This window comes from Patiria miniata, unplaced genomic scaffold, assembly GCF_015706575.1.
Source record: "Patiria miniata isolate m_02_andy unplaced genomic scaffold, ASM1570657v1 HiC_scaffold_14, whole genome shotgun sequence".
Taxonomy (NCBI): domain Eukaryota; kingdom Metazoa; phylum Echinodermata; class Asteroidea; order Valvatida; family Asterinidae; genus Patiria; species Patiria miniata.
The window spans coordinates 710,022-782,110 of record NW_024037052.1 but is presented as its reverse complement, the minus strand read 5'-3'; the positions used below and the strand labels follow the sequence as shown (position 1 = coordinate 782,110).

The 72,089-nt window shown below is 42.3% G+C and overlaps 1 protein-coding gene and 1 long non-coding RNA gene across 2 annotated transcripts; one reads left to right on the top strand and one right to left on the bottom strand.

Annotated features, from left to right (window-relative positions):
* Positions 1-30,478: 30,478 nt before the first annotated feature.
* On the top strand, positions 30,479-36,430 carry LOC119721841 (coiled-coil domain-containing protein 77-like). The gene is made up of 3 exons (XM_038191788.1): positions 30,479-30,693; positions 32,958-33,110; positions 34,083-36,430. Exons 1-3 carry the CDS (start codon positions 30,493-30,495, stop codon positions 34,227-34,229), a joined length of 501 nt encoding a protein of 166 aa, XP_038047716.1. The 5' UTR covers positions 30,479-30,492; the 3' UTR covers positions 34,230-36,430.
* Positions 36,431-38,053: 1,623 nt separating this feature from the next.
* LOC119721840 lies at positions 38,054-43,464 on the bottom strand. Its single transcript, XR_005270313.1, has 2 exons — positions 43,406-43,464; positions 38,054-41,040 (listed from the first exon to the last, which is right to left on the bottom strand). It is a non-coding gene; the product is annotated as an uncharacterized LOC119721840 (long non-coding RNA).
* Positions 43,465-72,089: the final 28,625 nt, after the last annotated feature.

The following is a 72,089-nucleotide window of genomic DNA, read 5'->3' as shown; positions in this document are numbered from 1 at the left end:
TGCAAAATTACTACTGACGTTTTTTTACTCACCATTAGGCAGGCTAATTAATGCCCACACAACACATACATTAAAATGATATAGTTGCAAGCATGTCACCTGCGAAATTTGAGACCTTAAATCCAATTTTAAGGCAAGTTTTTGGCAGTTCAAAAACCATGCATCAACGTCAATCCCCATGCTCTGGAAATGTGTGTTTGATTCCCAATGTATTCTGGGTAGGTGTATGGAATGTCAGACAAGTCGACCGTTGAGACAACTCGACTCGGGACAAGTCGGCTGTTGAGACAACTCGACTCGGGACAACTCGACCGTTGAGACAGCTAACGTGCACGGCACGTGCACGGTACGGCCACGCGGTTGACCGGAGATGCGCGCACAGGCCCGGCAAATTCGAACGATGTGCAAGGACAATCATGCTGCGCTATATCGGCTCTGCTCTATTATGTGTCATAACTCCCAAACGGCGATCAGCCGCCGTCAAAATCCCCGGTACTATCCCCTAAACTAGGCCCAAAAACATGCGAGGCGACTTGTCTCAACGGTCGACTTGTCTTTCCATTTATCGCACATACGGTCGAGTTGTCTCAACGGTCGAGTTGTCTCAACGGGTGACTTGTCCCGAGTCGAGTTGTCTCAACGGTCGTCTTGTCTGACCCCCGGTGTATGTAGAGCCTTGCAGCTAACTTGTTTTTTATTCGATGGCCAAATGAACATAGCGCCCTCTGTTAAAAAATGAAACATTTTGCATTCACTCAGATCAACAAGAGGGCGCTGTTTTATCTACACGATAATAATGTTATAGCTGAGGAGTCTTTTTGCACAATGCATTGCAGTACACATCAACGTGATGTCTCACGTATGGATTTCGATAGCCCGACTGCGTCTTGCCGTACAGTACTATCGCAAGCTCTGTAGTACGGCCAGACGCCCAATGCTTCCACAGAGGCTGAATTTTTTTGGCCGCTGATGTAGCGATTTTGCTACAGATTTCGATCGAGATTATCTTTTCATCCAGGACACAAATTTCCAAAGTTAAGGTTCTTAGTCGTAGAGCAACTCATACCTTTTCGAAAAAACGTTCTTTTGTCTCAATATTTTCATCCATCTGGCCAAAAGCCGACTTTTCAGTCATCTTTCACAAATATCGTCCCGAAAATGCTCCCCCTTGCGATTTCAAAATGGCGGCCGCGCTGTAATGTATGCATTATGCGAGTGCGCTTGGGCAAGGTAATGAATCATAGTTTATGACGTTTGTCGGACACTCGGCGCGGCTGGCCATACAAACACGAGGTCATGAACTAAATAATGCATATTCATTATCTTGCCCAAGCGCGCTCGCATAATGCATACATTACAGCGCGGCCGCCATTTTGAAATCGCATGGGGGAGCATTTTCGGGACGATGTTTGTGGAAGATGATGACTGAAAAGTCGGCTTTTGGCCAGATGGATGAAAATATTGAGACAAAAGAACGTTTTTTCGAAAAGGTATGAGTTGCTCTACGACTAAGAACCTTAACTTTGGAATTTGTGTCCTGGATGAAAAGATAATCTTGATCGAAATCTGTAGCAAAATCGCTACATCAGCGGCCAAAAAAATTCAGTCTCTGTGGAAGCATTGGGCGTCTGGCCGTACTACAGAGCTTGCGATAGTACTGTACGGCCAGACGCAGTCGGGCTAGGATTTCGATAACTCTCTGCAAAATTAGAATTAAAAGCTGAATTTTTGGTGATGCAATGCTCACAACAGCAACTTTGCGAGGCAGAAGTTTCGGGGATTATTGAAGAAACTGTAGTGAGTAAGAAGCTTGCAAATTTGATTCACACTGGTTTTATTATGCAGCACAAACTTTTGCACGATATGGATACCTTAAGTTTTGGGACTCTCATACACAGTATTGAGAGTCCCAAATTTTGGACTAAAATTTACTGTGCTGTTTGGGCCTTGCGATTCAGCGCGCCATGCATGCTCAGACTCATGGTACATGATCGCACGGTACATTGCGTGGTGATTGCCATCTTTATTTTTGGGAAGCTTGTTGTCGCCGTTCTGTCATCATCATTTTACCCCCAAATTTCCCTTAAAAAATCAAAAGCCTGCCCTCTATCTATGACATTACTTCTGGAATCAGCCTCCGCTTCTTTACATTCTTTACATACTGAGTAACCTACATGTACACAAACTAAATAGGTCAAGTTTGTCCCAACTCTGCCAAAAATGACCCACAAAAATTCCCCGTTTTGCTCTGACACATATCCAAGACGACAGCAATCTATCAATCAGTCAAGACCCCGTACATGTAGTTGCATGGGTAATGTTGTCCCTGGTCTTTATAGTATCTTTTCCCCTTAGATGTTAGAAAATGGGTTTTTTTTAAACCAATTTCAAGACCAGGTTTTACAGTGACATCATTTGTTACTTTTTGTAAAAGTGTTATTGGATTAAGGAAGTAAAGGGAAATATAAGATTTCAAATAAACACTTTGAATAATAGTCCAATGTTTTCAATCACAATACTGTTTTTTTTTTCAAATTTCTCTGGTTATTATTATGTCAGTGTGTGTACATGTACAAATTACCACTACTCCAATGGAACAACTCATAAACTTGCAAATCATAGTCACATGTAGCACAACAATACTTGTCCCTTTCTTTGTTGTTTAGCATAAGCTTGAATGGGAGTTACGCCAACGTGAGGAAGAAATCGCTGAGCTCCAGAAGGCCCTGAGTGACATGCAGGTTTATCTCTTCCAGGAGAGAGATCATGTCTTAAGGCTCTTTGCTGAAAATGACCGCCTGAAGATACAAGAACTGGAAGATAGAAAAAGGTGCGTGGGATTGTCTGATGAAGATGTTTTAAGTCTTGACTAAGGCTCTCAGCTAATGTTCTGCACTGCATGGATCATAGTGAATAGCTGATCTGGATTAGTGTGTTGAGCTTGTCACGGGTGTTGGTCACTTTGCTGAATTACCACTTCGCCGAATAACCACTTAGCCAAATGGCATCAGGTCAACTCGGACCCAAACCAAGTCGGACCCATGCCAAGTCGGACCCACGCCAACTCGGACCCACTACCAACTCGGACCCACTACCAACTCGGACCCAAGACCAACTCGGACCCACTACCAACTCGGACCCAAGCACGACCAACTCAGACCCAACAATGACTTAATCATTAGTTTCAGAGATTATATTTATACATGTAGGTCATCTTAATAGTGCTTATATAGTGAAGATATTCGGTAATTATATTGGTCAGAATGGGGCTTTTAGTTTTGTTGTTTGATTATACTACATTGATTTTGCACTCTTATTACTCATTCACATGAAGAAATGGATATGTGCAATGTTTTCCTTTTTCATCTGCTTTTTGTGGGTGTGTGCCAAATAATCAGTGTTGTAGGTCTCGAGACCGGTCTCGAGACCACTTTTTGCTGGTCTTGGTCTCGGTCTCGGAAGCTGTGGTCTCGGTCTTGGTCTCGGTCTTGGTCCCCTTTAGCCCCATAAATGTGGCCTATTTACTGGACTGCCTCCGTAAACATAGGCCACACATCCACATGTACAAAAATCGTGTCGACGGAGCCAAATTTTGATTTTCACATTTAGGCTTAGTTTGTAGGGTTTTTTTGCTTTAGAAGTATACTCACCCTCTTTATAGGCTAATCAGAAAGTGCTGCCTTTTTCAGATGTATATTTTTCGTGAAATTTCCAGATTCATTTTTACACGTTTGTGTATCAAAATTTCAAAATGAAATTTCACAAAAATTAGACATCTGAAAAAGGCAGCACTTTCTGATTAGCCTGTAAAGAGGGTGAGTATGCTTCTAAAGCAAAAAAAACCTACAAACTAAGCCTAAATGTGAAAATCAAGATTTTTGTACATGTGGATGTGTGGCCTATGTTTACGGAGGCAGTCCAGTAAATAGGCCACATTTATGGGGCTAGGTCCCCTTTGGTCTCGATATTTTGGCTCGTCTCGGGTTGAGACCGGCAATATGTAGCTTTTACAGCTTGATCGATTACTTTTTGTTTACTTCGTTCAGTACAATTAATAGTTAAAACATTTGCTAGCCCGTAGATCAAGCTTGTTATATATCGCGGTCGGTTTGGACTTGACAGCACGTTGGAAAGTCTCCAAAGTACATGTAAAGCTGCAGCAGTTCCAGTCACTGAACGATTTGGAACAAGTTCGGCATTTATCTGTTGAGTCGGGCACATAAAGCAAAGTATAAACTTCTAACAATTTATACAATAAGGGTCAACCATTTTTGGGGATTGTGTAGTTTAGCCCACCCCTGTGGGCGTAATCACTTGCATTTTGTATTCTGATAATAAATGAGGTGCTTCAAATTAGTTATATATTTTCGACCCCACACAATGATCTCTTTAATTTGGGACAGTATTTTGAAGAAAAAGTAAATATTTCAACCTGATTTTCCAGCATTGAACTCACACACTCTTACCAGTTACCACTCACTGTTGCCATGAGAGTGTATGATGAGACCCCATTTTCTGGCTGCTCAGTTTGAAGTACCCCATTATTCCTCAAAAATTAAAATCCCGTTCAGAAAAAAATTAAAAATCCATATCTGGCACATACTGGCTACCACCTCACAACTTGTGGGTCTACATGTACAAGTCCACATTCTATGACAGAAATTTAAAAATTGATTCAACATTTTCTAGCTCCCATTTTTTAAAATCAAGTACATGTACACAAGTCTTGTTAGAAGTTAAGTCCTATATTTATTTAAGGAAAAAAAGAGGCACAATGTAAAATTAAAATTGCATCTTTAAATATCCGTTAGAAGTCATAGCTGAAACCAAGGGGTGACTGTGGAGTTTAGGATCCGAGTTCCTATAACAGATGAAACATCTACCTTTAACTTTTACTTTTGTCAAGATTGGGTGCAGCCCATTATATTTCTTAAGTATAACTACTTTTTGCTCAAGTAACGTGTCATGTATCAATTTGTCAACACTGCCACTGGTCAAAATTTTGGTCTGTAATCTTTGTGAATAGAAAGGTTACAAGTTTCAACTATAATAACGTGTCTTGTTTTTTTATTTCGACTATTGTTATTTATTATCAGCGGTCTTGGTCTCGGTCTCGGTCTCGGACCATATTGGTCTCCGCCTTGAAGGGGCTGGTCTCGGTCTCGGTCTCGGACTATGCGGTCTCAACTACAACCCTGCAAATAATATAAACCAAATTAAATCACACTCAATGAAGGATTTCAATATGTCACAAAAATGTTGTTCAGTGAGGAAGTTATTAATTTGAAATACATGTAGACCTTTCATTTCATGTAATTGTTAGTTTGTTTAATTTTTTTTTTTTTTACGAATCTGTTTAACTTTTTATACTTTTTTGATTAACTTTTTTCCCCCATGGAACATCATAGTCGAACATACAGACAGCTAATGTACCTGTAAGGCCTTGAAGGATAATCTTCCCAGAGCTCCAATACTCCTTTTTGATGATTGACATTTCATAATTGTAGGGTATTTAATAAGTTGATCTTTTTTTTAGTTCACATGCTGGCTTTGAGTTTTGTGGGTTTTTTAACGAATCTGTGTAACTTACTTTTTTGATTAACCTTTTTTGTTCAATATGGAACCTTCGTTTTTCTTGCAGTGTATGCAATGGTGTTTATGTGGTTTTTTTTGTTAAATACATATACAAATGTACATGTAGAAATTAGAATAGACTTTGTTTTATACTTTATTTATTTTATTGAATGACTTATAATGTTTACTTATATTTATTGAATTAATCGTGTCATGTTTGAAAGTGTTTATGTTTCAATGTCATACTTTCCAATTTTATTTTTCTATGAAGATCTGTTTTGAATTTATGTGGTTTGAATTAAAAATGAAATGAATTGCTGTTAAATTGAGCAAGATGGCGTGAACGATGTCAAATATGAAAATGAATAATTGGTTAAACTTTAATTTTAAATTTTACTTTTGGTTAAAGCGCAATATGTTTCAATGGAAACAAATAATAAAAATAAATAATTAATTACACTTTTAAAGCGCATTTCAAAAAAGCATTTCAATGCGCTTTACGACGACAAACTGCTGCAATACAGATATTTTACCTGACAACTACAATGAAAATTTATACTTAAAAGCATCACTGTATTAACAGATGATAAGTGGACAAACTTTATGAAATTGTCAAATAATTGTAAAAGTCCGAGTTGGTCATGCATGGGTCTGAGTTGGTAGTGGGTCCGAGTTGGTTGTGGATCCGAGTTGGTAGTGGGTCCGATTGAGTTGGCGTGGGTCCGAGTTGGTAGTGGGTCCGAGTTGGCCTGGGTCCGAGTTGGCTTGGGTCCGACTTGGTTTGGGTCCGAGTTGGATCGAAACCAGCCAAATTACCACTTAGCCAAATTACTGCTTTGCCCAATTACCACTTCGCCGAAAGTATTTGCTAACACATTATGCTCGCATGCACAAACTCATGGTAATTATAACAGCTGACTGGTACTTAATATTAAGTGGTTTTCATACTTGTTGTGTCTTCTTTTACTAGGTTTATGTGACATTGTCCTCTCAATTCACTTTGAAAGTGAAGAAGTGGAATTTATAAAATATATTAATCATTGACTGTCCGTACACGGTGACCATGTTTTTGGTCGCACACAGTTAATTCTCAGAAACTTTTTTTTTTTTTTTTTAAATCTTCATCCCCTTCAGTACTGTTTCAAGTTGACTATAGAATGAAAAAAGTTGAATCTCATATGGGTTTGGATAGGAAGGGGTAAAACAACCCCAAGTTTTTCATGTAGCTCATTTTTATGGCTCCATACATACATGTACGTGTCTGTAGGCATTTCTTTATGGTGTAAATCAAGGACACACACATGCAACGTCATCAATGAATTGTAAATGGAAGACGAGTTCGATTAGAAAACGTGTACTAAACCAATGAGAGCAGATGCAAAAATGTTCAGAGTATAAACAAAGGAAAGGGAAGAGAAACATTAGAAAATCCTTGATTTACACCATAACAAACTTGTTAGTACGTGCGTTTGCGTGCAATTCGGCGAAGTGGTCATTCAGCGAAGTGGTAATTCGACGGAGTGGCAAGTAGGCGAAGTGGTTATTCGGTGAAGTAGCAAATCGTTGAAGTGGTTGTCGACAAAGAGGTTGGTAGGCAAAGCGACTGCAAAAACCTTGTCACAATAGCAGTGCTACTGCCTGTCCTGAGGCTGAATTGAATCCATGTACATGTATATATACATTGTACCTGTAATCTGTATGTTGTGCAGATGGATGGTGACTGTTGGGGAGGATTCTTTGATTGGCAATGACGGACTGACAACCTTGCGGGCAGAGTACAGGTCATTGTTTGCAGGGCTGGGTAGAGCTTCAAGTTCTCTCTAGGTGTGCTTCACAAAACAGGTCTCTATTAATGTTGTGCATTTTTCCAATAATTTAGTCTTTGAATATTGGAACTTGAATTTGAACAAAAAAATCATCCAATGACATTGAAATAATTTGGAATGTATCGATATAGATTTTGAGCTAGCTGACAACCTGGCATTTGGCAGATATTGAAGATCCACATTAGGGCTTACATTCCTCATGAAAACTCTCAAACCATCTGCGTAAAGTGTGGCGTTTGACTAAACAAATCAAATCTCTCAACTTAAACTCATAAAATCACATCATGGACGGTTTTTTGTCATTGCTCACATTAAAAAAACAATTCAATTTGATAAAATGCTATTCGGATATTCGGTGGATGATCAAATATTTGGATATTCGGTATATTTTGCACAACCCTTGTCTAGACTAAGCAATTGCAATTTGTTCCACACTAGTGCAAAAGTATGTTTAGAGATGATGCATTCATGAACATGTATGAATGTTGGTGCTGCTTTAATACCCCACATGTACAATCAGTTACACGTATAATGTGATATGGAAGTAAACAAACCCTGTTAGTTTGGATTTACCAAAGGTGTACTAACTTGAACTTTTCCAATGATTTGATTTGTACTTGACAGAATCCAGCATCTGTTATCATTATCAAGCCCATCAGGTCCTGAAGTGACATACTTCCACAAAGAACCATCAACGCGGGCAATTGTCACACAGAAACACCCACAAAAGAGACATCCACATGCAGGTCAGTGTGTAACACCGCACTGGCAACTCTACCAACGGGGCTGCAGACTCATATTTGTCAATGTCCTTGGCCAAAATTTGTTAATCAATTCCCTCGCCCATCCATGGGCAATTCTACAGAATTATAAACCTGAATGCCAACAATTCTTAATGGCCAAAATGCCACAAAAGAAATATACATATCAATTTGAAGCATATTATCTGTATTTTATTGACATGTAGTTTATTTAAAAGGGAAGATACAACATCATTGCAAACATCAAAAAACGAAATGATCAAATTATGACGAAATATATTACTGGACTGTCAGTGAATGACAGTCTAAAGCATCCTGTAAAATTCATATTTAGTCATTCCGCATTTTCTTTGCAATCAATTACGCATCTGTGTAGGGGTACAAGCCTGCTAGACTGATTCTCTGACCTAACTTCCTCAAAGTGTACAAAGTGCTACGTCTCATCTTACGTCTCATGTCACCAGACCACAAGAACATGGTTGGATTTCTTAGATTTTCTGGCATTTCCGAACCCAAAACGTGAAATAGGTCAGTTTAAAGGGAAGATACAACATTGGCAAATATTACAAAACGATATGAACAAAGTATCACTAAATACCTTAGTGGATTGTTAGGGGATGACAGCCTAAAGCATCCTGTAAAATCGTGGCTCCTGGTGTGCTGACATTTAAAAAAAAAAAATGGTATTTTTCCAACGCTGGTCGGCCGACCAGCAATGGAGAAAACTGTTGTTTTTTTTAAAACTACTCCTAATTTTTCATAATTAGTTATTCTGTGTTTTCTGTGCAATTGATTACACACCTTTGAAGGGGTACAAGCCTACTAGACTGCCTCTCTGATCTTACAATCCCCCAAAGTCTATAAATTCTCCGTTTCATCTTAAATGGGGTCTGTGAACCAGACTACAAGAACATGAATGGTTTTCTTGGTTTTTCCAACATCTACAAGCCCAAAACGTGAAACAAGTCATTTTAACAATATTTGCTAAAACATACTAATCCTCCAAATCCATTTATTTCTGATTATTGCAGCAAAAGCAAATGTTGTACATGCCCTTTAACAATATTTTTTATAGCACACTAATCCCCCAGATGCACTTATTTTGAACATTGCAGCAAAAGCAAATGTTGTACATTCCCTAACAAGTTCAACAGTTTGGCTGTTACTTGTAAATGGAAAATCAATTGATGACAATACAAAAAATTGATTTGTCTGAGTACGTCCGGTGTTTTGAGCCAATTTCTACTACAGCAACAAAGTTGGATGAATAATTTCTTCTTTGACTCATCAAAGTAACTAGTGACTAACTGATATGTTTTATCAGAATTAAAATCTACCCCGTGATTATAACTACAATTACATACACTGTTGAATTGCCCAAAATGTACGTCTGACACTGCGGAACTGCCCCCATTTAAACATTATTAAGAGTAAACCTAGTCAAGTTCCCTTGTATTGGGTATTTTAAGTGTCAACAGTTCTTCAAGTTGTCCTAAATGTCTCATCCTTTTCCAAACAAGCAAACAACTCAAGGAATGCCATGGATAAGCCAGTTCGGTATTTCAACTGCTTATGTGCACAACGATATGGGTCACCGGTCATTCGGGATAGTAGAACGATCAAAGGCGCATGAATGCGGGTGCGCGACGCTTGTGTGTAAATTACCACCAGAGTGGTCGTGCGCGTAACATCGCCTAACATCGTGTCAGCAATGTTATCCCAAATGACCTCAGGTCATTGAAATACAGAACTGGTTTATTACAATGAATTACAGTCGGGCATTAGAAGACTTTTGACCCAACTTTGAACATTGCATTTTATTCTGGCAAACAATTATATATCTGCACACACTGTCCATCAGATTTCAAAGGTATATGAAGGTGTAACCTGTAATTTCCAAGACGTCTCATGTTTTCTTCTTACTTGCCTGTCTGGTTTTTTTTTCCAGAGGGTGAAATATTGGGGTTTAAAAGCCAGAGTGCCAAGCAGACCACAGAACAACAGAACACGGAGGAATGCACAACACAGAGTTACTGCTAACACAAAAGGTAGGTAGAGATTACATACCGGTATGGTTGAGGCAAAGGGTGGTTGATAAAACATTGCAAAGCCAACACTCCTCAGATCTCATACCAACCATATCAGGCCCATTTTTAGTATTTGTGGGTCAGATAAACTAGTGGATCATAGTATTAATACAATGTATGTCAAATCAGGTTTTGCCCTTCATTGATGTATAAACACTGAATACTCAGTGTGTTACCTCCTGAGTAAAAGTTGGAAAAAATCACTCGGTTGGGACTCGAACCCACAACCTCCTGCTTTCTAGTGCAGATGTTTTACCACTTGACCACTGAGCTAATGGGATCGGTTGGCTGGCTCGAATCTGATGTATTGGTACATGGCAGCGGGCATCGCATTAACTATTTATAAGGTCTATGGGATTTAAATTTTTTTTTAAGCATTAATATGGTTAAGGTTTGTGACTCATGATCAGAGGGTCAGGGGTCCGAATCTAGTTGCCGGTTATATGTGTGTCCTTGGGCAAGCCACTTCACCCCCACTTGCCTCTCTCCACCCAGGAGTATAAATGGGTACCGATATTAGCTGGGAAGTAACCTGCAATGGACTGGCATCCTATCCAGGGGGGATAAAAAAATATCCTCGGTCGTTTCATGCCTTTGAAACCGGAGATGTATTGGCTAATGACAGACTTTACTTACTTTCATAGTATTAATAGTAAATATATATATCTGTTGCAGCTTTTGGTAGGTGTGTTGATAATTCCTTGATCAGCTGATGAAATTACCTGTAGTTACTCCCCTGAGAAGTGAGTTTGGCAAAAAAGCCGCCTCATCATACCATGAACTTTCCAAGATTAGTTACATACGTTATCCCAGTAAAGTTGCTTCAATCACGATAATTGATCAGATCATCTCCAAAATGGTGGTTTCTTTTGTCCGAGTCTGTACCAGCAGGTTGATCCTGTTACCATCCATCAATATTTTCCAATCCTCATTTCAGTCCAACAGCGCCCAGCCCAAAGCTGTCCATCCTGATTCAGACCAGCAGCAGGCAGAGCCAGAGAGTCTGTTGCTACAGATTGAAGCTCTACAATCTCAGATGAAGGAACAAGCTGAGCTATCTAGAGAGCGGACGGAAGCCTTGCTGGAGGATCGTAGGGTCAGGATGGAAGAGATGCAGACTGTGATTGAGAGAGATCGCTCCAAGATTCACTCCCTCAATGAAAAGTAGGAACTCCCTTCATTGATTCCTTATAATCTTAAATGAACTTGACAAAGGTGCCCAGTGGCATAGCTAATGATAGGGGAGGAGGATGAGGGGCATGGACCCCTCTGCTCAAAGACTGCCTCCTACTAGAAACTGAGGTCCCTTTAGGGCCCTCCAGCAACTTGGACCCCAGTTACATCCTTGAAGGTACCAATAAAGATAAATGCACATGTGTGCAGTTTGGACAACGGGCAGGGGTTTCAAATAGATTATATTACCTGGTGTTTGTGTTGTTGCATGAATTGGCAAAACATTTCTAAATATGTGGAGTGCCCTGGCCTCATGGTCTGGAGCATTGAACTCGTTGTCTGCGGGTAATTCTACAGGTTGTGGGTTCGAGTCCAGCCTGGGGTTATGGTGCATGTTCCCTTTGGCAAGACACTTTGTCACTCATTGCTTCGCCCCACCCAGGAGTAAATGGGTACCTGTGAGAACAGAGATCGCAATTGTGATTGATTTTAGCTACCTTGCGTCGAAATGACTACACCGAGCTGTATGGGCTTTATTCAGGAGTCGACTATATTAAATTGAAAGCGAGGTAAAATCTTCATATTTGGAACTTGCAAAGAGAAATTAAAGCAGTGACATAAAATTAATTACAAATTAATACCAGTCTGCTTTAATGAAAATTTAAATTTGTTGTTAAACATACCCTAATGTTTTTAAGCCACATTTAAAATAAAAATTGAAAGTGAGGCTAGAATGCAAAAATAGTCTGGCACCATCCTATTCAATAGTTTATAAAATACTGTCAGGGAACATGACTAAAATGACTTCCTCGTGAACAAAAATCCATATTCCACAGGAAGCTGAGATTGTATTTGCAATGTTTCATTGGCCCAATGATCAGGGGTAATAATAATGTAAAGCACTTTGATCTTAGTTATTTTAGAAACCACAGTCTTTCCACACTAGTATATTGGCAACACATCTTGCCAAAATAACATGGAGGCATATGCAGTGTGTGCTTGCTGAAATTACATGAGTCAATTGACTAATAAAACCAAATTAGGTTTTGTCCATCACCGATGTATAAACACTGTATTCTCAGTGTGTTTCCTCCCGAGTGAAAGTTGGAAAAAAATCACTCCGGTGGGACTCGAACCCACGACCTCCTGCTTTCTATTGCAGATGTCTTACCATCTTATGAATAGTTAATGTAGTACCCGCTGCTATGTACATCAGATTCGAACCAGCCAACTGATCCCGTTAGCTCGGTGGTCAAGTGGTAAGACATCTGCACTAGAAAGCAGGAGGTCATGGGTTCGACCGGAGTGATTTTTTTCAACTTTAGGGAATGACAGCCTAAAGCATCCTGTAAAATCGTGGCTCCTGGTGTGTCGCATTTTAAAAAAAAATGGTATTTTTCCAACGCTGGTCGGCCGACCAGCAATGTCTGGTTTTTTTTTTCCAGAGGGTGAAATATTGGGTTTAAAAGCCGAAGTGCCAAGCAGACCACAGAACAACAGAACACGGAGGAATGCACAACACAGAGTTACTGCTAACACAAAAGGTAGGTAGAGATTACATACCGGTATGGTTGAGGCAAAGGGTGGTTGATAAAACATTGCAAAGCCAACACTCCTCAGATCTCATACCAACCATATCAGGCCCATTTTTAGTATTTGTGGGTCAGATAAACTAGTGGATCATAGTATTAATACAATGTATGTCAAATCAGGTTTTGCCCTTCATTGATGTATAAACACTGAATACTCAGTGTGTTACCTCCTGAGTAAAAGTTGGAAAAAATCACTCGGTTGGGACTCGAACCCACAACCTCCTGCTTTCTAGTGCAGATGTTTTACCACTTGACCACTGAGCTAATGGGATCGGTTGGCTGGCTCGAATCTGATGTATTGGTACATGGCAGCGGGCATCGCATTAACTATTTATAAGGTCTATGGGATTTTAAGTTTTTTTTAAGCATTAATATGGTTAAGGTTTGTGACTCATGATCAGAGGGTCAGGGGTCCGAATCTAGTTGCCGGTTATATGTGTGTCCTTGGGCAAGCCACTTCACCCCCACTTGCCTCTCTCCACCCAGGAGTATAAATAGGTACCGATATTAGCTGGGAAGTAACCTGCAATGGACTGGCATCCTATCCAGGGGGGATAAAAAAATATCCTCGGTCGTTTCATGCCTTTGAAACCGGAGATGTATTGGCTAATGACAGACTTTACTTACTTTCATAGTATTAATAGTAAATATATATATCTGTTGCAGCTTTTGGTAGGTGTGTTGATAATTCCTTGATCAGCTGATGAAATTACCTGTAGTTACTCCCCTGAGAAGTGAGTTTAGTTACATACGTTATCCCAGTAAAGTTGCTTCAATCACGATAATTGATCAGATCATCTCCAAAAGGGTGGTTTCTTTTGTCCGAGTCTGTACCAGCAGGTTGATCCTGTTACCATCCATCAATATTTTCCAATCCTCATTTCAGTCCAACAGCGCCCAGCCCAAAGCTGTCCATCCTGATTCAGACCAGCAGCAGGCAGAGCCAGAGAGTCTGTTGCTACAGATTGAAGCTCTACAATCTCAGATGAAGGAACAAGCTGAGCTATCTAGAGAGCAGACGGAAGCCTTGCTGGAGGATCGTAGGGTCAGGATGGAAGAGATGCAGACTGTGATTGAGAGAGATCGCTCCAAGATTCACTCCCTCAATGAAAAGTAGGAACTCCCTTCATTGATTCCTTATAATCTTAAATGAACTTGACAAAGGTGCCCAGTGGCATAGCTAATGATAGGGGAGGAGGATGAGGGGCATGGACCCCTCTGCTCAAAGACTGCCTCCTACTAGAAACTGAGGTCCCTTTAGGGCCCTCCAGCAACTTGGACCCCAGTTACATCCTTGAAGGTACCAATAAAGATAAATGCACATGTGTGCAGTTTGGAAAACGGGCAGGGGTTTCAAATAGATTATATTACCTGGTGTTTGTGTTGTTGCATGAATTGGCAAAACATTTCTAAATATGTGGAGTGCCCTGGCCTCATGGTCTGGAGCATTGAACTCGTTGTCTGCGGGTAATTCTACAGGTTGTGGGTTCGAGTCCAGCCTGGGGTTATGGTGCATGTTCCCTTTGGCAAGACACTTTGTCACTCATTGCTTCGCCCCACCCAGGAGTAAATGGGTACCTGTGAGAACAGAGATCGCAATTGTGATTGATTTTAGCTACCTTGCGTCGAAATGACTACACCGAGCTGTATGGGCTTTATTCAGGAGTCGACTATATTAAATTGAAAGCGAGGTAAAATCTTCATATTTGGAACTTGCAAAGAGAAATTAAAGCAGTGACATAAAATTAATTACAAATTAATACCAGTCTGCTTTAATGAAAATTTAAATTTGTTGTTAAACATACCCTAATGTTTTTAAGCCACATTTAAAATAAAAATTGAAAGTGAGGCTAGAATGCAAAAATAGTCTGGCACCATCCTATTCAATAGTTTATAAAATACTGTCAGGGAACATGACTAAAATGACTTCCTCGTGAATAAAAATCCATATTCCACAGGAAGCTGAGATTGTATTTGCAATGTTTCATTGGCCCAATGATCAGGGGTAATAATAATGTAAAGCACTTTGATCTTAGTTATTTTAGAAACCACAGTCTTTCCACACTAGTATATTGGCAACACATCTTGCCAAAATAACATGGAGGCATATGCAGTGTGTGCTTGCTGAAATTACATGAGTCAATTGACTAATAAAACCAAATTAGGTTTTGTCCATCACCGATGTATAAACACTGTATTCTCAGTGTGTTTCCTCCCGAGTGAAAGTTGGAAAAAAATCACTCCGGTGGGACTCGAACCCACGACCTCCTGCTTTCTATTGCAGATGTCTTACCATCTTATGAATAGTTAATGTAGTACCCGCTGCTATGTACATCAGATTCGAACCAGCCAACTGATCCCGTTAGCTCGGTGGTCAAGTGGTAAGACATCTGCACTAGAAAGCAGGAGGTCATGGGTTCGACCGGAGTGATTTTTTTCAACTTTAGGGAATGACAGCCTAAAGCATCCTGTAAAATCGTGGCTCCTGGTGTGTCTGACATTTTAAAAAAAAAATGGTATTTTTCCAACGCTGGTCGGCCGACCAGCAATGTCTGGTTTTTTTTTTCCAGAGGGTGAAATATTGGGTTTAAAAGCCGAAGTGCCAAGCAGACCACAGAACAACAGAACACGGAGGAATGCACAACACAGAGTTACTGCTAACACAAAAGGTAGGTAGAGATTACATACCGGTATGGTTGAGGCAAAGGGTGGTTGATAAAACATTGCAAAGCCAACACTCCTCAGATCTCATACCAACCATATCAGGCCCATTTTTAGTATTTGTGGGTCAGATAAACTAGTGGATCATAGTATTAATACAATGTATGTCAAATCAGGTTTTGCCCTTCATTGATGTATAAACACTGAATACTCAGTGTGTTACCTCCTGAGTAAAAGTTGGAAAAAATCACTCGGTTGGGACTCGAACCCACAACCTCCTGCTTTCTAGTGCAGATGTTTTACCACTTGACCACTGAGCTAATGGGATCGGTTGGCTGGCTCGAATCTGATGTATTGGTACATGGCAGCGGGCATCGCATTAACTATTTATAAGGTCTATGGGATTTAAATTTTTTTTTAAGCATTAATATGGTTAAGGTTTGTGACTCATGATCAGAGGGTCAGGGGTCCGAATCTAGTTGCCGGTTATATGTGTGTCCTTGGGCAAGCCACTTCACCCCCACTTGCCTCTCTCCACCCAGGAGTATAAATGGGTACCGATATTAGCTGGGAAGTAACCTGCAATGGACTGGCATCCTATCCAGGGGGGATAAAAAAATATCCTCGGTCGTTTCATGCCTTTGAAACCGGAGATGTATTGGCTAATGACAGACTTTACTTACTTTCATAGTATTAATAGTAAATATATATATCTGTTGCAGCTTTTGGTAGGTGTGTTGATAATTCCTTGATCAGCTGATGAAATTACCTGTAGTTACTCCCCTGAGAAGTGAGTTTAGTTACATACGTTATCCCAGTAAAGTTGCTTCAATCACGATAATTGATCAGATCATCTCCAAAAGGGTGGTTTCTTTTGTCCGAGTCTGTACCAGCAGGTTGATCCTGTTACCATCCATCAATATTTTCCAATCCTCATTTCAGTCCAACAGCGCCCAGCCCAAAGCTGTCCATCCTGATTCAGACCAGCAGCAGGCAGAGCCAGAGAGTCTGTTGCTACAGATTGAAGCTCTACAATCTCAGATGAAGGAACAAGCTGAGCTATCTAGAGAGCAGACGGAAGCCTTGCTGGAGGATCGTAGGGTCAGGATGGAAGAGATGCAGACTGTGATTGAGAGAGATCGCTCCAAGATTCACTCCCTCAATGAAAAGTAGGAACTCCCTTCATTGATTCCTTATAATCTTAAATGAACTTGACAAAGGTGCCCAGTGGCATAGCTAATGATAGGGGAGGAGGATGAGGGGCATGGACCCCTCTGCTCAAAGACTGCCTCCTACTAGAAACTGAGGTCCCTTTAGGGCCCTCCAGCAACTTGGACCCCAGTTACATCCTTGAAGGTACCAATAAAGATAAATGCACATGTGTGCAGTTTGGAAAACGGGCAGGGGTTTCAAATAGATTATATTACCTGGTGTTTGTGTTGTTGCATGAATTGGCAAAACATTTCTAAATATGTGGAGTGCCCTGGCCTCATGGTCTGGAGCATTGAACTCGTTGTCTGCGGGTAATTCTACAGGTTGTGGGTTCGAGTCCAGCCTGGGGTTATGGTGCATGTTCCCTTTGGCAAGACACTTTGTCACTCATTGCTTCGCCCCACCCAGGAGTAAATGGGTACCTGTGAGAACAGAGATCGCAATTGTGATTGATTTTAGCTACCTTGCGTCGAAATGACTACACCGAGCTGTATGGGCTTTATTCAGGAGTCGACTATATTAAATTGAAAGCGAGGTAAAATCTTCATATTTGGAACTTGCAAAGAGAAATTAAAGCAGTGACATAAAATTAATTACAAATTAATACCAGTCTGCTTTAATGAAAATTTAAATTTGTTGTTAAACATACCCTAATGTTTTTAAGCCACATTTAAAATAAAAATTGAAAGTGAGGCTAGAATGCAAAAATAGTCTGGCACCATCCTATTCAATAGTTTATAAAATACTGTCAGGGAACATGACTAAAATGACTTCCTCGTGAATAAAAATCCATATTCCACAGGAAGCTGAGATTGTATTTGCAATGTTTCATTGGCCCAATGATCAGGGGTAATAATAATGTAAAGCACTTTGATCTTAGTTATTTTAGAAACCACAGTCTTTCCACACTAGTATATTGGCAACACATCTTGCCAAAATAACATGGAGGCATATGCAGTGTGTGCTTGCTGAAATTACATGAGTCAATTGACTAATAAAACCAAATTAGGTTTTGTCCATCACCGATGTATAAACACTGTATTCTCAGTGTGTTTCCTCCCGAGTGAAAGTTGGAAAAAAATCACTCCGGTGGGACTCGAACCCACGACCTCCTGCTTTCTATTGCAGATGTCTTACCATCTTATGAATAGTTAATGTAGTACCCGCTGCTATGTACATCAGATTCGAACCAGCCAACTGATCCCGTTAGCTCGGTGGTCAAGTGGTAAGACATCTGCACTAGAAAGCAGGAGGTCATGGGTTCGACCGGAGTGATTTTTTTCAACTTTAGGGAATGACAGCCTAAAGCATCCTGTAAAATCGTGGCTCCTGGTGTGCTGACATTTTAAAAAAAAAATGGTATTTTTCCAACGCTGGTCGGCCGACCAGCAATGTCTGGTTTTTTTTTTCCAGAGGGTGAAATATTGGGTTTAAAAGCCGAAGTGCCAAGCAGACCACAGAACAACAGAACACGGAGGAATGCACAACACAGAGTTACTGCTAACACAAAAGGTAGGTAGAGATTACATACCGGTATGGTTGAGGCAAAGGGTGGTTGATAAAACATTGCAAAGCCAACACTCCTCAGATCTCATACCAACCATATCAGGCCCATTTTTAGTATTTGTTGGTCAGATAAACTAGTGGATCATAGTATTAATACAATGTATGTCAAATCAGGTTTTGCCCTTCATTGATGTATAAACACTGAATACTCAGTGTGTTACCTCCTGAGTAAAAGTTGGAAAAAATCACTCGGTTGGGACTCGAACCCACAACCTCCTGCTTTCTAGTGCAGATGTTTTACCACTTGACCACTGAGCTAATGGGATCGGTTGGCTGCCTCGAATCTGATGTATTGGTACATGGCAGCGGGCATCGCATTAACTATTTATAAGGTCTATGGGATTTTAAGTTTTTTTTAAGCATTAATATGGTTAAGGTTTGTGACTCATGATCAGAGGGTCAGGGGTCCGAATCTAGTTGCCGGTTATATGTGTGTCCTTGGGCAAGCCACTTCACCCCCACTTGCCTCTCTCCACCCAGGAGTATAAATAGGTACCGATATTAGCTGGGAAGTAACCTGCAATGGACTGGCATCCTATCCAGGGGGGATAAAAAAATATCCTCGGTCGTTTCATGCCTTTGAAACCGGAGATGTATTGGCTAATGACAGACTTTACTTACTTTCATAGTATTAATAGTAAATATATATATCTGTTGCAGCTTTTGGTAGGTGTGTTGATAATTCCTTGATCAGCTGATGAAATTACCTGTAGTTACTCCCCTGAGAAGTGAGTTTAGTTACATACGTTATCCCAGTAAAGTTGCTTCAATCACGATAATTGATCAGATCATCTCCAAAAGGGTGGTTTCTTTTGTCCGAGTCTGTACCAGCAGGTTGATCCTGTTACCATCCATCAATATTTTCCAATCCTCATTTCAGTCCAACAGCGCCCAGCCCAAAGCTGTCCATCCTGATTCAGACCAGCAGCAGGCAGAGCCAGAGAGTCTGTTGCTACAGATTGAAGCTCTACAATCTCAGATGAAGGAACAAGCTGAGCTATCTAGAGAGCAGACGGAAGCCTTGCTGGAGGATCGTAGGGTCAGGATGGAAGAGATGCAGACTGTGATTGAGAGAGATCGCTCCAAGATTCACTCCCTCAATGAAAAGTAGGAACTCCCTTCATTGATTCCTTATAATCTTAAATGAACTTGACAAAGGTGCCCAGTGGCATAGCTAATGATAGGGGAGGAGGATGAGGGGCATGGACCCCTCTGCTCAAAGACTGCCTCCTACTAGAAACTGAGGTCCCTTTAGGGCCCTCCAGCAACTTGGACCCCAGTTACATCCTTGAAGGTACCAATAAAGATAAATGCACATGTGTGCAGTTTGGACAACGGGCAGGGGTTTCAAATAGATTATATTACCTGGTGTTTGTGTTGTTGCATGAATTGGCAAAACATTTCTAAATATGTGGAGTGCCCTGGCCTCATGGTCTGGAGCATTGAACTCGTTGTCTGCGGGTAATTCTACAGGTTGTGGGTTCGAGTCCAGCCTGGGGTTATGGTGCATGTTCCCTTTGGCAAGACACTTTGTCACTCATTGCTTCGCCCCACCCAGGAGTAAATGGGTACCTGTGAGAACAGAGATCGCAATTGTGATTGATTTTAGCTACCTTGCGTCGAAATGACTACACCGAGCTGTATGGGCTTTATTCAGGAGTCGACTATATTAAATTGAAAGCGAGGTAAAATCTTCATATTTGGAACTTGCAAAGAGAAATTAAAGCAGTGACATAAAATTAATTACAAATTAATACCAGTCTGCTTTAATGAAAATTTAAATTTGTTGTTAAACATACCCTAATGTTTTTAAGCCACATTTAAAATAAAAATTGAAAGTGAGGCTAGAATGCAAAAATAGTCTGGCACCATCCTATTCAATAGTTTATAAAATACTGTCAGGGAACATGACTAAAATGACTTCCTCGTGAATAAAAATCCATATTCCACAGGAAGCTGAGATTGTATTTGCAATGTTTCATTGGCCCAATGATCAGGGGTAATAATAATGTAAAGCACTTTGATCTTAGTTATTTTAGAAACCACAGTCTTTCCACACTAGTATATTGGCAACACATCTTGCCAAAATAACATGGAGGCATATGCAGTGTGTGCTTGCTGAAATTACATGAGTCAATTGACTAATAAAACCAAATTAGGTTTTGTCCATCACCGATGTATAAACACTGTATTCTCAGTGTGTTTCCTCCCGAGTGAAAGTTGGAAAAAAATCACTCCGGTGGGACTCGAACCCACGACCTCCTGCTTTCTATTGCAGATGTCTTACCATCTTATGAATAGTTAATGTAGTACCCGCTGCTATGTACATCAGATTCGAACCAGCCAACTGATCCCGTTAGCTCGGTGGTCAAGTGGTAAGACATCTGCACTAGAAAGCAGGAGGTCATGGGTTCGACCGGAGTGATTTTTTTCAACTTTAGGGAATGACAGCCTAAAGCATCCTGTAAAATCGTGGCTCCTGGTGTGCTGACATTTTTAAAAAAAAATGGTATTTTTCCAACGCTGGTCGGCCGACCAGCAATGTCTGGTTTTTTTTTTCCAGAGGGTGAAATATTGGGTTTAAAAGCCGAAGTGCCAAGCAGACCACAGAACAACAGAACACGGAGGAATGCACAACACAGAGTTACTGCTAACACAAAAGGTAGGTAGAGATTACATACCGGTATGGTTGAGGCAAAGGGTGGTTGATAAAACATTGCAAAGCCAACACTCCTCAGATCTCATACCAACCATATCAGGCCCATTTTTAGTATTTGTTGGTCAGATAAACTAGTGGATCATAGTATTAATACAATGTATGTCAAATCAGGTTTTGCCCTTCATTGATGTATAAACACTGAATACTCAGTGTGTTACCTCCTGAGTAAAAGTTGGAAAAAATCACTCGGTTGGGACTCGAACCCACAACCTCCTGCTTTCTAGTGCAGATGTTTTACCACTTGACCACTGAGCTAATGGGATCGGTTGGCTGCCTCGAATCTGATGTATTGGTACATGGCAGCGGGCATCGCATTAACTATTTATAAGGTCTATGGGATTTTAAGTTTTTTTTAAGCATTAATATGGTTAAGGTTTGTGACTCATGATCAGAGGGTCAGGGGTCCGAATCTAGTTGCCGGTTATATGTGTGTCCTTGGGCAAGCCACTTCACCCCCACTTGCCTCTCTCCACCCAGGAGTATAAATAGGTACCGATATTAGCTGGGAAGTAACCTGCAATGGACTGGCATCCTATCCAGGGGGGATAAAAAAATATCCTCGGTCGTTTCATGCCTTTGAAACCGGAGATGTATTGGCTAATGACAGACTTTACTTACTTTCATAGTATTAATAGTAAATATATATATCTGTTGCAGCTTTTGGTAGGTGTGTTGATAATTCCTTGATCAGCTGATGAAATTACCTGTAGTTACTCCCCTGAGAAGTGAGTTTAGTTACATACGTTATCCCAGTAAAGTTGCTTCAATCACGATTATTGATCAGATCATCTCCAAAAGGGTGGTTTCTTTTGTCCGAGTCTGTACCAGCAGGTTGATCCTGTTACCATCCATCAATATTTTCCAATCCTCATTTCAGTCCAACAGCGCCCAGCCCAAAGCTGTCCATCCTGATTCAGACCAGCAGCAGGCAGAGCCAGAGAGTCTGTTGCTACAGATTGAAGCTCTACAATCTCAGATGAAGGAACAAGCTGAGCTATCTAGAGAGCAGACGGAAGCCTTGCTGGAGGATCGTAGGGTCAGGATGGAAGAGATGCAGACTGTGATTGAGAGAGATCGCTCCAAGATTCACTCCCTCAATGAAAAGTAGGAACTCCCTTCATTGATTCCTTATAATCTTAAATGAACTTGACAAAGGTGCCCAGTGGCATAGCTAATGATAGGGGAGGAGGATGAGGGGCATGGACCCCTCTGCTCAAAGACTGCCTCCTACTAGAAACTGAGGTCCCTTTAGGGCCCTCCAGCAACTTGGACCCCAGTTACATCCTTGAAGGTACCAATAAAGATAAATGCACATGTGTGCAGTTTGGACAACGGGCAGGGGTTTCAAATAGATTATATTACCTGGTGTTTGTGTTGTTGCATGAATTGGCAAAACATTTCTAAATATGTGGAGTGCCCTGGCCTCATGGTCTGGAGCATTGAACTCGTTGTCTGCGGGTAATTCTACAGGTTGTGGGTTCGAGTCCAGCCTGGGGTTATGGTGCATGTTCCCTTTGGCAAGACACTTTGTCACTCATTGCTTCGCCCCACCCAGGAGTAAATGGGTACCTGTGAGAACAGAGATCGCAATTGTGATTGATTTTAGCTACCTTGCGTCGAAATGACTACACCGAGCTGTATGGGCTTTATTCAGGAGTCGACTATATTAAATTGAAAGCGAGGTAAAATCTTCATATTTGGAACTTGCAAAGAGAAATTAAAGCAGTGACATAAAATTAATTACAAATTAATACCAGTCTTCTTTAATGAAAATTTAAATTTGTTGTTAAACATACCCTAATGTTTTTAAGCCACATTTAAAATAAAAATTGAAAGTGAGGCTAGAATGCAAAAATAGTCTGGCACCATCCTATTCAATAGTTTATAAAATACTGTCAGGGAACATGACTAAAATGACTTCCTCGTGAATAAAAATCCATATTCCACAGGAAGCTGAGATTGTATTTGCAATGTTTCATTGGCCCAATGATCAGGGGTAATAATAATGTAAAGCACTTTGATCTTAGTTATTTTAGAAACCACAGTCTTTCCACACTGGTATATTGGCAACACATCTTGCCAAAATAACATGGAGGCATATGCAGTGTGTGCTTGCTGAAATTACATGAGTCAATTGACTAATAAAACCAAATTAGGTTTTGTCCATCACCGATGTATAAACACTGTATTCTCAGTGTGTTTCCTCCCGAGTGAAAGTTGGAAAAAAATCACTCCGGTGGGACTCGAACCCACGACCTCCTGCTTTCTATTGCAGATGTCTTACCATCTTATGAATAGTTAATGTAGTACCCGCTGCTATGTACATCAGATTCGAACCAGCCAACTGATCCCGTTAGCTCGGTGGTCAAGTGGTAAGACATCTGCACTAGAAAGCAGGAGGTCATGGGTTCGACCGGAGTGATTTTTTTCAACTTTAGGAATGACAGCCTAAAGCATCCTGTAAAATCGTGGCTCCTGGTGTGCTGACATTTAAAAAAAAAAATGGTATTTTTCCAACGCTGGTCGGCCGACCAGCAATGTCTGGTTTTTTTTTTCCAGAGGGTGAAATATTGGGTTTAAAAGCCGAAGTGCCAAGCAGACCACAGAACAACAGAACACGGAGGAATGCACAACACAGAGTTACTGCTAACACAAAAGGTAGGTAGAGATTACATACCGGTATGGTTGAGGCAAAGGGTGGTTGATAAAACATTGCAAAGCCAACACTCCTCAGATCTCATACCAACCATATCAGGCCCATTTTTAGTATTTGTTGGTCAGATAAACTAGTGGATCATAGTATTAATACAATGTATGTCAAATCAGGTTTTGCCCTTCATTGATGTATAAACACTGAATACTCAGTGTGTTACCTCCTGAGTAAAAGTTGGAAAAAATCACTCGGTTGGGACTCGAACCCACAACCTCCTGCTTTCTAGTGCAGATGTTTTACCACTTGACCACTGAGCTAATGGGATCGGTTGGCTGGCTCGAATCTGATGTATTGGTACATGGCAGCGGGCATCGCATTAACTATTTATAAGGTCTATGGGATTTTAAGTTTTTTTTAAGCATTAATATGGTTAAGGTTTGTGACTCATGATCAGAGGGTCAGGGGTCCGAATCTAGTTGCCGGTTATATGTGTGTCCTTGGGCAAGCCACTTCACCCCCACTTGCCTCTCTCCACCCAGGAGTATAAATAGGTACCGATATTAGCTGGGAAGTAACCTGCAATGGACTGGCATCCTATCCAGGGGGGATAAAAAAATATCCTCGGTCGTTTCATGCCTTTGAAACCGGAGATGTATTGGCTAATGACAGACTTTACTTACTTTCATAGTATTAATAGTAAATATATATATCTGTTGCAGCTTTTGGTAGGTGTGTTGATAATTCCTTGATCAGCTGATGAAATTACCTGTAGTTACTCCCCTGAGAAGTGAGTTTAGTTACATACGTTATCCCAGTAAAGTTGCTTCAATCACGATAATTGATCAGATCATCTCCAAAAGGGTGGTTTCTTTTGTCCGAGTCTGTACCAGCAGGTTGATCCTGTTACCATCCATCAATATTTTCCAATCCTCATTTCAGTCCAACAGCGCCCAGCCCAAAGCTGTCCATCCTGATTCAGACCAGCAGCAGGCAGAGCCAGAGAGTCTGTTGCTACAGATTGAAGCTCTACAATCTCAGATGAAGGAACAAGCTGAGCTATCTAGAGAGCAGACGGAAGCCTTGCTGGAGGATCGTAGGGTCAGGATGGAAGAGATGCAGACTGTGATTGAGAGAGATCGCTCCAAGATTCACTCCCTCAATGAAAAGTAGGAACTCCCTTCATTGATTCCTTATAATCTTAAATGAACTTGACAAAGGTGCCCAGTGGCATAGCTAATGATAGGGGAGGAGGATGAGGGGCATGGACCCCTCTGCTCAAAGACTGCCTCCTACTAGAAACTGAGGTCCCTTTAGGGCCCTCCAGCAACTTGGACCCCAGTTACATCCTTGAAGGTACCAATAAAGATAAATGCACATGTGTGCAGTTTGGAAAACGGGCAGGGGTTTCAAATAGATTATATTACCTGGTGTTTGTGTTGTTGCATGAATTGGCAAAACATTTCTAAATATGTGGAGTGCCCTGGCCTCATGGTCTGGAGCATTGAACTCGTTGTCTGCGGGTAATTCTACAGGTTGTGGGTTCGAGTCCAGCCTGGGGTTATGGTGCATGTTCCCTTTGGCAAGACACTTTGTCACTCATTGCTTCGCCCCACCCAGGAGTAAATGGGTACCTGTGAGAACAGAGATCGCAATTGTGATTGATTTTAGCTACCTTGCGTCGAAATGACTACACCGAGCTGTATGGGCTTTATTCAGGAGTCGACTATATTAAATTGAAAGCGAGGTAAAATCTTCATATTTGGAACTTGCAAAGAGAAATTAAAGCAGTGACATAAAATTAATTACAAATTAATACCAGTCTGCTTTAATGAAAATTTAAATTTGTTGTTAAACATACCCTAATGTTTTTAAGCCACATTTAAAATAAAAATTGAAAGTGAGGCTAGAATGCAAAAATAGTCTGGCACCATCCTATTCAATAGTTTATAAAATACTGTCAGGGAACATGACTAAAATGACTTCCTCGTGAATAAAAATCCATATTCCACAGGAAGCTGAGATTGTATTTGCAATGTTTCATTGGCCCAATGATCAGGGGTAATAATAATGTAAAGCACTTTGATCTTAGTTATTTTAGAAACCACAGTCTTTCCACACTGGTATATTGGCAACACATCTTGCCAAAATAACATGGAGGCATATGCAGTGTGTGCTTGCTGAAATTACATGAGTCAATTGACTAATAAAACCAAATTAGGTTTTGTCCATCACCGATGTATAAACACTGTATTCTCAGTGTGTTTCCTCCCGAGTGAAAGTTGGAAAAAAATCACTCCGGTGGGACTCGAACCCACGACCTCCTGCTTTCTATTGCAGATGTCTTACCATCTTATGAATAGTTAATGTAGTACCCGCTGCTATGTACATCAGATTCGAACCAGCCAACTGATCCCGTTAGCTCGGTGGTCAAGTGGTAAGACATCTGCACTAGAAAGCAGGAGGTCATGGGTTCGACCGGAGTGATTTTTTTCAACTTTAGGGAATGACAGCCTAAAGCATCCTGTAAAATCGTGGCTCCTGGTGTGCTGACATTTAAAAAAAAAAAATGGTATTTTTCCAACGCTGGTCGGCCGACCAGCAATGGAGAAAACTGTTTTTTTTTTAAAACTACTCCTAATTTTTCATAATTAGTTATTCTGTGTTTTCTGTGCAATTGATTACACACCTTTGAAGGGGTACAAGCCTACTAGACTGCCTCTCTGATCTTACAATCCCCCAAAGTCTATAAATTCTCCGTTTCATCTTAAATGGGGTCTGTGAACCAGACTACAAGAACATGAATGGTTTTCTTGGTTTTTCCAACATCTACAAGCCCAAAACGTGAAACAAGTCATTTTAACAATATTTGCTAAAACATACTAATCCTCCAAATCCATTTATTTCTGATTATTGCAGCAAAAGCAAATGTTGTACATGCCCTTTAACAATATTTTTTTATAGCACACTAATCCCCCAGATGCACTTATTTTGAACATTGCAGCAAAAGCAAATGTTGTACATTCCCTAACAAGTTCAACAGTTTGGCTGTTACTTGTAAATGGAAAATCAATTGATGACAATACAAAAAATTGATTTGTCTGAGTACGTCCGGTGTTTTGAGCCAATTTCTACTACAGCAACAAAGTTGGATGAATAATTTCTTCTTTGACTCATCAAAGTAACTAGTGACTAACTGATATGTTTTATCAGAATTAAAATCTACCCCGTGATTATAACTACAATTACATACACTGTTGAATTGCCCAAAATGTACGTCTGACATTGCGGAACTGCCCCCATTTGAACATTATTAAGAGTAAACCTAGTCAAGTTCCCTTGTATTGGGTATTTTAAGTGTCAACAGTTCTTCAAGTTGTCCTAAATGTCTCATCCTTTTCCAAACAAGCAAACAACTCAAGGAATGCCATGGATAAGCCAGTTCGGTATTTCAACTGCTTATGTGCACAACGATATGGGTCACCGGTCATTCGGGATAGTAGAACGATCAAAGGTGCATGAATGCGGGTGCGCGACGCTTGTGTGTAAATTACCACCAGAGTGGTCGTGCGCGTAACATCGCCTAACATCGTGTCAGCAATGTTATCCCAAATGACCTCAGGTCATTGAAATACAGAACTGGTTTATTACAATGAATTACAGTCGGGCATTAGAAGACTTTTGACCCAACTTTGAACATTGCATTGTATTCTGGCAAACAATTATATATCTGCACACACTGTCCATCAGATTTCAAAGGTATATGAAGGTGTAACCTGTAATTTCCAAGACGTCTCATGTTTTCTTCTTACTTGCCTGTCTGGTTTTTTTTTCTCCAGAGGGTGAAATATTGGGTTTAAAAGCCGAAGTGCCAAGCAGACCACAGAACAACAGAACACGGAGGAATCCACAACACAGAGTTACTGCTAACACAAAAGGTAGGTAGAGATTACATACCGTTATGGTTGAGGCAAAGGGTGGTTGATAAAACATTGCAAAGCCAACACTCCTCAGATCTCATACCAACCATATCAGGCCCATTTTTAGTATTTGTGGGTCAGATAAACTAGTGGATCATAGTATTAATACAATGTATGTCAAATCAGGTTTTGCCCTTCATTGATGTATAAACACTGAATACTCAGTGTGTTACCTCCTGAGTAAAAGTTGGAAAAAATCACTCGGTTGGGACTCGAACCCACAACCTCCTGCTTTCTAGTGCAGATGTTTTACCACTTGACCACTGAGCTAATGGGATCGGTTGGCTGGCTCGAATCTGATGTATTGGTACATGGCAGTGGGCATCGCATTAACTATTTATAAGGTCTATGGGATTTTAAGTTTTTTTTAAGCATTAATATGGTTAAGGTTTGTGACTCATGATCAGAGGGTCAGGGGTCCGAATCTAGTTGCCGGTTATATGTGTGTCCTTGGGCAAGCCACTTCACCCCCACTTGCCTCTCTCCACCCAGGAGTATAAATGGGTACCGATATTAGCTGGGAAGTAACCTGCAATGGACTGGCATCCTATCCAGGGGGGATAAAAAAATATCCTCGGTCGTTTCATGCCTTTGAAACCGGAGATGTATTGGCTAATGACAGACTTTACTTACTTTCATAGTATTAATAGTAAATATATATATCTGTTGCAGCTTTTGGTAGGTGTGTTGATAATTCCTTGATCAGCTGATGAAATTACCTGTAGTTACTCCCCTGAGAAGTGAGTTTAGTTACATACGTTATCCCAGTAAAGTTGCTTCAATCACGATAATTGATCAGATCATCTCCAAAATGGTGGTTTCTTTTGTCCGAGTCTGTACCAGCAGGTTGATCCTGTTACCATCCATCAATATTTTCCAATCCTCATTTCAGTCCAACAGCGCCCAGCCCAAAGCTGTCCATCCTGATTCAGCCCAGCAGCAGGCAGAGCCAGAGAGTCTGTTGCTACAGATTGAAGCTCTACAATCTCAGATGAAGGAACAAGCTGAGCTATCTAGAGAGCAGACGGAAGCCTTGCTGGAGGATCGTAGGGTCAGGATGGAAGAGATGCAGACTGTGATTGAGAGAGATCGCTCCAAGATTCACTCCCTCAATGAAAAGTAGGAACTCCCTTCATTGATTCCTTATAATCTTAAATGAACTTGACAAAGGTGCCCAGTGGCATAGCTAATGATAGGGGAGGAGGATGAGGGGCATGGACCCCTCTGCTCAAAGACTGCCTCCTACTAGAAACTGAGGTCCCTTTAGGGCCCTCCAGCAACTTGGACCCCAGTTACATCCTTGAAGGTACCAATAAAGATAAATGCACATGTGTGCAGTTTGGACAACGGGCAGGGGTTTCAAATAGATTATATTACCTGGTGTTTGTGTTGTTGCATGAATTGGCAAAACATTTCTAAATATGTGGAGTGCCCTGGTCTCATGGTCTGGAGCATTGAACTCGTTGTCTGCGGGTAATTCTACAGGTTGTGGGTTCGAGTCCAGCCTGGGGATATGGTGCATGTTCCCTTTGGCAAGACACTTTGTCACTCATTGCTTCGCCCCACCCAGGAGTAAATGGGTACCTGTGAGAACAGAGATCGCAATTGTGATTGATTTTAGCTACCTTGCGTCGAAATGACTACACCGAGCTGTATGGGCTTTATTCAGGAGTCGACTATATTAAATTGAAAGCGAGGTAAAATCTTCATATTTGGAACTTGCAAAGAGAAATTAAAGCAGTGACATAAAATTAATTACAAATTAATACCAGTCTGCTTTAATGAAAATTTAAATTTGTTGTTAAACATACCCTAATGTTTTTAAGCCACATTTAAAATAAAAATTGAAAGTGAGGCTAGAATGCAAAAATAGTCTGGCACCATCCTATTCAATAGTTTATAAAATACTGTCAGGGAACATGACTAAAATGACTTTCTCGTGAATAAAAATCCATATTCCACAGGAAGCTGAGATTGTATTTGCAATGTTTCATTGGCCCAATGATCAGGGGTAATAATAATGTAAAGCACTTTGATCTTAGTTATTTTAGAAACCACAGTCTTTCCACACTAGTATATTGGCAACACATCTTGCCAAAATAACATGGAGGCATATGCAGTGTGTGCTTGCTGAAATTACATGAGTCAATTGACTAATAAAACCAAATTAGGTTTTGTCCATCACCGATGTATAAACACTGTATTCTCAGTGTGTTTCCTCCCGAGTGAAAGTTGGAAAAAAATCACTCCGGTGGGACTCGAACCCACGACCTCCTGCTTTCTATTGCAGATGTCTTACCATCTTATGAATAGTTAATGTAGTACCCGCTGCTATGTACATCAGATTCGAACCAGCCAACTGATCCCGTTAGCTCGGTGGTCAAGTGGTAAGACATCTGCACTAGAAAGCAGGAGGGTCATGGGTTCGACCGGAGTGATTTTTTTCAACTTTCACTCGGGAGGTAACACAGAGAGTATACAGTGTTTATATGTCGGTGAAGGGCATAACCTAATTTGATTTACATCACCCCGACGCAAAATGAAATGAAATCTTATGAATGACTAATAAGACACTTACCGTTCTTTAAACAAAAGTAGAATGTGTATCCTTTATTCAGCTACCTTGTTCAACCATCATACATCACTTGTCATGGACATTCTTCTGTTAATAGGTTCCATCGTACACAGCAGATGTTGTATGACAGCACTAAGGACTATCTAGAGCTGAAGTATGAAGGACGATCTCAGGAGCGAGTCTGGATGGCAGAGAAGGACCGTCTACTACAGGAGCTGGATCGATGTAAGGAACAACTAGATGTCTCCAAAGATGACGTCTTAGTCATCTCAGATCATGCACTGGAAGAGAGACAAACACAGAACTTGGAAATTGAGGTGGGCATTATAGAGAAGCTTCCTGCACAAAGAAATCATTTCAAGTTAAATACAATACAATAATGATCATTTTCAAGCAAATTCGTTTGAATTGCTTTAAAAAAAGAACTAACTTTTCCATTCAGAAATCATTTTTTTTTCAAAAGTTAGCAAAACAAAAGAATCTTGTTACAAAGTCACAACTGAATGGCCCCCTCAAAAGCTGCAATCAAACTATTGGGGTAATCGCACATAAGGAGCATTTTGGACTTTGGCAGATCTACTTTATTCAGTGTTGTACAAATGATACTGAATGATTGCAACGTGGTGGTTTTAGTCTGACGATCTCTTCCATGCAAAATCTTGAGGAAGGCGAGGAGAGCATAGAAGACAAATTTCACCGGCAGTTGTTGTACGAAAAAGACGGCAGGCCTAATGCCAAACTTTTTCCAGTTCCACCTACCATGCGTTAGTGGACTTGTTGTCTTGGACTTTTTCCTTGACTTTCTCCGTGTCTCAAGTAAGATGTGAATTTCTTTAATTACGAGTCAGAAACTCCAACCCTAATTCGGGCTTTTTAATCTTATGGAAACACTGAACATTTTTCACATCGTAAAATTTCATTTGGATCTACATGTACATGTAAAAGAAAAAAAGGAGGCGATGTCCAGAAATTGAACACGAAGTTTATTGTACATATAGTACGTATGTGTACTTGCGGCGCAGCCCAGATTTCGGACACAGAATTTTGGCCGGCCTATTTTCAGATTTTTTCCCCATAGGCCAGTTTCATCCCTGTATGGTCTGTGACTTGAAACATAGATGAGTTTGTGAACAGAACAACCAAAAACACATAATTCACGAACACAAGACAACTACAGAAATGGACTTCAAACCCATCACCTTAATCCTTAAAAGTTTTAAATACACAGTATTTGAGCACTTGAGTATATTGGTTACATGTTCACCAACAACTTTTAATAATAACACCAGTAGGTTCAGTGGTTTACCTAAAGGGTGGGGGGGGGGGCAGGGGCGACCAGCTTACATGTACATTAAAAACATCTACAGGTAGAACTGATGGCTTCAGAATCATTGTGCTTTAAAAAATGTTTTAGGTGTTGCTTTTAATTGAACTCTAAATTCAGTGTTTGAAATCAAATTTTAATGATTTAGAGTATTAACAATAATTATCTTATAAACATCCAGCCTGAAGTTGTTAACTTAATTTGTCAAAAATTGCACCTCACATGTCTTACACATGTAAATTGTATGAAAGTGCCCAATAGCACTGGTACTTTCTGCCATCTCATTTTTTACTTAATTTGCTTCTGGAATGGCTTCACAGAAATTGTATCTTTCTCTATTGTCCATGAATGGTGATAGCAGCAACTTAATGATTTGATTTTCTGCAACAACTCCATACATGTATGAGTACCGGTACATTGTCATACATGTACATTGTACATGTACATGTTATACATATGCCTGTGCCATCCTTTGTAATGAACACCTTGCCCTGCTCATACCAGCTTTGTGAAGGTGGGTCACATGAATGTCCTTTCAATGCGCATTATACATGCATGTAGTTGCAGTGATTTTCATTTTTCAAACATGAGCACAAATGTCGTTACATTTGATAAAAATAACATTTGTCCTTCCGTTACCGTCCTTCCGTTACCAATTTGGTAACGGAAGGACGGGATTTAATTAATTGTAATTAAAAAACGATACGTACAGCAGTGTCAGTTATAATGTCATATTGAAGGCCTACCTAAACTTGCTTTGCACAATAACTTTCATTGCATTCATACTGCAAGTTTTGAAAATAAATTAAAAATATGTATTTTTTCGGTAACGGAAGGACATTTTCGAAGGCTGAAATATTAGAAGTCACTGAAGCGAAACAAATTACGCAAAACGTAAAAAAAAAGGTCCAGTCAGTTTTTCATGACCTATACTTTCTCATGACAGAAACTGATGGCATGAGTACATATTTGTGTGTGTGTATTGGTAGAATACTGTCATATCACTATTTATCACATTTTTAGGATTAAAACAGGATTATTATGTAATCCTATTTTGTTGGTACCAAAATGTATCAAAAATAGAATTCCGACTTCAAATTCCCTTCAGTGGATTGTTCTGATTGCTATCGAAAAGTGAACAAAATAAACTCTGATATTCAAACAGTACCAACTGCTCATGCAAAGTTTAAGCCATTTCTGATCTATTGCCGAAACCTGTTTCTAGTACCATTCATTCTTGTGGTTATTTATCCACAGGATAAGACGGAAAAGCTTGCTAAGCGTTTACACCTGATGAACCAGCGGTATGAGGCCATGGAGAAGCGACGGAATCTGGAGATAGAAGGTTTCAAGAATGATACCCGAATCTTGAGAAACCAACTCAAGGATGTTGAGAAGCAACTCTACAAGGTGGAGTATTGTCTGTTCATGTCAGTCATGTTGTTAGTTTGCATTTGTCCGTTGCTGTTTTCTACTTTCCTATGTTGGTCAGCTATAGTGCAGTTCATGCAGATCGTGGTGCGGACACTGCGAACAAGTACCCCAAAGGCTGGGTCATGCTTAGCCCCATATGTGGCCATTTTACTGGACTACCTCCATAAATAAAGGCCACACTTCCACCATGTACAAAAACATGTCGAACTTTTATATTTGTTTTATATAACTGACACATAGATCCTTGTCATTTGATATTTGAACTTTTATTTCAATATAAAATTGGTTGAAAATGTATTTTTCTCTTCCAAACCACCCCTTCACGAAAATGTTTGAACCCAACGCTGGCTACGTGCAATGCTAAACGCGCACACCAGCATGCATTTGCATACAACTGCGTCATGGAACAAGAATGATCCTAACTGTTCAATAGTATTTCCCATTCCCCATAGGCGAATGGGACTTTTTGAGCCCCGGCGTGAATGGGAGCAATAACGAATGCCACATGATGTGAGTTCCACCAATCAAATGACAACGATCTGTATGTCGATTATATAAAGTAAAATGGTGCATTCCATGAAACGTGCTCTTGACTAAATCAAGAAGCAGATTCTGTTAGTGAGATGTTATGTCATCTTAGTCCATAATGATGTTGTCACTGAAATCAAGATTGCAAGGACATCATTGCAGGGATGTAGTCGAGTCCATCACTAGTCCCTGCAAGTCCACCACAAGTCCTCCAACACCAATTTAACTCACAAGCTATTCAAATGAGCTTTGACAAAGGCATCCAGTGTATCTTGTGCCTGGACTTGTGATGGACTCACGAATTACTTGTGTCTGGACTTGTGGTGGACTTGTGAATGGAATCAACTACATCCCTAGCCCTGGATCATTGTCAGTGCTTTGTAATGTAAACCCTTCTTGTTTTGTTGCCATGCTGAACAGGTGACAGTGGGTGTTGGGGAAGATGGTGATATGTTCATGCTGCATAATATTCATCAGACAGCTAAGAGATCAAAGAAGATGCAGAGTGAGCTACATCAACTCAAGGCTCTGATCTATGGCGTGGAAACAGACCTCAGGAATCTCTAGTAATACACACAATCACCCCTCACTGTGTCTCCACATTTGATCAAATGACTTATAACTTTGGGAAGCCTCATTCTCTGTTTGAAGATGCATAGGATCTTGTGATATTTGTGCCTTTTGGGTTTTTTTTTTTGAAGCAAAAACAAAATTGCTCCAAATCTTAAGTTAGATCCATAACAACTTACCTGTTGAAGTTATAGCTGAGTGGATACTGTACATCTTGAGAATACAGGGAAACCTTATCAAACTTTCAATCAAATTGGACATAGGACTTCGTTGCTATTGTCTTTCCCACCAAGGCCTATGCATAAACATTTTATTGTGCCAAGTGAATAGAAAAAGTGAACCTTTTTGCCACCCTGGGTCAAAAATCTGATATTCACAAGAACAGTGCATGTATGTCTGATGTTATTAATAATTGACTTGTCTGACAACTTAAGATTAGAAACAGTTGGAGGAGATCCTATAAATCCACCGATGCTAGCATGCTGATAGTTCAGCTGCTGTATTCGCTGTTCTTGTGAACGATTTCAAACATTTAGAGAAAAAGGCTCCTTTTTGTTCATGTGCTACGTGAGAACTGATGTCACTTTGTCACTTTAGTACGAATGGCCGGTTGTTCTGCGTAGAATAGTAACAGTACTAACATAACAATGCCCACATGTACAGTTACTTTGGTTACTTAAAACTGGAGAGAGTTTGTTGTATTTGTTATCTCACAGGAACCTTGACATGAAAAGGCTCCATTATATTGTGGGGGCAATGTATACTGCCAAAATAGTCAATGTTTTGAAATTGAATCTGTTTAAAATGGAGGCAATAACTACTGAAATTGCATGCCAGTATGTTCAGATGTTATTGAAGTAATGCTTGTGCAGCTCACATATGGGTTTACTGCGCACAGCAAAGACTTCTCAAATGCGATACTTTGGGTACACTATGGTAAGGCCCAAGGAGGACACAAAGTGGACATCGCTTTTCTGCTGTCAGAAGAGCAGATAACAGAAGTATGGCCATTTTCCGACAATACATTTTTCATTTTGTAACTTTGTGATGTGGAAGCTCTTTAAGGGGGAACGCCTAAAAAACCCTGTTAACCTACACTCAAAGAAAAATGAAACGGTGCTTATTTTTCTCAGAAGCACCGTTTCATTTTCCTTTTAACCAAAAGCAGAATACAAATGGTAGTTACCAAAGGTTCGTTTTGCTTTTCTGGTTCTAAGAAATGAGAAAAGCAAAAAACAAAAATATACATTTTGGGTAGCACAAAAGCAGGAAATGGAAACGTCAGAAACGGTTTGATCTGATTTTTGAACAAGAGAAAAGCAGATGTCCACTTTTTCTCCCTCCAGCAAGGGAGGAAAAGCAAAATCTGCATTTCAGGTAGCATAAAAGCACTACAGTGGATTTTATTAAACAGTAAATTCTGCATTTATGGTAGCACAAAGGCGGGAAAGCAGAACAAAATGAACCATTCAAAAAATACTCAATCTGCTATTCTGACAGCAGAAACGCAGATGTCCACGTTTTGTCCTCGATGACTACATGAACAGTCCTGTTCATTTCAGAATGGTAAATAGTGCCCTCTTCTCACCATCTAGTTTGCAAGTTGTCCTTCAATACCCATTTGTTGTTCCAAACATTTGTGTCAAGCTTGTTATTCCAATTAACTATGCACAAAAAGTACATGTATTGGGGTCATGTCCTGCATGTTGTTCTAATGTAGGAGAGATGTACAAAGTAGTGTATGCAATGAAGTCACATGTATTCTACCATACAATCTTATATTGGTGTCCAATATCAATAGGTCTCATTCAAATGACGTCATTTCCTACAGACCAGCCACATGCATCAACATTTTGAGCATCAACTGAATAACGCACATCGGCTGTGTCGTATTTCAAACACATTTCAAGCAAGAAGCGCGTGTGTTTGGAACATTTTTAACACTGCGCAATGCGTGCTTGATTGCGTAAAATAAGCAATCAAGAGATGACCGTCATTGAGTGAGCCCTATTGATATGCTTGGCAGTAAGGATTGAACAGAGAGATTATTTTATGCAACTGTTAATATCTTTTGGAATTTTTGCAGTGAAATACTTTTTAAAATAAGTTGGCTATTTTAAGGACTTTATTTTTATGGTGAAGGATTTTGGAATTAAATGTAGAATATTAAAAGGATCTATGCAAGCTTTCAGAACAAATTTGTGATTGGCATTCAAGCGCTTTATTTTGTGTGTTCCATGAGTGTGAGTGGGTTTAACAATTCATCTTCCAGCACACTTCATGCACAGTTACGTGCACGCTGTCGTCACGTTTCAGCTTTCATCTACCACATACGTACGTGCAGCAAGCGTCTTGCGTTGTGTGGTGCAGTGTGGCCCATTATGGGATAATAACACTGTTGTTGCCATCAGGCATGCAATTTTTCCTTGGATCTGCTGATTTCCTTCTTTCTTTTCTTCTCATGAATGCCATTACAATTTTTGAAAAATACTGTACAAAGGCTTGTGTGGTTTGGAATTTCCTCCTTTTCTTGTAAATTTTGAGTTGCATGCCTGTTTCATGTATCAACCTATCAGTATAAGAATTCAAATTTGGTTGAAGATAAGCACATATGTACAACATACATGTCTGTTAGTTTGTTACACACAGTGCCACCGTGTTGAATGTTTTGACCAATCAAGAAATCACTAATAGAAGCCACAGTTGAGCCAATACCAGGCATGTATGCACGAGGGGGGGGGGGGGGGGTAAAGACACCAGACCAACATATAATTGGGTAAGACTTGCAGTTTGACAAACTCAAGGAAGGGGGGGGGGGCTTGATTACATTAGTCTCTGGATGGCACTATTATGTCATTTTTATTCAGTTGAAGCATCATGGTTGCAGGTAATCTTTTAAAGGCAGTGGTGAAAGTAATAGATGAGCCAAATTACTTCACAAAAATATTCAGCAAAAATGTGGATTTTATTTCTTTGTGTGTGTGTGTGTGGGGGGGGGGGGGCGGTTTGCATATGCAGACCTTGATGCCCCTACAAGCCTGTCTAGGTACCAACCTCATAAATATTGCCACATTGCCTATCCCTAATCTATACAATTCAATGTCATGAATGTCAACTGATCAATCTCATGAGCTTCAACTTGAAACAATGTACATAGACCTTCCCAAGACTAGACTGGGGCAACTACCATTGAGCTCTTAATTATACAAATATCAGCTGCTTCAAGTTGAGTGGTAAAACTAGCCTCCTGGGTAGTCCGAGGATCAAACGATCATGTTTACAGAGCCTCACTACGAATGTCTGATATATCCGAACATGCAAATTGTATGCGACCCCACGGGCCAGCCAATCAAAGTTGAGTTTAGATATGTTGACACTAGGGCTGGTTGACCTACGACAGTTGACCCATGTAAAGGGACATAACATGAAATAGCTAGATGGGCGTTTCGAGAAAAAAAAGTGTAGTAAAATTGTTGAACAAAATTGTAAGAAATCTATAAGTTTTAACTTCCTTTGACTTTTGGACCAAAAGTTTAGATTTTTTGACCGAAGAGGTATTTATGAATGGAAATAAATATGTGCTTGGCCGGTATTCTACACTTTGTTTAAGACCGGTTGAGTCTGGATGCTGATAACGACCCTTGCCTTTGGCTCCGGTCAGTATCATCATCCAGACTCCAAGCCGGTGTTGAACAGTGTTTAATATCGACCAACAAGCACACACATTTATTCCCTCATTGAAAAGATTACGATTTCAACTCGAGTCTTTTCTAGTTGAGTCTCAATGACAACTTAAATAATGGAGATATTAAACGCACAAGTGCAAGTCTCACATAATGTTATTTCACTCTTAGGGCCACTGGACATAACATACTAGTAGTACATACGTTACAGAATTCATATATTACATGTACATGCACTCTGTGAAAAGCAAGTCACAATGTGCAACATAAATTGTACCAGACAATAATTCAAACAATCACTCGTTCATTTTTAAAAAGCACATTGTTTGTACTCAGAACCTCTATCTTGACCGAAGAAAATAGACTTAAAACAACTAAATTACTGAACATAATCACAGCATCCATGCATGGGAAGTAGGATAATTTGTACAAAATATAACCATACATTGTTACAATAAACCAAATCTATTCTCACAAAAACATGTGTACATTCATTAGTTTACAGTTTTCGCAGTTAGCAAAAGAATAACTTGGACTACTTTATTGCAACAATTGCAGTTTCTGTAGGACCATGTCAAATAAATAAAGCTACCAGCATAACTGAAATAAAGAATTCAACAAACGCTCCGCCCCCCCCCCCCCCATTTTCCCATTTCTTGTCTTAGGTCCTTTAGTATCAATGTTGACTTTTTCCATCTCAAATGTCTGAAAGCTCAGTTATTAATTCATAAATTGCACAATTTTGTAAAAGTAAATGAATATACATAAACAAGTAAAACCATACAATATTTAAACCTTTTTTTTACATTTTGCATAGCAGAAATGATTTCTTTTAAACATAATTTACTGAAACCATTTCCCTATGTGATCACTTTTTTATATAATAAACATCATTTGAAATATATTGTCCAACACAATTAAACTAATAAAGACTTTAAGTATATCGTTTAAACAGGAGGCCTTTTTTTTTATACAAACCAACATATTTGTCAATATGATTGATGTGTATAGCTAACCTACATTCCACCTGTATTTCTGATTAATGAAATTAATAACAAAAAAGTGATCATTTTATGATCTTTATATTTATCTTAAATGTTTGTGGCAAAGTTGCAAATCACAAGCTAGCAAAGTAAATATCAAACCCTACATCATGTGCCATATACGAAAACCAAACTATAACAGCACAGAAACTAGACACAACTTATCTCTGGATAGCTATACACAATAGGATACAAGCAAAACAATTCTAGCTTTCTCACTCAAAAAGTGCTGGACTTTAGCCCCTTCTTAAAAATATATACGTATATATATCATGGATATTAATGTCCTAAAGAAAAATCTACCTATACTATATTCTGAGTTGTTGAAAAAGTTGGGTTCAATGTGTTAATAACAGTGGTTCAACAGCAAAACTGAATGCGCTTAATACCACATTTTGACTGTTTACCGAGACACAAATGAACAATAGGATGGAAGCTTCCAAGAAGTTACATAAGTTAAATATGAACCAGAGTACGTGGATGTGCAGAAACCATGTCAGATGTTGACAATCATGCCGCATCAATCAAGCATGCAGGGACTTGTCTTGTTTTCCTTAAACTTTGCAAAAGCAAGAGAAGAAAACAACGCCCTTACTTGTTCATTGTTATAGTCATAAAGCAATGTGATTGGTCAGGTCAATGACAAAAATGTTTCAGATGTCACTGGGCATATGGAAGATGTTCATATAAAGCTAGAATAAATGCAGTAAGCAAAGCTTTGTCTTGCATAGATCAATGTGCACCTCCACATTCTCATGAGTCACACTTCATATGCCTTCTAGCAGTGTTGCAGTACTCATACTCATACTCCAGTACATTTCGTACTCATGGAAATGTACTTGACTACACCACTGCCTTTTAAGTACAATGTATGCTAATATTGACTGCAATGAGTGGTACAATCAAACGATACCATTGCAAGGTGATCCATACCATATTGTAAGTATATTCTCAAGGAAGAGTGGAGGGAAAATATAGCACTCCACGGATCACTAAGTGAAACTCTTTTTACTGTACCACACGTTAGAACAGTCAATATTTACTTTGTATAAACACCTCACCTACAGATACACCGGACAGCTGATTATATACTCCTAATGCAAGACAATATTTATTCAATTTGTGTGTACTGAAATTCACTTGTTATTGCACTTCTGCAATCTTCCCCTTGACAAAATGTTCACACTGGTGTTGCGCTATCAAGAAATGGTCTGCAAGAGCACCCACATCAACACAGACCTCCAGTTGCAGTGATGTAGTTCTTTAGTTGCTGTGCTTTTAGCACTTTGGGTCATGGACTAGTCTTTTGGACAATAGGCGGTAGTACAGTAACAACAAGTGAAGCTTAAAGCATTATTCATACTTGCATAGGTTTGTCTGGGAAGCAAAAGCAGCTACCCTGCACACACGGCACACGCATGAGGCACGTAAACCAGTCAGTGCTACCAGGACAGAAGTACCCCATAATTAGCTCTGAAACCCTGAGCTATGCAACAATTGCACATGCAAGTCGGGTTGCTAGTGGTACCACACTGCAACCTTCAAGAATGACAGTATATACGCATTTCATGGGAGGGATGTTCCATGGAATTCCAATGAATTTCTTCCAATGGAACTAATGAATTATGTATGGGTGTAACAGAACAAATACAACATGGTTCATTTCGGGTAAGTAGTGTATTACTTGTCCACGTTAGGAGGTATGGTAGTCCACATCAGCCCACCTTGGCACCAGTGATTTCACACTACCTCCTCTCACTCAGTGTAACTTGCCACTACTATTTCTCTGATCATGTTGCAATTTGTACAATACCATCAGCTGACACAATCTATGGGTGAGATGTTTAAGAGACTGGGCTCATGAAGAGCCAGTGCACATGCCTGAGGCTTAATGGCTTGTTACACCAGCGTGGAATTGACCACATCATGAGTCCGAGGTGTCGATATTGCCTGCGGTGCTGAAGGTCTAAGGTAGGTTGGGTGACTTTGTTGCGTCGTGTGCTGAAGACTGAACTGACGGGGTTGCTGCCGGTGCGGTTCTTTCTGGGGAGGGGCATTAATTGTGGCGTTGATTTCCAGGGTCTGTGTACAGGCAGAAATGCAAAGAAAATTATTGTTAAAAAGATTACTTTTTGTTCCAAAATTTCATATTGCAATTCTCAGGCAATTGGGCATGTTTCCAAGTGCATAAACAAAACCTGGAAATGTACATGTACATGCATTTTAATAGCATTCAGGTAAAATGCAACAACATTTTCCACATGAAATCCTCTGTATTACAAAAATACATGACCAATGCACAAACACAAAAACACGTATTTCAAGAAGCAATTAGGAAGAAACTACATTACTGCCATAGAGCTACACTGAATTACTAGAGTGCTGACTCGATGTACAAAGTGATGGCTGATGGGCGCATCCATGTTTGTGCACAAACCTATGGAAAACTCAAACTTTTGTACGGCTATTTGTATCTGCGTTTGTATTCCATACAGGTGTGCTATCAAAGCCGATACACTCAAACTGAAATGCACAGTAAATTGAGTGTTTCATTTGCTCTGCGAAAATGTGTGCGCATATCTGCTGCAGCTGATTTTTGCCGTGACGTTTTTTAACCGTCATAATGCGCTTAACTTGCTTGCGTACATGTATGTAGCACTTGCACGTTGCATTTAGAGTACACTTTCAAAATGCAATCCATCTAATTTCATTATGTTCTACAAACACGAACGTGAATTCAAAATGGCTGTGAGCAAGATGGTATAAAGTATCTCCATCCCAAGCTGGAGATATGATCCCAATTTCAGACCAAAGACCCAGGCAGGGGTAGCTTCCACCGCCGGTGACACAAGTTGCACCTCCCCCTTACCCCCCCCCCCCCTTCCCTCCCCGATAGACGTCACACGGAAAAAAGGTTACAGTTACTTAACAAAAACTTCGATGAAAACCGGCGTCTTCTCTCTTCGCAGCATTCAAAAGCTCCCTGTGGCAGAAAAAAGAGCAAGTATACATTGTAAATTCAATATCCAAATTTTCTGACATCACGTCCTGTCATCAAACCTCCAATACATTTCCATTTTATCAACAAGTACTGTATGTCCAACTTGCCATCTCAAACTCCAAAGATATACCCCAAGGTCTACCTCCACGTTAAAATCCAGCAAGCCCATTCAAATGCAAGGAAGCGCATCAAAACAGAGACGTTTTGCAAGGAGAAACATTACTCATTTACCTGTGGGAGATGAATGCTGCACTTGGACGACCTTACTTCTGTGCCCTTCATCTTCAATCTGCACACACAGAAAAGAGAAAACTGGGAAGAAACAAAAAGTGTTAGTGAAATGTCAAAACTCTGCATCTTTGAACATTCAACGAAGACGAACGGAACTGAAACAAGGGGTGAACACAGTGGGCCCGGACAAATAGGGAGACGAAACAGACAGACATGAACAGAACGCAACAAAACAGCCGGCAACCCACCACACACACTTTCACAACGGTCGTCCTGGGGCTAAGACCTGCAAAGAGGACATATCTCCATCCCAAGCTGGAGATATGATCCCAATTTCAGACCAAAGACCCAGGCAGGGGTAGCTTCCACCGCCGGTGACACAAGTTTCACCTCCCCCTTACCCCCCCCCCCTTCCCTCCCCGATAGACGTCACACGGAAAAAAGGTTACAGTTACTTAACAAAAACTTCGATGAAAACCGGCGTCTTCTCTCTTCGCAGCATTCAAAAGCTCCCTGTGGCAGAAAAAAAGAGCAAGTATACATTGTAAATTCAATATCCAATTTTCTGACATCACGTCCTGTCATCAAACCTCCAATACATTTCCATTTTATCAACAAGTACTGTATGTCCAACTTGCCATCTCAAACTCCAAAGATATACCCCAAGGTCTACCTCCACGTTAAAATCCAGCAAGCCCATTCAAATGCAAGGAAGCGCATCAAAACAGAGACGTTTTGCAAGGAGAAACATTACTCATTTACCTGTGGGAGATGAATGCTGCACTTGGACGACCTTACTTCTGTGCCCTTCATCTTCAATCTGCACACACAGAAAAGAGAAAACTGGGAAGAAACAAAAAGTGTTAGTGAAATGTCAAAACTCTGCATCTTTGAACATTCAACGAAGACGAACGGAACTGAAACAAGGGGTGAACACAGTGGGCCCGGACAAATAGGGAGACGAAACAGACAGACATGAACAGAACGCAACAAAACAGCCGGCAACCCACCACACACACTTTCACAACGGTCGTCCTGGGGCTAAGACCTGCAAAGAGGACATATCTCCATCCCAAGCTGGAGATATGATCCCAATTTCAGACCAAAGACCCAGGCAGGGGTAGCTTCCACCGCCGGTGACACAAGTTTCACCTCCCCCTTACCCCCCCCCTTCCCTCCCCGATAGACGTCACACGGAAAAAAGGTTACAGTTACTTAACAAAAACTTCGATGAAAACCGGCGTCTTCTCTCTTCGCAGCATTCAAAAGCTCCCTGTGGCAGAAAAAAAGAGCAAGTATACATTGTAAATTCAATATCCCAATTTTCTGACATCACGTCCTGTCATCAAACCTCCAATACATTTCCATTTTATCAACAAGTACTGTATGTCCAACTTGCCATCTCAAACTCCAAAGATATACCCCAAGGTCTACCTCCACGTTAAAATCCAGCAAGCCCATTCAAATGCAAGGAAGCGCATCAAAACAGAGACGTTTTGCAAGGAGAAACATTACTCATTTACCTGTGGGAGATGAATGCTGCACTTGGACGACCTTACTTCTGTGCCCTTCATCTTCAATCTGCACACACAGAAAAGAGAAAACTGGGAAGAAACAAAAAGTGTTAGTGAAATGTCAAAACTCTGCATCTTTGAACATTCAACGAAGACGAACGGAACTGAAACAAGGGGTGAACACAGTGGGCCCGGACAAATAGGGAGACGAAACAGACAGACATGAACAGAACGCAACAAAACAGCCGGCAACCCACCACACACACTTTCACAACGGTCGTCCTGGGGCTAAGACCTGCAAAGAGGACATATCTCCATCCCAAGCTGGAGATATGATCCCAATTTCAGACCAAAGACCCAGGCAGGGGTAGCTTCCACCGCCGGTGACACAAGTTTCACCTCCCCCTTACCCCCCCCCCTTCCCTCCCCGATAGACGTCACACGGAAAAAAGGTTACAGTTACTTAACAAAAACTTCGATGAAAACCGGCGTCTTCTCTCTTCGCAGCATTCAAAAGCTCCCTGTGGCAGAAAAAAAGAGCAAGTATACATTGTAAATTCAATATCCAAATTTTCTGACATCACGTCCTGTCATCAAACCTCCAATACATTTCCATTTTATCAACAAGTACTGTATGTCCAACTTGCCATCTCAAACTCCAAAGATATACCCCAAGGTCTACCTCCACGTTAAAATCCAGCAAGCCCATTCAAATGCAAGGAAGCGCATCAAAACAGAGACGTTTTGCAAGGAGAAACATTACTCATTTACCTGTGGGAGATGAATGCTGCACTTGGACGACCTTACTTCTGTGCCCTTCATCTTCAATCTGCACACACAGAAAAGAGAAAACTGGGAAGAAACAAAAAGTGTTAGTGAAATGTCAAAACTCTGCATCTTTGAACATTCAACGAAGACGAACGGAACTGAAACAAGGGGTGAACACAGTGGGCCCGGACAAATAGGGAGACGAAACAGACAGACATGAACAGAACGCAACAAAACAGCCGGCAACCCACCACACACACTTTCACAACGGTCGTCCTGGGGCTAAGACCTGCAAAGAGGACATATCTCCATCCCAAGCTGGAGATATGATCCCAATTTCAGACCAAAGACCCAGGCAGGGGTAGCTTCCACCGCCGGTGACACAAGTTTCACCTCCCCCTTACCCCCCCCCTTCCCTCCCCGATAGACGTCACACGGAAAAAAGGTTACAGTTACTTAACAAAAACTTCGATGAAAACCGGCGTCTTCTCTCTTCGCAGCATTCAAAAGCTCCCTGTGGCAGAAAAAAAGAGCAAGTATACATTGTAAATTCAATATCCCAATTTTCTGACATCACGTCCTGTCATCAAACCTCCAATACATTTCCATTTTATCAACAAGTACTGTATGTCCAACTTGCCATCTCAAACTCCAAAGATATACCCCAAGGTCTACCTCCACGTTAAAATCCAGCAAGCCCATTCAAATGCAAGGAAGCGCATCAAAACAGAGACGTTTTGCAAGGAGAAACATTACTCATTTACCTGTGGGAGATGAATGCTGCACTTGGACGACCTTACTTCTGTGCCCTTCATCTTCAATCTGCACACACAGAAAAGAGAAAACTGGGAAGAAACAAAAAGTGTTAGTGAAATGTCAAAACTCTGCATCTTTGAACATTCAACGAAGACGAACGGAACTGAAACAAGGGGTGAACACAGTGGGCCCGGACAAATAGGGAGACGAAACAGACAGACATGAACAGAACGCAACAAAACAGCCGGCAACCCACCACACACACTTTCACAACGGTCGTCCTGGGGCTAAGACCTGCAAAGAGGACATATCTCCATCCCAAGCTGGAGATATGATCCCAATTTCAGACCAAAGACCCAGGCAGGGGTAGCTTCCACCGCCGGTGACACAAGTTTCACCTCCCCCTTACCCCCCCCCCTTCCCTCCCCGATAGACGTCACACGGAAAAAAGGTTACAGTTACTTAACAAAAACTTCGATGAAAACCGGCGTCTTCTCTCTTCGCAGCATTCAAAAGCTCCCTGTGGCAGAAAAAAAGAGCAAGTATACATTGTAAATTCAATATCCCAATTTTCTGACATCACGTCCTGTCATCAAACCTCCAATACATTTCCATTTTATCAACAAGTACTGTATGTCCAACTTGCCATCTCAAACTCCAAAGATATACCCCAAGGTCTACCTCCACGTTAAAATCCAGCAAGCCCATTCAAATGCAAGGAAGCGCATCAAAACAGAGACGTTTTGCAAGGAGAAACATTACTCATTTACCTGTGGGAGATGAATGCTGCACTTGGACGACCTTACTTCTGTGCCCTTCATCTTCAATCTGCACACACAGAAAAGAGAAAACTGGGAAGAAACAAAAAGTGTTAGTGAAATGTCAAAACTCTGCATCTTTGAACATTCAACGAAGACGAACGGAACTGAAACAAGGGGTGAACACAGTGGGCCCGGACAAATAGGGAGACGAAACAGACAGACATGAACAGAACGCAACAAAACAGCCGGCAACCCACCACACACACTTTCACAACGGTCGTCCTGGGGCTAAGACCTGCAAAGAGGACATATCTCCATCCCAAGCTGGAGATATGATCCCAATTTCAGACCAAAGACCCAGGCAGGGGTAGCTTCCACCGCCGGTGACACAAGTTTCACCTCCCCCTTACCCCCCCCCTTCCCTCCCCGATAGACGTCACACGGAAAAAAGGTTACAGTTACTTAACAAAAACTTCGATGAAAACCGGCGTCTTCTCTCTTCGCAGCATTCAAAAGCTCCCTGTGGCAGAAAAAAAGAGCAAGTATACATTGTAAATTCAATATCCCAATTTTCTGACATCACGTCCTGTCATCAAACCTCCAATACATTTCCATTTTATCAACAAGTACTGTATGTCCAACTTGCCATCTCAAACTCCAAAGATATACCCCAAGGTCTACCTCCACGTTAAAATCCAGCAAGCCCATTCAAATGCAAGGAAGCGCATCAAAACAGAGACGTTTTGCAAGGAGAAACATTACTCATTTACCTGTGGGAGATGAATGCTGCACTTGGACGACCTTACTTCTGTGCCCTTCATCTTCAATCTGCACACACAGAAAAGAGAAAACTGGGAAGAAACAAAAAGTGTTAGTGAAATGTCAAAACTCTGCATCTTTGAACATTCAACGAAGACGAACGGAACTGAAACAAGGGGTGAACACAGTGGGCCCGGACAAATAGGGAGACGAAACAGACAGACATGAACAGAACGCAACAAAACAGCCGGCAACCCACCACACACACTTTCACAACGGTCGTCCTGGGGCTAAGACCTGCAAAGAGGACATATCTCCATCCCAAGCTGGAGATATGATCCCAATTTCAGACCAAAGACCCAGGCAGGGGTAGCTTCCACCGCCGGTGACACAAGTTTCACCTCCCCCTTACCCCCCCCCCTTCCCTCCCCGATAGACGTCACACGGAAAAAAGGTTACAGTTACTTAACAAAAACTTCGATGAAAACCGGCGTCTTCTCTCTTCGCAGCATTCAAAAGCTCCCTGTGGCAGAAAAAAAGAGCAAGTATACATTGTAAATTCAATATCCAAATTTTCTGACATCACGTCCTGTCATCAAACCTCCAATACATTTCCATTTTATCAACAAGTACTGTATGTCCAACTTGCCATCTCAAACTCCAAAGATATACCCCAAGGTCTACCTCCACGTTAAAATCCAGCAAGCCCATTCAAATGCAAGGAAGCGCATCAAAACAGAGACGTTTTGCAAGGAGAAACATTACTCATTTACCTGTGGGAGATGAATGCTGCACTTGGACGACCTTACTTCTGTGCCCTTCATCTTCAATCTGCACACACAGAAAAGAGAAAACTGGGAAGAAACAAAAAGTGTTAGTGAAATGTCAAAACTCTGCATCTTTGAACATTCAACGAAGACGAACGGAACTGAAACAAGGGGTGAACACAGTGGGCCCGGACAAATAGGGAGACGAAACAGACAGACATGAACAGAACGCAACAAAACAGCCGGCAACCCACCACACACACTTTCACAACGGTCGTCCTGGGGCTAAGACCTGCAAAGAGGACATATCTCCATCCCAAGCTGGAGATATGATCCCAATTTCAGACCAAAGACCCAGGCAGGGGTAGCTTCCACCGCCGGTGACACAAGTTTCACCTCCCCCTTACCCCCCCCCTTCCCTCCCCGATAGACGTCACACGGAAAAAAGGTTACAGTTACTTAACAAAAACTTCGATGAAAACCGGCGTCTTCTCTCTTCGCAGCATTCAAAAGCTCCCTGTGGCAGAAAAAAAGAGCAAGTATACATTGTAAATTCAATATCCAAATTTTCTGACATCACGTCCTGTCATCAAACCTCCAATACATTTCCATTTTATCAACAAGTACTGTATGTCCAACTTGCCATCTCAAACTCCAAAGATATACCCCAAGGTCTACCTCCACGTTAAAATCCAGCAAGCCCATTCAAATGCAAGGAAGCGCATCAAAACAGAGACGTTTTGCAAGGAGAAACATTACTCATTTACCTGTGGGAGATGAATGCTGCACTTGGACGACCTTACTTCTGTGCCCTTCATCTTCAATCTGCACACACAGAAAAGAGAAAACTGGGAAGAAACAAAAAGTGTTAGTGAAATGTCAAAACTCTGCATCTTTGAACATTCAACGAAGACGAACGGAACTGAAACAAGGGGTGAACACAGTGGGCCCGGACAAATAGGGAGACGAAACAGACAGACATGAACAGAACGCAACAAAACAGCCGGCAACCCACCACACACACTTTCACAACGGTCGTCCTGGGGCTAAGACCTGCAAAGAGGACATATCTCCATCCCAAGCTGGAGATATGATCCCAATTTCAGACCAAAGACCCAGGCAGGGGTAGCTTCCACCGCCGGTGACACAAGTTTCACCTCCCCCTTACCCCCCCCCCTTCCCTCCCCGATAGACGTCACACGGAAAAAAGGTTACAGTTACTTAACAAAAACTTCGATGAAAACCGGCGTCTTCTCTCTTCGCAGCATTCAAAAGCTCCCTGTGGCAGAAAAAAAGAGCAAGTATACATTGTAAATTCAATATCCCAATTTTCTGACATCACGTCCTGTCATCAAACCTCCAATACATTTCCATTTTATCAACAAGTACTGTATGTCCAACTTGCCATCTCAAACTCCAAAGATATACCCCAAGGTCTACCTCCACGTTAAAATCCAGCAAGCCCATTCAAATGCAAGGAAGCGCATCAAAACAGAGACGTTTTGCAAGGAGAAACATTACTCATTTACCTGTGGGAGATGAATGCTGCACTTGGACGACCTTACTTCTGTGCCCTTCATCTTCAATCTGCACACACAGAAAAGAGAAAACTGGGAAGAAACAAAAAGTGTTAGTGAAATGTCAAAACTCTGCATCTTTGAACATTCAACGAAGACGAACGGAACTGAAACAAGGGGTGAACACAGTGGGCCCGGACAAATAGGGAGACGAAACAGACAGACATGAACAGAACGCAACAAAACAGCCGGCAACCCACCACACACACTTTCACAACGGTCGTCCTGGGGCTAAGACCTGCAAAGAGGACATATCTCCATCCCAAGCTGGAGATATGATCCCAATTTCAGACCAAAGACCCAGGCAGGGGTAGCTTCCACCGCCGGTGACACAAGTTTCACCTCCCCCTTACCCCCCCCCTTCCCTCCCCGATAGACGTCACACGGAAAAAAGGTTACAGTTACTTAACAAAAACTTCGATGAAAACCGGCGTCTTCTCTCTTCGCAGCATTCAAAAGCTCCCTGTGGCAGAAAAAAAGAGCAAGTATACATTGTAAATTCAATATCCAATTTTCTGACATCACGTCCTGTCATCAAACCTCCAATACATTTCCATTTTATCAACAAGTACTGTATGTCCAACTTGCCATCTCAAACTCCAAAGATATACCCCAAGGTCTACCTCCACGTTAAAATCCAGCAAGCCCATTCAAATGCAAGGAAGCGCATCAAAACAGAGACGTTTTGCAAGGAGAAACATTACTCATTTACCTGTGGGAGATGAATGCTGCACTTGGACGACCTTACTTCTGTGCCCTTCATCTTCAATCTGCACACACAGAAAAGAGAAAACTGGGAAGAAACAAAAAGTGTTAGTGAAATGTCAAAACTCTGCATCTTTGAACATTCAACGAAGACGAACGGAACTGAAACAAGGGGTGAACACAGTGGGCCCGGACAAATAGGGAGACGAAACAGACAGACATGAACAGAACGCAACAAAACAGCCGGCAACCCACCACACACACTTTCACAACGGTCGTCCTGGGGCTAAGACCTGCAAAGAGGACATATCTCCATCCCAAGCTGGAGATATGATCCCAATTTCAGACCAAAGACCCAGGCAGGGGTAGCTTCCACCGCCGGTGACACAAGTTTCACCTCCCCCTTACCCCCCCCCTTCCCTCCCCGATAGACGTCACACGGAAAAAAGGTTACAGTTACTTAACAAAAACTTCGATGAAAACCGGCGTCTTCTCTCTTCGCAGCATTCAAAAGCTCCCTGTGGCAGAAAAAAAGAGCAAGTATACATTGTAAATTCAATATCCCAATTTTCTGACATCACGTCCTGTCATCAAACCTCCAATACATTTCCATTTTATCAACAAGTACTGTATGTCCAACTTGCCATCTCAAACTCCAAAGATATACCCCAAGGTCTACCTCCACGTTAAAATCCAGCAAGCCCATTCAAATGCAAGGAAGCGCATCAAAACAGAGACGTTTTGCAAGGAGAAACATTACTCATTTACCTGTGGGAGATGAATGCTGCACTTGGACGACCTTACTTCTGTGCCCTTCATCTTCAATCTGCACACACAGAAAAGAGAAAACTGGGAAGAAACAAAAAGTGTTAGTGAAATGTCAAAACTCTGCATCTTTGAACATTCAACGAAGACGAACGGAACTGAAACAAGGGGTGAACACAGTGGGCCCGGACAAATAGGGAGACGAAACAGACAGACATGAACAGAACGCAACAAAACAGCCGGCAACCCACCACACACACTTTCACAACGGTCGTCCTGGGGCTAAGACCTGCAAAGAGGACATATCTCCATCCCAAGCTGGAGATATGATCCCAATTTCAGACCAAAGACCCAGGCAGGGGTAGCTTCCACCGCCGGTGACACAAGTTTCACCTCCCCCTTACCCCCCCCCCTTCCCTCCCCGATAGACGTCACACGGAAAAAAGGTTACAGTTACTTAACAAAAACTTCGATGAAAACCGGCGTCTTCTCTCTTCGCAGCATTCAAAAGCTCCCTGTGGCAGAAAAAAAGAGCAAGTATACATTGTAAATTCAATATCCAATTTTCTGACATCACGTCCTGTCATCAAACCTCCAATACATTTCCATTTTATCAACAAGTACTGTATGTCCAACTTGCCATCTCAAACTCCAAAGATATACCCCAAGGTCTACCTCCACGTTAAAATCCAGCAAGCCCATTCAAATGCAAGGAAGCGCATCAAAACAGAGACGTTTTGCAAGGAGAAACATTACTCATTTACCTGTGGGAGATGAATGCTGCACTTGGACGACCTTACTTCTGTGCCCTTCATCTTCAATCTGCACACACAGAAAAGAGAAAACTGGGAAGAAACAAAAAGTGTTAGTGAAATGTCAAAACTCTGCATCTTTGAACATTCAACGAAGACGAACGGAACTGAAACAAGGGGTGAACACAGTGGGCCCGGACAAATAGGGAGACGAAACAGACAGACATGAACAGAACGCAACAAAACAGCCGGCAACCCACCACACACACTTTCACAACGGTCGTCCTGGGGCTAAGACCTGCAAAGAGGACATATCTCCATCCCAAGCTGGAGATATGATCCCAATTTCAGACCAAAGACCCAGGCAGGGGTAGCTTCCACCGCCGGTGACACAAGTTTCACCTCCCCCTTACCCCCCCCCTTCCCTCCCCGATAGACGTCACACGGAAAAAAGGTTACAGTTACTTAACAAAAACTTCGATGAAAACCGGCGTCTTCTCTCTTCGCAGCATTCAAAAGCTCCCTGTGGCAGAAAAAAAGAGCAAGTATACATTGTAAATTCAATATCCAATTTTCTGACATCACGTCCTGTCATCAAACCTCCAATACATTTCCATTTTATCAACAAGTACTGTATGTCCAACTTGCCATCTCAAACTCCAAAGATATACCCCAAGGTCTACCTCCACGTTAAAATCCAGCAAGCCCATTCAAATGCAAGGAAGCGCATCAAAACAGAGACGTTTTGCAAGGAGAAACATTACTCATTTACCTGTGGGAGATGAATGCTGCACTTGGACGACCTTACTTCTGTGCCCTTCATCTTCAATCTGCACACACAGAAAAGAGAAAACTGGGAAGAAACAAAAAGTGTTAGTGAAATGTCAAAACTCTGCATCTTTGAACATTCAACGAAGACGAACGGAACTGAAACAAGGGGTGAACACAGTGGGCCCGGACAAATAGGGAGACGAAACAGACAGACATGAACAGAACGCAACAAAACAGCCGGCAACCCACCACACACACTTTCACAACGGTCGTCCTGGGGCTAAGACCTGCAAAGAGGACATATCTCCATCCCAAGCTGGAGATATGATCCCAATTTCAGACCAAAGACCCAGGCAGGGGTAGCTTCCACCGCCGGTGACACAAGTTTCACCTCCCCCTTACCCCCCCCCCTTCCCTCCCCGATAGACGTCACACGGAAAAAAGGTTACAGTTACTTAACAAAAACTTCGATGAAAACCGGCGTCTTCTCTCTTCGCAGCATTCAAAAGCTCCCTGTGGCAGAAAAAAAGAGCAAGTATACATTGTAAATTCAATATCCCAATTTTCTGACATCACGTCCTGTCATCAAACCTCCAATACATTTCCATTTTATCAACAAGTACTGTATGTCCAACTTGCCATCTCAAACTCCAAAGATATACCCCAAGGTCTACCTCCACGTTAAAATCCAGCAAGCCCATTCAAATGCAAGGAAGCGCATCAAAACAGAGACGTTTTGCAAGGAGAAACATTACTCATTTACCTGTGGGAGATGAATGCTGCACTTGGACGACCTTACTTCTGTGCCCTTCATCTTCAATCTGCACACACAGAAAAGAGAAAACTGGGAAGAAACAAAAAGTGTTAGTGAAATGTCAAAACTCTGCATCTTTGAACATTCAACGAAGACGAACGGAACTGAAACAAGGGGTGAACACAGTGGGCCCGGACAAATAGGGAGACGAAACAGACAGACATGAACAGAACGCAACAAAACAGCCGGCAACCCACCACACACACTTTCACAACGGTCGTCCTGGGGCTAAGACCTGCAAAGAGGACATATCTCCATCCCAAGCTGGAGATATGATCCCAATTTCAGACCAAAGACCCAGGCAGGGGTAGCTTCCACCGCCGGTGACACAAGTTTCACCTCCCCCTTACCCCCCCCCTTCCCTCCCCGATAGACGTCACACGGAAAAAAGGTTACAGTTACTTAACAAAAACTTCGATGAAAACCGGCGTCTTCTCTCTTCGCAGCATTCAAAAGCTCCCTGTGGCAGAAAAAAAGAGCAAGTATACATTGTAAATTCAATATCCCAATTTTCTGACATCACGTCCTGTCATCAAACCTCCAATACATTTCCATTTTATCAACAAGTACTGTATGTCCAACTTGCCATCTCAAACTCCAAAGATATACCCCAAGGTCTACCTCCACGTTAAAATCCAGCAAGCCCATTCAAATGCAAGGAAGCGCATCAAAACAGAGACGTTTTGCAAGGAGAAACATTACTCATTTACCTGTGGGAGATGAATGCTGCACTTGGACGACCTTACTTCTGTGCCCTTCATCTTCAATCTGCACACACAGAAAAGAGAAAACTGGGAAGAAACAAAAAGTGTTAGTGAAATGTCAAAACTCTGCATCTTTGAACATTCAACGAAGACGAACGGAACTGAAACAAGGGGTGAACACAGTGGGCCCGGACAAATAGGGAGACGAAACAGACAGACATGAACAGAACGCAACAAAACAGCCGGCAACCCACCACACACACTTTCACAACGGTCGTCCTGGGGCTAAGACCTGCAAAGAGGACATATCTCCATCCCAAGCTGGAGATATGATCCCAATTTCAGACCAAAGACCCAGGCAGGGGTAGCTTCCACCGCCGGTGACACAAGTTTCACCTCCCCCTTACCCCCCCCCTTCCCTCCCCGATAGACGTCACACGGAAAAAAGGTTACAGTTACTTAACAAAAACTTCGATGAAAACCGGCGTCTTCTCTCTTCGCAGCATTCAAAAGCTCCCTGTGGCAGAAAAAAAGAGCAAGTATACATTGTAAATTCAATATCCAAATTTTCTGACATCACGTCCTGTCATCAAACCTCCAATACATTTCCATTTTATCAACAAGTACTGTATGTCCAACTTGCCATCTCAAACTCCAAAGATATACCCCAAGGTCTACCTCCACGTTAAAATCCAGCAAGCCCATTCAAATGCAAGGAAGCGCATCAAAACAGAGACGTTTTGCAAGGAGAAACATTACTCATTTACCTGTGGGAGATGAATGCTGCACTTGGACGACCTTACTTCTGTGCCCTTCATCTTCAATCTGCACACACAGAAAAGAGAAAACTGGGAAGAAACAAAAAGTGTTAGTGAAATGTCAAAACTCTGCATCTTTGAACATTCAACGAAGACGAACGGAACTGAAACAAGGGGTGAACACAGTGGGCCCGGACAAATAGGGAGACGAAACAGACAGACATGAACAGAACGCAACAAAACAGCCGGCAACCCACCACACACACTTTCACAACGGTCGTCCTGGGGCTAAGACCTGCAAAGAGGACATATCTCCATCCCAAGCTGGAGATATGATCCCAATTTCAGACCAAAGACCCAGGCAGGGGTAGCTTCCACCGCCGGTGACACAAGTTTCACCTCCCCCTTACCCCCCCCCTTCCCTCCCCGATAGACGTCACACGGAAAAAAGGTTACAGTTACTTAACAAAAACTTCGATGAAAACCGGCGTCTTCTCTCTTCGCAGCATTCAAAAGCTCCCTGTGGCAGAAAAAAAGAGCAAGTATACATTGTAAATTCAATATCCAAATTTTCTGACATCACGTCCTGTCATCAAACCTCCAATACATTTCCATTTTATCAACAAGTACTGTATGTCCAACTTGCCATCTCAAACTCCAAAGATATACCCCAAGGTCTACCTCCACGTTAAAATCCAGCAAGCCCATTCAAATGCAAGGAAGCGCATCAAAACAGAGACGTTTTGCAAGGAGAAACATTACTCATTTACCTGTGGGAGATGAATGCTGCACTTGGACGACCTTACTTCTGTGCCCTTCATCTTCAATCTGCACACACAGAAAAGAGAAAACTGGGAAGAAACAAAAAGTGTTAGTGAAATGTCAAAACTCTGCATCTTTGAACATTCAACGAAGACGAACGGAACTGAAACAAGGGGTGAACACAGTGGGCCCGGACAAATAGGGAGACGAAACAGACAGACATGAACAGAACGCAACAAAACAGCCGGCAACCCACCACACACACTTTCACAACGGTCGTCCTGGGGCTAAGACCTGCAAAGAGGACATATCTCCATCCCAAGCTGGAGATATGATCCCAATTTCAGACCAAAGACCCAGGCAGGGGTAGCTTCCACCGCCGGTGACACAAGTTTCACCTCCCCCTTACCCCCCCCCTTCCCTCCCCGATAGACGTCACACGGAAAAAAGGTTACAGTTACTTAACAAAAACTTCGATGAAAACCGGCGTCTTCTCTCTTCGCAGCATTCAAAAGCTCCCTGTGGCAGAAAAAAAGAGCAAGTATACATTGTAAATTCAATATCCAAATTTTCTGACATCACGTCCTGTCATCAAACCTCCAATACATTTCCATTTTATCAACAAGTACTGTATGTCCAACTTGCCATCTCAAACTCCAAAGATATACCCCAAGGTCTACCTCCACGTTAAAATCCAGCAAGCCCATTCAAATGCAAGGAAGCGCATCAAAACAGAGACGTTTTGCAAGGAGAAACATTACTCATTTACCTGTGGGAGATGAATGCTGCACTTGGACGACCTTACTTCTGTGCCCTTCATCTTCAATCTGCACACACAGAAAAGAGAAAACTGGGAAGAAACAAAAAGTGTTAGTGAAATGTCAAAACTCTGCATCTTTGAACATTCAACGAAGACGAACGGAACTGAAACAAGGGGTGAACACAGTGGGCCCGGACAAATAGGGAGACGAAACAGACAGACATGAACAGAACGCAACAAAACAGCCGGCAACCCACCACACACACTTTCACAACGGTCGTCCTGGGGCTAAGACCTGCAAAGAGGACATATCTCCATCCCAAGCTGGAGATATGATCCCAATTTCAGACCAAAGACCCAGGCAGGGGTAGCTTCCACCGCCGGTGACACAAGTTTCACCTCCCCCTTACCCCCCCCCTTCCCTCCCCGATAGACGTCACACGGAAAAAAGGTTACAGTTACTTAACAAAAACTTCGATGAAAACCGGCGTCTTCTCTCTTCGCAGCATTCAAAAGCTCCCTGTGGCAGAAAAAAAGAGCAAGTATACATTGTAAATTCAATATCCCAATTTTCTGACATCACGTCCTGTCATCAAACCTCCAATACATTTCCATTTTATCAACAAGTACTGTATGTCCAACTTGCCATCTCAAACTCCAAAGATATACCCCAAGGTCTACCTCCACGTTAAAATCCAGCAAGCCCATTCAAATGCAAGGAAGCGCATCAAAACAGAGACGTTTTGCAAGGAGAAACATTACTCATTTACCTGTGGGAGATGAATGCTGCACTTGGACGACCTTACTTCTGTGCCCTTCATCTTCAATCTGCACACACAGAAAAGAGAAAACTGGGAAGAAACAAAAAGTGTTAGTGAAATGTCAAAACTCTGCATCTTTGAACATTCAACGAAGACGAACGGAACTGAAACAAGGGGTGAACACAGTGGGCCCGGACAAATAGGGAGACGAAACAGACAGACATGAACAGAACGCAACAAAACAGCCGGCAACCCACCACACACACTTTCACAACGGTCGTCCTGGGGCTAAGACCTGCAAAGAGGACATATCTCCATCCCAAGCTGGAGATATGATCCCAATTTCAGACCAAAGACCCAGGCAGGGGTAGCTTCCACCGCCGGTGACACAAGTTTCACCTCCCCCTTACCCCCCCCCTTCCCTCCCCGATAGACGTCACACGGAAAAAAGGTTACAGTTACTTAACAAAAACTTCGATGAAAACCGGCGTCTTCTCTCTTCGCAGCATTCAAAAGCTCCCTGTGGCAGAAAAAAAGAGCAAGTATACATTGTAAATTCAATATCCCAATTTTCTGACATCACGTCCTGTCATCAAACCTCCAATACATTTCCATTTTATCAACAAGTACTGTATGTCCAACTTGCCATCTCAAACTCCAAAGATATACCCCAAGGTCTACCTCCACGTTAAAATCCAGCAAGCCCATTCAAATGCAAGGAAGCGCATCAAAACAGAGACGTTTTGCAAGGAGAAACATTACTCATTTACCTGTGGGAGATGAATGCTGCACTTGGACGACCTTACTTCTGTGCCCTTCATCTTCAATCTGCACACACAGAAAAGAGAAAACTGGGAAGAAACAAAAAGTGTTAGTGAAATGTCAAAACTCTGCATCTTTGAACATTCAACGAAGACGAACGGAACTGAAACAAGGGGTGAACACAGTGGGCCCGGACAAATAGGGAGACGAAACAGACAGACATGAACAGAACGCAACAAAACAGCCGGCAACCCACCACACACACTTTCACAACGGTCGTCCTGGGGCTAAGACCTGCAAAGAGGACATATCTCCATCCCAAGCTGGAGATATGATCCCAATTTCAGACCAAAGACCCAGGCAGGGGTAGCTTCCACCGCCGGTGACACAAGTTTCACCTCCCCCTTACCCCCCCCCCTTCCCTCCCCGATAGACGTCACACGGAAAAAAGGTTACAGTTACTTAACAAAAACTTCGATGAAAACCGGCGTCTTCTCTCTTCGCAGCATTCAAAAGCTCCCTGTGGCAGAAAAAAAGAGCAAGTATACATTGTAAATTCAATATCCAAATTTTCTGACATCACGTCCTGTCATCAAACCTCCAATACATTTCCATTTTATCAACAAGTACTGTATGTCCAACTTGCCATCTCAAACTCCAAAGATATACCCCAAGGTCTACCTCCACGTTAAAATCCAGCAAGCCCATTCAAATGCAAGGAAGCGCATCAAAACAGAGACGTTTTGCAAGGAGAAACATTACTCATTTACCTGTGGGAGATGAATGCTGCACTTGGACGACCTTACTTCTGTGCCCTTCATCTTCAATCTGCACACACAGAAAAGAGAAAACTGGGAAGAAACAAAAAGTGTTAGTGAAATGTCAAAACTCTGCATCTTTGAACATTCAACGAAGACGAACGGAACTGAAACAAGGGGTGAACACAGTGGGCCCGGACAAATAGGGAGACGAAACAGACAGACATGAACAGAACGCAACAAAACAGCCGGCAACCCACCACACACACTTTCACAACGGTCGTCCTGGGGCTAAGACCTGCAAAGAGGACATATCTCCATCCCAAGCTGGAGATATGATCCCAATTTCAGACCAAAGACCCAGGCAGGGGTAGCTTCCACCGCCGGTGACACAAGTTTCACCTCCCCCTTACCCCCCCCCCTTCCCTCCCCGATAGACGTCACACGGAAAAAAGGTTACAGTTACTTAACAAAAACTTCGATGAAAACCGGCGTCTTCTCTCTTCGCAGCATTCAAAAGCTCCCTGTGGCAGAAAAAAAGAGCAAGTATACATTGTAAATTCAATATCCCAATTTTCTGACATCACGTCCTGTCATCAAACCTCCAATACATTTCCATTTTATCAACAAGTACTGTATGTCCAACTTGCCATCTCAAACTCCAAAGATATACCCCAAGGTCTACCTCCACGTTAAAATCCAGCAAGCCCATTCAAATGCAAGGAAGCGCATCAAAACAGAGACGTTTTGCAAGGAGAAACATTACTCATTTACCTGTGGGAGATGAATGCTGCACTTGGACGACCTTACTTCTGTGCCCTTCATCTTCAATCTGCACACACAGAAAAGAGAAAACTGGGAAGAAACAAAAAGTGTTAGTGAAATGTCAAAACTCTGCATCTTTGAACATTCAACGAAGACGAACGGAACTGAAACAAGGGGTGAACACAGTGGGCCCGGACAAATAGGGAGACGAAACAGACAGACATGAACAGAACGCAACAAAACAGCCGGCAACCCACCACACACACTTTCACAACGGTCGTCCTGGGGCTAAGACCTGCAAAGAGGACATATCTCCATCCCAAGCTGGAGATATGATCCCAATTTCAGACCAAAGACCCAGGCAGGGGTAGCTTCCACCGCCGGTGACACAAGTTTCACCTCCCCCTTACCCCCCCCCTTCCCTCCCCGATAGACGTCACACGGAAAAAAGGTTACAGTTACTTAACAAAAACTTCGATGAAAACCGGCGTCTTCTCTCTTCGCAGCATTCAAAAGCTCCCTGTGGCAGAAAAAAAGAGCAAGTATACATTGTAAATTCAATATCCAAATTTTCTGACATCACGTCCTGTCATCAAACCTCCAATACATTTCCATTTTATCAACAAGTACTGTATGTCCAACTTGCCATCTCAAACTCCAAAGATATACCCCAAGGTCTACCTCCACGTTAAAATCCAGCAAGCCCATTCAAATGCAAGGAAGCGCATCAAAACAGAGACGTTTTGCAAGGAGAAACATTACTCATTTACCTGTGGGAGATGAATGCTGCACTTGGACGACCTTACTTCTGTGCCCTTCATCTTCAATCTGCACACACAGAAAAGAGAAAACTGGGAAGAAACAAAAAGTGTTAGTGAAATGTCAAAACTCTGCATCTTTGAACATTCAACGAAGACGAACGGAACTGAAACAAGGGGTGAACACAGTGGGCCCGGACAAATAGGGAGACGAAACAGACAGACATGAACAGAACGCAACAAAACAGCCGGCAACCCACCACACACACTTTCACAACGGTCGTCCTGGGGCTAAGACCTGCAAAGAGGACATATCTCCATCCCAAGCTGGAGATATGATCCCAATTTCAGACCAAAGACCCAGGCAGGGGTAGCTTCCACCGCCGGTGACACAAGTTTCACCTCCCCCTTACCCCCCCCCCTTCCCTCCCCGATAGACGTCACACGGAAAAAAGGTTACAGTTACTTAACAAAAACTTCGATGAAAACCGGCGTCTTCTCTCTTCGCAGCATTCAAAAGCTCCCTGTGGCAGAAAAAAAGAGCAAGTATACATTGTAAATTCAATATCCAAATTTTCTGACATCACGTCCTGTCATCAAACCTCCAATACATTTCCATTTTATCAACAAGTACTGTATGTCCAACTTGCCATCTCAAACTCCAAAGATATACCCCAAGGTCTACCTCCACGTTAAAATCCAGCAAGCCCATTCAAATGCAAGGAAGCGCATCAAAACAGAGACGTTTTGCAAGGAGAAACATTACTCATTTACCTGTGGGAGATGAATGCTGCACTTGGACGACCTTACTTCTGTGCCCTTCATCTTCAATCTGCACACACAGAAAAGAGAAAACTGGGAAGAAACAAAAAGTGTTAGTGAAATGTCAAAACTCTGCATCTTTGAACATTCAACGAAGACGAACGGAACTGAAACAAGGGGTGAACACAGTGGGCCCGGACAAATAGGGAGACGAAACAGACAGACATGAACAGAACGCAACAAAACAGCCGGCAACCCACCACACACACTTTCACAACGGTCGTCCTGGGGCTAAGACCTGCAAAGAGGACATATCTCCATCCCAAGCTGGAGATATGATCCCAATTTCAGACCAAAGACCCAGGCAGGGGTAGCTTCCACCGCCGGTGACACAAGTTTCACCTCCCCCTTACCCCCCCCCCTTCCCTCCCCGATAGACGTCACACGGAAAAAAGGTTACAGTTACTTAACAAAAACTTCGATGAAAACCGGCGTCTTCTCTCTTCGCAGCATTCAAAAGCTCCCTGTGGCAGAAAAAAAGAGCAAGTATACATTGTAAATTCAATATCCAAATTTTCTGACATCACGTCCTGTCATCAAACCTCCAATACATTTCCATTTTATCAACAAGTACTGTATGTCCAACTTGCCATCTCAAACTCCAAAGATATACCCCAAGGTCTACCTCCACGTTAAAATCCAGCAAGCCCATTCAAATGCAAGGAAGCGCATCAAAACAGAGACGTTTTGCAAGGAGAAACATTACTCATTTACCTGTGGGAGATGAATGCTGCACTTGGACGACCTTACTTCTGTGCCCTTCATCTTCAATCTGCACACACAGAAAAGAGAAAACTGGGAAGAAACAAAAAGTGTTAGTGAAATGTCAAAACTCTGCATCTTTGAACATTCAACGAAGACGAACGGAACTGAAACAAGGGGTGAACACAGTGGGCCCGGACAAATAGGGAGACGAAACAGACAGACATGAACAGAACGCAACAAAACAGCCGGCAACCCACCACACACACTTTCACAACGGTCGTCCTGGGGCTAAGACCTGCAAAGAGGACATATCTCCATCCCAAGCTGGAGATATGATCCCAATTTCAGACCAAAGACCCAGGCAGGGGTAGCTTCCACCGCCGGTGACACAAGTTTCACCTCCCCCTTACCCCCCCCCTTCCCTCCCCGATAGACGTCACACGGAAAAAAGGTTACAGTTACTTAACAAAAACTTCGATGAAAACCGGCGTCTTCTCTCTTCGCAGCATTCAAAAGCTCCCTGTGGCAGAAAAAAAGAGCAAGTATACATTGTAAATTCAATATCCAAATTTTCTGACATCACGTCCTGTCATCAAACCTCCAATACATTTCCATTTTATCAACAAGTACTGTATGTCCAACTTGCCATCTCAAACTCCAAAGATATACCCCAAGGTCTACCTCCACGTTAAAATCCAGCAAGCCCATTCAAATGCAAGGAAGCGCATCAAAACAGAGACGTTTTGCAAGGAGAAACATTACTCATTTACCTGTGGGAGATGAATGCTGCACTTGGACGACCTTACTTCTGTGCCCTTCATCTTCAATCTGCACACACAGAAAAGAGAAAACTGGGAAGAAACAAAAAGTGTTAGTGAAATGTCAAAACTCTGCATCTTTGAACATTCAACGAAGACGAACGGAACTGAAACAAGGGGTGAACACAGTGGGCCCGGACAAATAGGGAGACGAAACAGACAGACATGAACAGAACGCAACAAAACAGCCGGCAACCCACCACACACACTTTCACAACGGTCGTCCTGGGGCTAAGACCTGCAAAGAGGACATATCTCCATCCCAAGCTGGAGATATGATCCCAATTTCAGACCAAAGACCCAGGCAGGGGTAGCTTCCACCGCCGGTGACACAAGTTTCACCTCCCCCTTACCCCCCCCCCTTCCCTCCCCGATAGACGTCACACGGAAAAAAGGTTACAGTTACTTAACAAAAACTTCGATGAAAACCGGCGTCTTCTCTCTTCGCAGCATTCAAAAGCTCCCTGTGGCAGAAAAAAAGAGCAAGTATACATTGTAAATTCAATATCCAAATTTTCTGACATCACGTCCTGTCATCAAACCTCCAATACATTTCCATTTTATCAACAAGTACTGTATGTCCAACTTGCCATCTCAAACTCCAAAGATATACCCCAAGGTCTACCTCCACGTTAAAATCCAGCAAGCCCATTCAAATGCAAGGAAGCGCATCAAAACAGAGACGTTTTGCAAGGAGAAACATTACTCATTTACCTGTGGGAGATGAATGCTGCACTTGGACGACCTTACTTCTGTGCCCTTCATCTTCAATCTGCACACACAGAAAAGAGAAAACTGGGAAGAAACAAAAAGTGTTAGTGAAATGTCAAAACTCTGCATCTTTGAACATTCAACGAAGACGAACGGAACTGAAACAAGGGGTGAACACAGTGGGCCCGGACAAATAGGGAGACGAAACAGACAGACATGAACAGAACGCAACAAAACAGCCGGCAACCCACCACACACACTTTCACAACGGTCGTCCTGGGGCTAAGACCTGCAAAGAGGACATATCTCCATCCCAAGCTGGAGATATGATCCCAATTTCAGACCAAAGACCCAGGCAGGGGTAGCTTCCACCGCCGGTGACACAAGTTTCACCTCCCCCTTACCCCCCCCCTTCCCTCCCCGATAGACGTCACACGGAAAAAAGGTTACAGTTACTTAACAAAAACTTCGATGAAAACCGGCGTCTTCTCTCTTCGCAGCATTCAAAAGCTCCCTGTGGCAGAAAAAAAGAGCAAGTATACATTGTAAATTCAATATCCAAATTTTCTGACATCACGTCCTGTCATCAAACCTCCAATACATTTCCATTTTATCAACAAGTACTGTATGTCCAACTTGCCATCTCAAACTCCAAAGATATACCCCAAGGTCTACCTCCACGTTAAAATCCAGCAAGCCCATTCAAATGCAAGGAAGCGCATCAAAACAGAGACGTTTTGCAAGGAGAAACATTACTCATTTACCTGTGGGAGATGAATGCTGCACTTGGACGACCTTACTTCTGTGCCCTTCATCTTCAATCTGCACACACAGAAAAGAGAAAACTGGGAAGAAACAAAAAGTGTTAGTGAAATGTCAAAACTCTGCATCTTTGAACATTCAACGAAGACGAACGGAACTGAAACAAGGGGTGAACACAGTGGGCCCGGACAAATAGGGAGACGAAACAGACAGACATGAACAGAACGCAACAAAACAGCCGGCAACCCACCACACACACTTTCACAACGGTCGTCCTGGGGCTAAGACCTGCAAAGAGGACATATCTCCATCCCAAGCTGGAGATATGATCCCAATTTCAGACCAAAGACCCAGGCAGGGGTAGCTTCCACCGCCGGTGACACAAGTTTCACCTCCCCCTTACCCCCCCCCTTCCCTCCCCGATAGACGTCACACGGAAAAAAGGTTACAGTTACTTAACAAAAACTTCGATGAAAACCGGCGTCTTCTCTCTTCGCAGCATTCAAAAGCTCCCTGTGGCAGAAAAAAAGAGCAAGTATACATTGTAAATTCAATATCCAAATTTTCTGACATCACGTCCTGTCATCAAACCTCCAATACATTTCCATTTTATCAACAAGTACTGTATGTCCAACTTGCCATCTCAAACTCCAAAGATATACCCCAAGGTCTACCTCCACGTTAAAATCCAGCAAGCCCATTCAAATGCAAGGAAGCGCATCAAAACAGAGACGTTTTGCAAGGAGAAACATTACTCATTTACCTGTGGGAGATGAATGCTGCACTTGGACGACCTTACTTCTGTGCCCTTCATCTTCAATCTGCACACACAGAAAAGAGAAAACTGGGAAGAAACAAAAAGTGTTAGTGAAATGTCAAAACTCTGCATCTTTGAACATTCAACGAAGACGAACGGAACTGAAACAAGGGGTGAACACAGTGGGCCCGGACAAATAGGGAGACGAAACAGACAGACATGAACAGAACGCAACAAAACAGCCGGCAACCCACCACACACACTTTCACAACGGTCGTCCTGGGGCTAAGACCTGCAAAGAGGACATATCTCCATCCCAAGCTGGAGATATGATCCCAATTTCAGACCAAAGACCCAGGCAGGGGTAGCTTCCACCGCCGGTGACACAAGTTTCACCTCCCCCTTACCCCCCCCCTTCCCTCCCCGATAGACGTCACACGGAAAAAAGGTTACAGTTACTTAACAAAAACTTCGATGAAAACCGGCGTCTTCTCTCTTCGCAGCATTCAAAAGCTCCCTGTGGCAGAAAAAAAGAGCAAGTATACATTGTAAATTCAATATCCAAATTTTCTGACATCACGTCCTGTCATCAAACCTCCAATACATTTCCATTTTATCAACAAGTACTGTATGTCCAACTTGCCATCTCAAACTCCAAAGATATACCCCAAGGTCTACCTCCACGTTAAAATCCAGCAAGCCCATTCAAATGCAAGGAAGCGCATCAAAACAGAGACGTTTTGCAAGGAGAAACATTACTCATTTACCTGTGGGAGATGAATGCTGCACTTGGACGACCTTACTTCTGTGCCCTTCATCTTCAATCTGCACACACAGAAAAGAGAAAACTGGGAAGAAACAAAAAGTGTTAGTGAAATGTCAAAACTCTGCATCTTTGAACATTCAACGAAGACGAACGGAACTGAAACAAGGGGTGAACACAGTGGGCCCGGACAAATAGGGAGACGAAACAGACAGACATGAACAGAACGCAACAAAACAGCCGGCAACCCACCACACACACTTTCACAACGGTCGTCCTGGGGCTAAGACCTGCAAAGAGGACATATCTCCATCCCAAGCTGGAGATATGATCCCAATTTCAGACCAAAGACCCAGGCAGGGGTAGCTTCCACCGCCGGTGACACAAGTTTCACCTCCCCCTTACCCCCCCCCCTTCCCTCCCCGATAGACGTCACACGGAAAAAAGGTTACAGTTACTTAACAAAAACTTCGATGAAAACCGGCGTCTTCTCTCTTCGCAGCATTCAAAAGCTCCCTGTGGCAGAAAAAAAGAGCAAGTATACATTGTAAATTCAATATCCAAATTTTCTGACATCACGTCCTGTCATCAAACCTCCAATACATTTCCATTTTATCAACAAGTACTGTATGTCCAACTTGCCATCTCAAACTCCAAAGATATACCCCAAGGTCTACCTCCACGTTAAAATCCAGCAAGCCCATTCAAATGCAAGGAAGCGCATCAAAACAGAGACGTTTTGCAAGGAGAAACATTACTCATTTACCTGTGGGAGATGAATGCTGCACTTGGACGACCTTACTTCTGTGCCCTTCATCTTCAATCTGCACACACAGAAAAGAGAAAACTGGGAAGAAACAAAAAGTGTTAGTGAAATGTCAAAACTCTGCATCTTTGAACATTCAACGAAGACGAACGGAACTGAAACAAGGGGTGAACACAGTGGGCCCGGACAAATAGGGAGACGAAACAGACAGACATGAACAGAACGCAACAAAACAGCCGGCAACCCACCACACACACTTTCACAACGGTCGTCCTGGGGCTAAGACCTGCAAAGAGGACATATCTCCATCCCAAGCTGGAGATATGATCCCAATTTCAGACCAAAGACCCAGGCAGGGGTAGCTTCCACCGCCGGTGACACAAGTTTCACCTCCCCCTTACCCCCCCCCCTTCCCTCCCCGATAGACGTCACACGGAAAAAAGGTTACAGTTACTTAACAAAAACTTCGATGAAAACCGGCGTCTTCTCTCTTCGCAGCATTCAAAAGCTCCCTGTGGCAGAAAAAAAGAGCAAGTATACATTGTAAATTCAATATCCAAATTTTCTGACATCACGTCCTGTCATCAAACCTCCAATACATTTCCATTTTATCAACAAGTACTGTATGTCCAACTTGCCATCTCAAACTCCAAAGATATACCCCAAGGTCTACCTCCACGTTAAAATCCAGCAAGCCCATTCAAATGCAAGGAAGCGCATCAAAACAGAGACGTTTTGCAAGGAGAAACATTACTCATTTACCTGTGGGAGATGAATGCTGCACTTGGACGACCTTACTTCTGTGCCCTTCATCTTCAATCTGCACACACAGAAAAGAGAAAACTGGGAAGAAACAAAAAGTGTTAGTGAAATGTCAAAACTCTGCATCTTTGAACATTCAACGAAGACGAACGGAACTGAAACAAGGGGTGAACACAGTGGGCCCGGACAAATAGGGAGACGAAACAGACAGACATGAACAGAACGCAACAAAACAGCCGGCAACCCACCACACACACTTTCACAACGGTCGTCCTGGGGCTAAGACCTGCAAAGAGGACATATCTCCATCCCAAGCTGGAGATATGATCCCAATTTCAGACCAAAGACCCAGGCAGGGGTAGCTTCCACCGCCGGTGACACAAGTTTCACCTCCCCCTTACCCCCCCCCTTCCCTCCCCGATAGACGTCACACGGAAAAAAGGTTACAGTTACTTAACAAAAACTTCGATGAAAACCGGCGTCTTCTCTCTTCGCAGCATTCAAAAGCTCCCTGTGGCAGAAAAAAAGAGCAAGTATACATTGTAAATTCAATATCCAAATTTTCTGACATCACGTCCTGTCATCAAACCTCCAATACATTTCCATTTTATCAACAAGTACTGTATGTCCAACTTGCCATCTCAAACTCCAAAGATATACCCCAAGGTCTACCTCCACGTTAAAATCCAGCAAGCCCATTCAAATGCAAGGAAGCGCATCAAAACAGAGACGTTTTGCAAGGAGAAACATTACTCATTTACCTGTGGGAGATGAATGCTGCACTTGGACGACCTTACTTCTGTGCCCTTCATCTTCAATCTGCACACACAGAAAAGAGAAAACTGGGAAGAAACAAAAAGTGTTAGTGAAATGTCAAAACTCTGCATCTTTGAACATTCAACGAAGACGAACGGAACTGAAACAAGGGGTGAACACAGTGGGCCCGGACAAATAGGGAGACGAAACAGACAGACATGAACAGAACGCAACAAAACAGCCGGCAACCCACCACACACACTTTCACAACGGTCGTCCTGGGGCTAAGACCTGCAAAGAGGACATATCTCCATCCCAAGCTGGAGATATGATCCCAATTTCAGACCAAAGACCCAGGCAGGGGTAGCTTCCACCGCCGGTGACACAAGTTTCACCTCCCCCTTACCCCCCCCCTTCCCTCCCCGATAGACGTCACACGGAAAAAAGGTTACAGTTACTTAACAAAAACTTCGATGAAAACCGGCGTCTTCTCTCTTCGCAGCATTCAAAAGCTCCCTGTGGCAGAAAAAAAGAGCAAGTATACATTGTAAATTCAATATCCAAATTTTCTGACATCACGTCCTGTCATCAAACCTCCAATACATTTCCATTTTATCAACAAGTACTGTATGTCCAACTTGCCATCTCAAACTCCAAAGATATACCCCAAGGTCTACCTCCACGTTAAAATCCAGCAAGCCCATTCAAATGCAAGGAAGCGCATCAAAACAGAGACGTTTTGCAAGGAGAAACATTACTCATTTACCTGTGGGAGATGAATGCTGCACTTGGACGACCTTACTTCTGTGCCCTTCATCTTCAATCTGCACACACAGAAAAGAGAAAACTGGGAAGAAACAAAAAGTGTTAGTGAAATGTCAAAACTCTGCATCTTTGAACATTCAACGAAGACGAACGGAACTGAAACAAGGGGTGAACACAGTGGGCCCGGACAAATAGGGAGACGAAACAGACAGACATGAACAGAACGCAACAAAACAGCCGGCAACCCACCACACACACTTTCACAACGGTCGTCCTGGGGCTAAGACCTGCAAAGAGGACATATCTCCATCCCAAGCTGGAGATATGATCCCAATTTCAGACCAAAGACCCAGGCAGGGGTAGCTTCCACCGCCGGTGACACAAGTTTCACCTCCCCCTTACCCCCCCCCTTCCCTCCCCGATAGACGTCACACGGAAAAAAGGTTACAGTTACTTAACAAAAACTTCGATGAAAACCGGCGTCTTCTCTCTTCGCAGCATTCAAAAGCTCCCTGTGGCAGAAAAAAAGAGCAAGTATACATTGTAAATTCAATATCCAAATTTTCTGACATCACGTCCTGTCATCAAACCTCCAATACATTTCCATTTTATCAACAAGTACTGTATGTCCAACTTGCCATCTCAAACTCCAAAGATATACCCCAAGGTCTACCTCCACGTTAAAATCCAGCAAGCCCATTCAAATGCAAGGAAGCGCATCAAAACAGAGACGTTTTGCAAGGAGAAACATTACTCATTTACCTGTGGGAGATGAATGCTGCACTTGGACGACCTTACTTCTGTGCCCTTCATCTTCAATCTGCACACACAGAAAAGAGAAAACTGGGAAGAAACAAAAAGTGTTAGTGAAATGTCAAAACTCTGCATCTTTGAACATTCAACGAAGACGAACGGAACTGAAACAAGGGGTGAACACAGTGGGCCCGGACAAATAGGGAGACGAAACAGACAGACATGAACAGAACGCAACAAAACAGCCGGCAACCCACCACACACACTTTCACAACGGTCGTCCTGGGGCTAAGACCTGCAAAGAGGACATATCTCCATCCCAAGCTGGAGATATGATCCCAATTTCAGACCAAAGACCCAGGCAGGGGTAGCTTCCACCGCCGGTGACACAAGTTTCACCTCCCCCTTACCCCCCCCCCTTCCCTCCCCGATAGACGTCACACGGAAAAAAGGTTACAGTTACTTAACAAAAACTTCGATGAAAACCGGCGTCTTCTCTCTTCGCAGCATTCAAAAGCTCCCTGTGGCAGAAAAAAAGAGCAAGTATACATTGTAAATTCAATATCCAAATTTTCTGACATCACGTCCTGTCATCAAACCTCCAATACATTTCCATTTTATCAACAAGTACTGTATGTCCAACTTGCCATCTCAAACTCCAAAGATATACCCCAAGGTCTACCTCCACGTTAAAATCCAGCAAGCCCATTCAAATGCAAGGAAGCGCATCAAAACAGAGACGTTTTGCAAGGAGAAACATTACTCATTTACCTGTGGGAGATGAATGCTGCACTTGGACGACCTTACTTCTGTGCCCTTCATCTTCAATCTGCACACACAGAAAAGAGAAAACTGGGAAGAAACAAAAAGTGTTAGTGAAATGTCAAAACTCTGCATCTTTGAACATTCAACGAAGACGAACGGAACTGAAACAAGGGGTGAACACAGTGGGCCCGGACAAATAGGGAGACGAAACAGACAGACATGAACAGAACGCAACAAAACAGCCGGCAACCCACCACACACACTTTCACAACGGTCGTCCTGGGGCTAAGACCTGCAAAGAGGACATATCTCCATCCCAAGCTGGAGATATGATCCCAATTTCAGACCAAAGACCCAGGCAGGGGTAGCTTCCACCGCCGGTGACACAAGTTTCACCTCCCCCTTACCCCCCCCTTCCCTCCCCGATAGACGTCACACGGAAAAAAGGTTACAGTTACTTAACAAAAACTTCGATGAAAACCGGCGTCTTCTCTCTTCGCAGCATTCAAAAGCTCCCTGTGGCAGAAAAAAAGAGCAAGTATACATTGTAAATTCAATATCCAAATTTTCTGACATCACGTCCTGTCATCAAACCTCCAATACATTTCCATTTTATCAACAAGTACTGTATGTCCAACTTGCCATCTCAAACTCCAAAGATATACCCCAAGGTCTACCTCCACGTTAAAATCCAGCAAGCCCATTCAAATGCAAGGAAGCGCATCAAAACAGAGACGTTTTGCAAGGAGAAACATTACTCATTTACCTGTGGGAGATGAATGCTGCACTTGGACGACCTTACTTCTGTGCCCTTCATCTTCAATCTGCACACACAGAAAAGAGAAAACTGGGAAGAAACAAAAAGTGTTAGTGAAATGTCAAAACTCTGCATCTTTGAACATTCAACGAAGACGAACGGAACTGAAACAAGGGGTGAACACAGTGGGCCCGGACAAATAGGGAGACGAAACAGACAGACATGAACAGAACGCAACAAAACAGCCGGCAACCCACCACACACACTTTCACAACGGTCGTCCTGGGGCTAAGACCTGCAAAGAGGACATATCTCCATCCCAAGCTGGAGATATGATCCCAATTTCAGACCAAAGACCCAGGCAGGGGTAGCTTCCACCGCCGGTGACACAAGTTTCACCTCCCCCTTACCCCCCCCCCTTCCCTCCCCGATAGATGTCACACGGAAAAAAGGTTACAGTTACTTAACAAAAACTTCGATGAAAACCGGCGTCTTCTCTCTTCGCAGCATTCAAAAGCTCCCTGTGGCAGAAAAAAAGAGCAAGTATACATTGTAAATTCAATATCCAAATTTTCTGACATCACGTCCTGTCATCAAACCTCCAATACATTTCCATTTTATCAACAAGTACTGTATGTCCAACTTGCCATCTCAAACTCCAAAGATATACCCCAAGGTCTACCTCCACGTTAAAATCCAGCAAGCCCATTCAAATGCAAGGAAGCGCATCAAAACAGAGACGTTTTGCAAGGAGAAACATTACTCATTTACCTGTGGGAGATGAATGCTGCACTTGGACGACCTTACTTCTGTGCCCTTCATCTTCAATCTGCACACACAGAAAAATGAAAACAGGGAAGAAACAAAAAGTGTTAGTGAAATGTCAAAACTCTGCATCTTTGAACATTCAACGAAGACGAACGGAACTGAAACAAGGGGTGAACACAATTTTCAGGCCAATTTTGCACACTTTTTAGCTGACACAATTCTCCAAATATTTCATGAGGCAGTGGCAAGATCACCAGCCAAGTTTGAAGTCTAAATATTTTTTTAAAATTCCTCAACATTTTGCACCTGCAAGTAAAGCCAATTCACTTTAATTGAAGCCTTAGACTATAGACTGGTACATGTCCAAGGTTTTCCAAAGATTGGCCTTTCAGAAGTCTGGTGGCATGACTATAGATAATTCTTTTGGCACAGTTGATTAATGCAGTTTTAAATGGGTGTCCCAAAGTTGTGAACTAGCATATTGCATGCCTTTCAAACCTAGACCTGTTCGGAACATTTTTGAACAATTGGGTTTGCTAATACTTTTGGTCATGGAGGTAAAAGGCCACCTGTTCTTGAATGTTTGTGCCCAAAACTAGCCCCACAAATAGGCGCACATTGTGCAGACCATTAAGCTTCCATAGACCTCATGCAGTGATAGCCTAATTACGCGCACTTCTCAAAATCATTACAAATACTGATGAGAACCGTCTCCAAGATGTTTGAGACACACATCAAATTAAAGCTTGTTTTATCATCTTTCATTTTCCTTGCAAATTTTTTTTTGGGGTGGGGGGGGGGGGTGGGGTATCCAATGTATCCAATTTCGAGAAAATTCCATCCAAAGATGATCAGCCCTAAAAGCAGGCCTGAAGCCCATCGCCATTTTGAAAATGGACGCCTACGCTCCATTGCAAAACAGTGCCATTTTAGGGCCTAATTTCATCCACATTCCACATTTATACGAGCTCA

Coding starts and splice junctions, on each gene's coding strand:
- LOC119721841 (XM_038191788.1), top strand. CDS start 30,493: ATGTTGTATGACAGCACTAAGGACTATCTAGAGCTGAAGTATGAAGGA. Junction 30,694..32,957: donor CACAGAACTTGGAAATTGAG/GTGGGCATTATA, acceptor ATTTATCCACAG/GATAAGACGGAAAAGCTTGC. Junction 33,111..34,082: donor TTGAGAAGCAACTCTACAAG/GTGGAGTATTGT, acceptor CATGCTGAACAG/GTGACAGTGGGTGTTGGGGA.